The sequence below is a fragment of the Triticum urartu genome, chromosome 2, assembly GCF_003073215.2.
Source record: "Triticum urartu cultivar G1812 chromosome 2, Tu2.1, whole genome shotgun sequence".
Classification (NCBI taxonomy): Eukaryota; Viridiplantae; Streptophyta; class Magnoliopsida; order Poales; family Poaceae; genus Triticum; species Triticum urartu.
The window spans coordinates 96417814-96488341 of record NC_053023.1 but is presented as its reverse complement, the minus strand read 5'-3'; the positions used below and the strand labels follow the sequence as shown (position 1 = coordinate 96488341).

Below are 70528 nucleotides of genomic sequence, written 5' to 3'. Positions count from 1 at the left end.
AGGAACTAATATGAGCATCCAGGTTCTGCTATTGGTTATTGACCGGAGATGTTTCTCAGTCATGTCTACATAGTTCTCGAACCCATAGGGTCCGCATGCTTAACGTTCGATGACGATTTGTATTATGAGTTATGTGATTTGATGATCGAAGTTTGTTCAGAGTCCCAGATGAGATCACGAACATGATGAGGAGTCTTGAAATGGTCGAGAGGTAAAGATTCATATGTTGGAAGGTTGTATTCAGACACTGGAATGGTTTCGGGAAGTTTCGGATAAGTTTTGGAGTACCGGGGGTCACCGGAACCCCCCCCCCCCCCGGAAGTTAATGGGCCATCATGGCCCTTAGTGGAGGAGAGAGGGCCAGCCAAGGAGGTGGAGCCCCCCTGCCAATCCGAATTGGACAAGGGCTGGGGGCGGCGCCCCCCTTTCCCTCTCCTACTCCTTCTCTCTTTCCCCCTTTGCTACTTCGTAAAAGGAAAAAGGAGAGGGGAATCCTACCAGGACTAGGGAGTCCTAGTAGGACTCCCCACACTTGGCGCGCCCCTAGGGGGCCAGCCTCCTCTCCTCCCCCCCTTTATATACAGAGGCAGGGGGAACCGCAAAGGCACAACGGACAATCTCTTAACCGTGTGCGGTGCCCCCCTCCATAGTTTACCACCTCGGCCATATCGTTTTAGTGCTTAGGCGAAGCCCTGCGCCAGTAACTTCATCATCACCGTCGTCACGCTGTCGTGCTGACGGAACTCTCCCTCATCCTCAACTGGATCAAGAGCTTGAGGGACGCCATCGTGCTGAACGTGTGCTGAACACGGAGGTGCCGTACGTTCGGTGCTAGGATCGGTTGGATTGTGAAGACGTTCGACTACATCAACCGCGTTACTAAATGCTTCCGCTTTCGGTCTATGAGGATACGTGGACACACTCACCCCGTCTCGTTGCTCTGCATCTCCTAGATAGATCTTGCGTGTTCGTAGGAAAAAAATTCAAATACTATGTTCCCCAATAGTTTCCTCCTTCCTTCCTTCCTTCCTTCCTAAGTTATAGTCGCTTCCTCGCTTGCTTCCTCGCTCTTGCCGTCTCGCGTCCTACCGCCGTGGTCACCATGTCTTCTTCAAAGACCTCTCCAGCGGTTCCTCTGACGACGACGACTCCTTCACCACCCGGGTTTGCCTCTCTTCTCTCTCTTAGTCTATGACTTGGAATGAAGGATTTTTACCCGGCGGTCGATTTGAGTCATTTCTTCCTCTTGTAGCTCCCTAGGACCATCAGTGGCAATGAATGGAGCGGGGTGGCTGAAGATCTATCTGCTCATTGTCACCATCAATCTCCATGCGTGAAGCTAGTTGCGTTTGAATCTATGGACAATGGGAGGAAGTTTCTGGCATGTGCAGAGAAGGTTAGACTGTCGGTGTACTAGAGTAGGGGTACCCTTGTACCCCGAACTTGTGCACGGGCAGTCGCAGCGTCCCGCGGCAAGGCTTGCCAGGTCACCGCCAAGATTCCTTGTGGTCCCTCTGAAGACCATTCAAGAACAAAGTATTCAAGACAAGGCCCCGGCAAGAGGAGCTTGCCGGGAAGAAGGCAAGACCCCGGCAAGAGGCGCTTGCCGGGAAGGCCGTCCGAGGCATTCCAAGGAACTTGTCGCGGCGCGCTACGCGCCCCGACAAGGCCCGGTGAGCGACAAGCTCCCGGAAGCGACAAGTCGACGGCCGCGGCAAGGCGCTTGCCGCGGCAAGCTCCCACTCCACGCCCGTGCTCCAGCACATCCACCCACGTGTCGCTCCGGGGCCCCTCCCAAGCGCACGTGGCAGGAGGCTGTGCAGCTAGGGGCGTGCGGTGGCACGCAGGCGCTGACAAGACAACCATCGTGGCAATACGGTGGCGTCCCTAGCGGTCCCTTTCGGTGCTGTCTAGACGACACAGACGGGCATTTAATGCCCTTGTCCCCTACCGTCAGGGTTAGGTATGATAACGCTGTAGCAGCTAGTTGTGCTTACTGCAACACCTAGCTGTGCCTACCCACGGCACCTTTTCCATTTTTGCCCTTGGCCCCCGTTGCTCTATGTCGGTAACCCCTTGAGTATAAAAGGAGGCCCGTGTGCGACGTTCAGGGGGTCGGCCACCTCGAGAGCTCTCGCGAGGTTCAGCAATTCCACACACTCACGCTCCCTCCCGAGCTAGAAATCAATACCAATCCACAAAGCAGGAGTAGGGTTTTACGCATCCTTGCGGCCCGAACCTGGGTAAATCGCTCGCGTGCTTCGCCCCGATTTACTCCTCGTACGACCAACCGCCCGCTTGCTTCGCCTCGATCTGCTCTTTGCGCAACCTCCGCCCCCCGCCGAACCAAAAGGGACCCGGTCCGCCGGTCCCATAGGTGCCCGTGGATCAGAAACCCCGGCATAGACCCTCTTTCGTTGTTACAAATCATTTGTTAGATGTGATTCAGTCACTATCACAGTTCCAACCCATTCATACCACACCTTCAACCAAACGCATCTTAAGACAGTGTCACAGTTTGTACCTAGTATCTAAAATTGTTGCCATCTCATCAGCGGTGCCATTAGAAAATTATTTGGCACCGCTTCAGCAGTTTGTGCAGCCAACTTTGGTCCACACATCCGAGCAGCCAAGCAGTAAAATACTAAATCTTTATGGCATGAAGGAACTGGGCATCGGAGCAATTAGGTGCTCCGGAGTCCGGGTCCCTGATTTTTTTCCGCTGCATCGGCTCGCCAGTGCAGGGCACCGGTGTGAGATGTAGCAACAGTTGTCTTTACACCAGTTTTGGCATACATAGTGGACGGCCTTAGTGCTATTAGTCATGTGCTACTAAATTTGTGCATTTACACACCTGTTAGTATCAATTTTCTATCATCCAAACACCGTCCCTATGTTGTTGCCGTTATATTTACCTTCCTCATAAAACGTTCAATTTGTTATTTATTGTACATGATTAAGAACTTGTAGTGTTGTTGTAGTTAATTACAGCCTCTGATGTTTCAGAATTTGGTTATTGTCTCAGTAGCAATTAATTCATTTGCACATTGATCTTTTTGAGAAGATATGTCATAATTAACATGTTTCTTTGGTTTTTCAAAATAAGCATTGGTGATTTTCTATGTTGCTATAAACCCATTTCCCCTACAATTGTTACTGATCTAGTTTTAAATACTATAGGATGAACGGAAGTGTTCTTACTTGGAGTGGGTTGATCAAGAGTGGCCACAGTCTTTGAAGATGTGCCTAGCAAAGCTCTGGAGCATGCATGAGGAAGAGAACAGAGGTAGTCTTAGAGAAAGTGTCGTCAACGCTGAAGAATGTTTGAAGATGTGGGATAAAAAGAGGAAGGTGGAGAATGAGCTTAGATATTTTTTTTAATCAGAGTTTACTAAGATGGTGTTGGCGAAGTAGGAGGAGGCACTTTCCCAATTGGCTAGTGCAAAATAGGTTCTTACTGAACTAAAAGCAGAGGTGGATAAGACGAGCATGGATGATCTCGATTATGGAAAAGAATATATTGTTCTAATATTGTTCTTATGAAGTCGAACTAGCTATATGTTGTACTCTGCTGTTTTCAGGTAGCTATCGTACTGTGATGTTAAAATATATTTATGTGCTTGATATGAAATTGGCAAACAGCTATTCAATATGAAATGTGAATTTGCGCAATGCTAGAATTATTAATTGTAAACTAATAAAGCTGCTAAATGTGTCATGGAACTTTGCAAACGGTTCTAGCAGTAAAAGAGCTTGTGATGGATAGCCCAATGCCACACAGTTTTCTTTATCAAATCGTGCGTGATGTAGTTGATAAAAGCAAATGATTAACCAAGGCAGAGCGTGTGTGATAGTTACACCTATCACACATGAGCCTATAAATAGACATGTGTGGGGTGTGTCAGGGATATACCCCGCGGTGTAACCCGGCCGAATGTATGACCCGCCATTGCAACTCACTGGTGACCCGGCGGGCGGGTCACACGGACGACAAGGCCCAAGGCCCAGTAGGCCGGTTCGTATGATGGTGGGTCAGTTTATGAGGAAGGCATAAGGAATATTCTCCTACAAAGGAAGCAAGACTAGGACTCCACTTGTAATAGAGTAATCCTAATCCTACTAGGACTAGTCATATAACCCGCCCCTTCAACATATATAAGGAGGGGCAGGGCTCCCCAAGAGGGACAAGCAAACAAGAAACAATCGCTAAGGCTAGACACAACTAAAGGGGAGCTGGCTTATGCGGTGACTTCCTCATGAGCATAATGAGATCTAGCCACAAACAGCATGTAGGGCTATTATCGGATGATGTTTCCCGGGGCCCGAAGCTGACTAAATCTTTGTCTTACGTTGCATCTCTCGATTCCGATCAACCCCTCTCAAGCTACCACATAGATGAGTTGGCCTCACGACTAAGTCCTCACACTAGGACATCTGCCGTGACAATTCCACGACAGTTGGCGCCCACCGTGGGGCCCGCGCACGATGGTGTTAAGTTCTTGAGGGATCTTTCATATGGATCGAGAAGCTCGCAGTTGACTAGATGAATAAGAAGAAGAGGCTCGCAGGATAACCCGGCATAACATAATTTTGGGCAGAGCCGGTAAAGTTCATCGTTGAGTTGTGATTAAATTTTGAGTGGATAGCACAAGGTTAAAGATCAAAAAGAATTAGGATCGCTGGTCTTACTTGTGTTCATTGCCGCTGTCCTACGATCCGCCGAGACCGACAGGCGTTTGTTCTCTGTAGAATTAAGAATCTAAGCCAAGTTGATCTTGAGGTTCTGCCGCGAGGCGCCAGGAGCAAAGACCAAGACCAAAAGAGATGAGATCGGACAAAAAGACGTCAACAGATGCAAGCCACACTTGAGATAAGGAAACATGGAAGACAAAACCGACAGTGACCTGGACCTCATCTCGGCCTTGTTTTTTGCTGCACCGTGGACAGCTCTCAGCAGCCGCAAATCCTGGGTTGGCTGATATTATTAAATTAGATCTAAGGCGAACTGCTATCTGAGCAACACAGGGATCCGTCTGGTCTGATTTTATTAAACTAAATTTACCTTGTTCTCCTCTGGACCGAGGTTCACATGTAAGATGTTGGTCCTCTGGACCGACCTATACAAGAATCCAGTCGCCAGGGCCCTTTCTTTTTTCCTTGGTGCTGACGATGATTCATCTCCTGATTGGAAGGATCGCTGCTACATCCGTTTGGAAGAGTCAAAGTTCATCATTAGAGAAAGTCCTAAAAAACATCCAACGGAAATCATGCCTTATCACGAGGTTCAGGCATACAAAGTCAAGGAGATATTTCAAAGAACGAAAGAAGGGAACGGCCTCGGCCCGGTTTCAGGATTCGGTCACGACCCGGACTATGCTTCGTTGCCGAGTCGCCCGCAGCATGCAAGTCGCTGTCGAGATTACCAAGCCGCCGAGACAGTTAACTTCTATTGTGATACACTGTTTTGCAAATTTCAAACCCCGAGGCGTCAACTCACAAGCTACTGGTGCTACGTCATTTTGGGTAAAGGCCGAGGATGATTTCATCAACCACAAGTACTACTTGGTGCTCATGAGGAGTACTAGTTGACTAATCTGGTACTAATTGCTGTGAACTGCTACGACCACTCCACGATACTACGAGGTGCTATCCTTCCTATGTATTTTATCAGTACATGTTAAATTCATCCGACAACAATTACTCTGGTTTGTAATGTTTTTACGCAGGGAGACTATCAAAAAAGGGGTGGAGATATACCACGGATGCACGTTCGGCTGTGCCGCACGGCTTCACGGACAGGCGTGTCATGGTCCGGTTTACATCAATGCGCCGGCCGACTCGCCCGTCCGCGCCACATTACAGCGCCATAGACGACTCGCCCGCTCGCCCTCGCGACCGGTTCACGCGTCCGCATCGGCTTACAACGAGGAGGAAAATTTGCTCGTCCGCACCGGCTTATAACGCCGCGGCCGATTCATCTGTCTGCTCCAGCGACCGATTTACCCGTGAGTGATTTCAGTTTCACCTAGTGATCATCAGCTTCATGGCGGATTATCTTCGGCCTAAACACATCAGGTGATATCTATTTAAAATATATTTTATTAGCACATATTATTTTTGTCATAGAGCAATTTATCTTTGCCTTGGTCTGCCATATTGTTTATGCAGGATAATTATTCACTCAAAAGCTATGGTTGTGTCATGGATGTATAACTCGCGCCACCATTATAAGGCGCTAGTATCTTACCATGCCATCAAGCTCGATGAATATATGTGCAAGCCGCCATTCTGCAGACCGGTTTACATCAATATGATGTGTCTAACTCGCTCGTCCACACCGGTTTACAACACCGCGGCCGATTCATGTGTCTGTGCCGCCTCTGAAGCCGCGGTCGTCTTTGTCGTCCGTCTCGCGCGGCCTGGTCTACATCAACACACCGGGTCTCACCTGTCTGCATGAGCTGTTTATTGACCGCCGTCTGCGATGGATGGCTCAATGGACATGCGCACAAGTCGCCACCACTACAGTTTGGTTAAACTTCAAACAACCAGTTAGAAGGAACCATTGGCCGAGTTGCTGACACGGCTCATACGGGATCATTTATAATCTGCCACAGTCACCTCAACCTTCTATGGATTCACATCATGCTATCAACACCAATAATATACAACTTCTGCCAGTTTATATCAGGGCCAAACATGGAGAATCTCAAGACAACTCCTCGAGTCGTCTTAAGACTCGGGGGCTACGATGACATGACTCAGCAAACCTTGCCAGTTTCAGCAAATTCAAGAACCACAGGACGATGGAGGGAAAGATAACCCGGTCCCGGAGGCTACTGCTATATTGATGAAAAATTTAAAAGGGCATAAGAAATATTCTGGCTCACAATGATGCTTGTGGTTTACAATCCGGTTCAAGGGAAATCCCATCTCCAACAAAGCGCTGAAGCCCACAATATCCGGTTCAAAATACGGTTTAAGAGGAAGTTGTTTCTCGCAAAGCTCTGAAGCTCTCAAATCCGGTTTAAGAATTTCTGATTCAAAAAGAATTAATTTCTCGCAAGTTCGAGTTTAAAGGCCGTTAGAAAATTTCTGGCTGAAAATGAAGATTCCAGTTTAAAATCCGGTTCAAGAGAAAGATATCTCCCACAAAGCTTTGAAGCTCTCAATATCCGGTTTAACATCTGGTTCAAGAAGAAGTTATCTCTTGTAAAAAATTAAAGATTGCCAAAGGGAACTTGCTGCCATGATGCGTGGTTCAAACATGGGTGTCCTGCCTTATTGGTTTATCATATTATTGATCATTTGGGGGCTTCCTGCTTGTTGATCACAGTTGTGACTACCCTATTAAATACGGCTATCAAGCCAATATTATCATAAGAGCACAGCTCTGGTTACTTCGGTAATCTGGCTATCAAGCCAATATTATCATAAGAGCACAGCTCTGGTTACTTCGGTAATCTGGCTATCAAGCCAATATTATCATAAGGGGCCAAAGAGAGTTTGTTGCACAACACAGCTCAAACATAGGTACCCCTTGAGCACAGCTCAAAATATTACATGGCGGCTTCTGTTTATAAAGCGGAGTCCTGTTTGCCCATTGATCCGGCTTATAAAGCCATATATAAAAATCACTTGGGGGCTTGGTCGTATTCGAACCATAGCTACACCTCTTGATAGGCGTAAGGCCACCAGAGAAATCACTTGGGGGCTTGGTCGTGATTGAACCATAGCTACACCTCTTGATCGGCATAAGGCCACCAGGGAAATTACTTAGGGGCCAAAGAGAGTGTTGCAAAAGCACAACTCAAACATAGGCACCCACTGAGCACAGCTCAAAATATTTCTTGGGGGCTCTTTGCTTCTCAAAGAACAAAGAGTCTACACTTGTAATAGGCTATCAAGACAGGCTTGGAAGCCAGGTGTATTCACCTAAAACCCCGGGTTATCCTGCCTTCTATAAGTAAGCCACTCCGTCCAGGTAAACCTGGTATGACCCGCCGAACATTTGATAAGTCAATCTCATAGACCCTGAACTTGTCAAAGTTAAAACGACGATTGGTTAATGGTTGAGGTCAAGGCTTTGTAAAATGGTTTAACTCAGTGGCCTGGCAGCCCATGAAAAGCCTCGATTTTGAGCCTGGTAGCCCATGAAAAGCCTCGCATGTTCTTTTTATGCTTTTATTTGCCAAGTTTTTCTCCTTTTATGAGGTTTATAATATTTTATGATAAACCGGCATTTATTAACCAGGCTTGTCTTTCAACTACAAGTTGTGAATACATGATCAGTTATAATCCGGCGCTTATTGACCTGGTCTGGTTTCGACTACAAGTCGCCAGTATTATATATGGATAATCCGGTGTTTATTATAACCCGGTATGGTTTTATCATAAACCGGCAAAATACGGAAGGAGTTATCAGTACTCAAGATTGGGGTTATCACCCTTACTACAAAAAGCTGGTAAACCAACTATGTGATTCACCCTTACTGGTATGATATATTTCATATTTAAGTATTCTTAAGTGCAGCCTTGGTTATAAACCCGGGTTATATGTTGGGCATTATGACCGTCCGGCGGTAAACCGCCAGGACACTTTAAACTTGTTGTATGTAGAAATGGGTTGAATAAAGCATGATTATAAATCACTGGCGTTTATTAACTTGGTCTGGCTTTAGACTATCAGTCGCCAGTATGATGATAAATTATCCAATGTTTATTAACCTGGACTGGCTTGGGATTATAAGTTGCCACTATATATTTGGATTGCGCCATTGGAATCATGCGCTCATAAATCATTAGATTATATTGTTCAAATCTTCAAATAGCCAACATGGCTGGATTTTATTATGGTTATCCGTAACCAGTATTATGATTAAGGTTTTAAAAGTCGCTTTAGCGCAATGGCTATTATATTATCAATGGATATGATTTATTCTACAATTGAAGGAATAGTCCCGAGTCGCTGCAGGCTTACGACCCGGCACTTGGGGGCTACATTATTTAAGCACTTGGGGGCTACATTATTTAAGTTGAGATTATATCAAATATGCAAGTCTCATGTCGCTGCAAGCATGCACCATGACACTTGAGGGCTAATGCAAAGTCATTTTTTGGCCTTATTGAAGACCCGACTCATCACATCATAATGAGCCGACCCTTGGGGGCTACAAATTGCTCCTATCAATGATTCAAGGTACACAAGTCTTAATCATATTCAAGGGTCCACTGCTCAGTTGGTAAAGCACAAAGCTCTTAAGCCTGTGGACGTGGGTTCAAGCCCCATGGTGGAGTTACATCATATGATGTTATTTTCAATAAAGCATGATTATATTTATAAAGTCCCTGATCATTATTGCACAATGACCCGGCCCTTGGGGGCTACACTGGTTGAAGTTTTTTGAGCATCAGGCAGTTACAAGTCCCAGGCTGCTGCAAGCATGACAACCCGGCACTTGGGGGCTACATATATGGAATATTCAGTCTTTACTAGTAACTGAGATGAACAACACGGATTTCTTCAAAGTGGTTATTTATATTGAATTAAGTCTTAAGTCGTCACTTTGCTTTGCTCAAGACTTGGGGGCTATAGGTAATACACATATAAGGGAGAAATATTTTCAAATCTCAGTTTTGAGCAAACCAGATTGACCCGGCTTCACCAATCATAATGAATCGGCTTGGCAACAATCATGGCCCGGAATTATCAGTTTTTATAATCCGGCGATTTTGGAAATCATAGCTCGGCAAGTTCTACATTTTCAAGCCGGCTGATTATCAGTTGAATATTTGAAGACCAATATTTTTGTCAAGTGAGAGCATTGAAGGCCGAGTCAAATGGATTATTTATTTACAATATTTCTTCTACAAGAAAATTGATTATGAAGCTGGTCTATTGACCCGGACTGTCCAGAAGAAGGAAATGACAAGGACTTAAGGATGATCAGGTGCCGGCTTGCAAGAATTTTTAACCCGGAGCACAACCTGTCAAATTTGTTCTTGTGTTTATTTTGTAGGATCATTTTAACATGGATAAATCCAAATTAAACTGGGGGCTAATGTCAGGGATATACCCCGCGGTGTAACCCGGCCGAATGTATGAATCGCCAAGCATTGCAACTCACTGGTGACCCGACGGGTGGGTCACGCGGACGACAAGGCCCAAGGCCCAGTAGGCCGGTTCATATGATGGTGGGCCGGTTTATGAGGAAGGCATAAGGAATATTCTCCTACAAAGGAAGCAAGACTAGGACTCCACTTGTAATAGAGTAATCCTAATCCTACTAGGACTAGTCATATAACCCGCCCCTTCAACATATATAAGGAGGGGCAGGGCTCACCAAGAGGGACAAGCAAACAAGAAACAATCGCTAAGGCTAGACACAACTAAAGGGGAGCCGGCTTATGCGGCGACTTCCTCATGAGCATAATGAGATCTAGCCACAAACAACATGTAGGTCTATTACCGGATGATGTTTCCCGGGGCCCGAAGCTGTCTAAATCTTTGTCTTACGTTGCGTCTCTCAATTCCAATCAACCCCTCTCAAGCTACCACATAGATGCGTTGGCCTCACGACTAAGTCCTCACACTAGGACATCTGCCGTGACAATTCCACGACAGGGTGTACATACGAACAGAAATGTTTTCCCTGGATTGACTGTGTGGGATGTACATATGATCGGAAACGTTTTCCCTGGATTGACTGTGTGGGAAGTACATTCGAACGGAAACGTTTTCCCTGGATTGACTATGTGGGATGTACATACGAACGGAAGCGTTTTCCCTGGATTGACTGTGTGGGATGTGCATAAGAACGGAAACGTATTCCTTGGATTGACTGTGTGTGATATACATACGAACGGAAATGTTTTTCTGGGATTCACCGTGTGGGATGTACATACAAACGAAAATGATTGGGTTTCGATACCTCGCCCGACCGCACATGAGCTCATTTTGCCCCAGCCTGTGTCCCAGGAGGGCCTATCCCCGACGGTTTCTAGATCGTGTGGGAAGGACCCCCCCAATCGCCCACACTCACTTGGCGACGGTTCCAAATACCATCATAGAAAGGGGTTAAAAATCATTTGTATAGCACCAATGAGTACCAGTGTATGATCAATGAGGTCACTCAAAAGTAGAGGTGGATTCTTAGATTCAAAGCTTACCGACCTGAGTTTGAAATCCCTCCAATAGTCATTCTAGATCTCACACTTATCCATTCCTTATCCTTTCAGGGCAAGGTTGGAGTGGTAGGAAAATAAAATTTCTTTTGTTACATGCCGACCTGCTTGTGAGACTGGAAAAATTGAAGCTAGGGGTCCAGTTTTCGGACCAGATTCTAGTACTTTTGCACGTCCCAACTTTATGGGGTCCAAAGCGAGGGTATCTCTCCCTTCAAGAATCAATCTCCACACATGTGAAGGAAACTTGCCAAGATCAACTCCAAAATTAACACAAAGGGTAATAAATTGCCTGTAAGATACGAGCACTCATAGACTAAGGCTCCTGAAGAAGTAGTCACGCTTGCTTAGCAAGAAGTGTGAGGTTAAAAAGTTCAATATCCCTAAAACACATGCCTCCCATCAATTTCGGTTGAGTTATCACTTCCCAAGACATCAAGATCAAATTTCTTTCACCCTTCTTTGAGCCCCACCAAAACTTACAGAGCGGTCCATTAATATGGTTGCAAAGTGCTCGAGGGTGTTTGTAGCATGCCATGGAATGCGTAGGAATTGCTTGGGCCACTAATTTGAAAGAGGTTATATCGTTCCAGATACAATCTTTAAGATATTTAAAGGCAACCCTCCTTTGGCCCACATCAGATGGAAAACCAAGGTATTTCTTCATTTTTTTTCATTTGGCACTTCCAATGTTTTTTGATCTCTTGTCGAGTACTATCTGAACAACCTTTTGTTGAAAACAAAATGGATGATTTGTGTATATGTAAACAAAAGAAGGAAAAAGGGCGCTACCAGGGATCAATCCCAGGACCGGCTGGCACTACTGCAGGATGCTACTAACGCGACACTACGATCAGAGACCCTTCGACGAAACTGTGTGCGACACAATAATCGCAAACGGTGGTGTAAAAGAACCGTCAGAAAAGGTGCAAAACCTTTGCGATGGCGGAGCCATCAAACACGGTTTAGATTTTAGTTGTGTGTGCGATGCAGGGCATACGGTTCAGTTCAATGAACTGTTTGCGATGAGGCGGAACAAAAGAAACAGGCAGCCAGATGAATGTGTGTGCGATACATAGCACATGGTTCACTCAGATGAACCGTTTGTGATGAGGAGGAACAATAGAAACGGGTAGCTAAATAAAGGTGTGTGCGATTGAGGGCATACGCTTTAGAATGACTAACTATTGCGATTAGCCAACAGAACAGAAACGGGTCAGCCATATCAAAGTGTCTGCGATTGATGGCATACGCTTCACACGGATGAACTGTTTGTGATTAGCCACAAAAAACTAAAACTATTAGATAGATCAACGTGTGTGCGCTAGACAGGCACACACATTCTAATTAAAAGAATCGTGTGCAATGGTAATAACGAGCACGCACGATTGTTGGAACAAGACGTGTGCTGACATTGCCTATTGCGGTGCACCCTATGTTGCAAACGCCAGTACGCGGCCGAGAAGGCGTACGTGCCCACGTTACGCCTTCCGGGAATAGTGCCGCACTTATAACCATCAGTAAATTTTGAGCCTGCGTCCCGTCACATTCCAAATTGCAAACCTGTTCACACCGATCAAAACCTAAACAGTTTCCCACTTAGGAGCGTATTAGTACTCGGTTATAAATACTACCACTCCAAGATGACTGCACATTCCTCCTCAACTTCTCATCCACACAAAAAAACAAGTCAATCATCATTGTTCCCTTGTGTCAGCCATGGCCAACGTGAGTTCTGGCTCGAGAGATTGCCACCAGGGAGATGCGAGCATGGAAGCGGAAGCACAAGAGATGTCCCGCCTCACCGCGAACGCAATCGGCATGTCCCGCCGTGCGGCCATAGAAGCACAGAGCTCCTGCCGCCCCGCCAAAGCAGCACGGAGGTCCCGTCGTGTCGTCGATGCGGCAGACTGGTCTGGCCACACCGCGGAAGCAGAAGAGATGTCCCACCGCGCCGCGAATGTAGCAGAGATGTCCTCCTGCGCCGTAGCGGCCTGGGAAAATGTCTCACGGGCAGGCGAGGACTCTTACAGGCGCATGCATGTGATCATCCATAGCCAGATGGATCATATCTCCGGCTGGGCGAGGTTGCAGGATGACATGAAAGCCTCTTTTGAACAGGCTACTGGCGTCATCCGACAACTAAATGGGAGCAATGCGAAGCTCCGGGTCGAGCGCGACCTGCTGAGGGCGAAGATCATCGGAAGTGCGAAGCAGCAGAAGGAGACCACTGTCTTGCTGAAGAGGACCGGCGTCATCGTCGAGAAACTTATGGATGAGAATGCCATGATGCGCATCGAGCGCAGAAGGCTGGTGGAGGAATCCATGGATGCTCTCAAGCAGCGTCTTAAGGACAAGAAAGAGCTCATCGCCGCTCGCCGCAGAGACTAGTTCCCGCGGTCTGCAGCAACGCATCAAGAAAGTAGAGATCAGCGAGCCAGATTGTTGTCTTCCTTCTTCATTTGCCCTTGTGTATTTCGGGCATTGCCGCATGTAGCTTTTTTTTAATTATGTTCCTTTTTTGCGGGGATTTTAACTATGTTCCTAAATATGTAAGACAATTATTATCCAGTCCATGCAAAACTTTCTTTTCAGATTTTCATTTCTCTCTCTTAAATATCAGTCCAGTGAGACATATAACCACGCCATAGAACAGGGGCTCGGGCGCCATTAATGGAGACGTTGAGAGGGAGGTGCACGGCGGTAGAGGTCAAAGGGCTCTCGTCCCGATGAGCACGCGTAGGGGTCTAATCGCATGCCTCCCGTACTCAAATAGCTACCCCGCACGACACCTCCTAGCCAATAAAAAAGGGACATGTGGTGGCACGTAATTGGTAAGTAGAACGCCCACAGTTTCAATAATACTTGTGTTTCCGATTTGAAACGTGACAGCACTTGTTTGAAAATGACTTTGTTGATTGTTAATGTGTGCGCCTTCGCAAATCGGACAGAAAAATTACCACAACATGTTGGTGCCATGTCATGAAATCAAGCCAAGTTTCATGATTTTCAGGCGTGTTTTAGATTTACAGGAATTAAAAAACCAAGTTTCTCAATCTTTCCGGCCGAGCCATGACGCCCAGATGTTTGAATTTCATTCCTATTTCTTGCATGAGACCTAGAAATTCACCCAAGGACACACATGTGATTTTTCAACCAACTTTGGTGCACTGGAGCATGTGCTTATAGTTCAAATTTGAATTATGCATATTAAATGCCCAGAAAGTGTCAATTAATGTATAAAAAAGACCAAACGAATCCGGAATAATTCCAAAATTTAGCACGATACTTCTACTTGGTCTAATCTTCCTGTGTAAAAAAATTAAGGCGGCAGAAGACAATGTACGTATGTCGTTTCGCACTCGGATGTGACATGTTCTCTCTAGGAACCACGAGCCTTCTTGAGGGAAACTCCGGTTTGCAAGAAGCTTACACCAAAGCTTGTCCCAATTCGGCCAAAAAATTACCGCGGCATGTTGATGCCATGTCATGACACCATGCTAAGTTTCATGATTTTCAGGCGTGTTTTGGGTTTACAGAAATTAAAAAACCAAGGTTCTCAATCTTTTCGGTCGAGCCACGACGCCCAGATGTTTGACTTTCATTCTAATTTCCTGCATGGGACCTACAAATTCACCCAAAGACACACATATGATTTTTCAACCAACTTTGATGCACTGGAGCATGTGCTTGTAGCTCAAATTTGAATTATGCACATTAAATGCGTAGAAACTCAATTAATGTATAAAAAAGGCCAAACGAACCCGGAATAATTCCAAAATTTGGCACGATATTTCTATTTGGTCTAATCTGCATGTGTAAAAAAATTAAGGCACGAGAAGGCAGTGTACGTATGTCGTTTCGCACACGGAGGTGACATGTTCCCTCTCGAAACCACGAGCCTTCTTGAGGGAATCTCCGGTTTGCAAAGGCTTACACCAAAGCTTGTCCCAATTCGGCAAAAAAATTTGCTGCAGCATGTTGGTGCCATGTTATGACACCATGCGAAGTTTCATGATGTTCAAGCGTGTTTTGGCTTTACAGGAATTAAAAAACCAAGTTTCTCAATCTTTCCAGCCGAGTCACGACGCCCACATGTTGGAATTTCATTCCTTTTTCTTGCATGGGACCTATAAGTTTACCCAAAGATACACATGTGATTTTACAACAAACTTTGGTGCACAGGAGCATGTGCTTGTAGTTTAAATTTGAATTATGCACATTAAATGCGTAGAAACTCAATTAATGTATAAAAAGGCGAAACGAACCCGGAATAATTCTAAAATTTAGCACGATACTTCTATTTGGTGTAATCTGCCTCTGTAAAAGAATTAAGGCGGGAGAAGACAGTGTACGTATGTCATTTCGCACACGGAGATGAAACGTTCCCTCTCGAAACCACGAGCTTTCTTGAGGGAAGTCCAGTTTGCAAGAAGCTTACACCAAAGCTTGTCCCAATTCGGCCAAAAAAATAACGCAGCATGTTGGTGCCATGTCATGACACCATGCCAAGTTTCATAATTTCCATGCATGTTTTGGATTTACAAGAATTAAAAACCAAGTTTCTCACCCTTTTCGGCCGAGCCACAACGCCCACATGTTTGAATTTCATTCCCATTTCTTGCATGAGACCTATAAATTCACCCAAAGACACACATGTGATTTTTTAGCAAACTTTGATGCACTGGAGCATGTGCTTGTAGTTCAAATTTGAATTTACATTAAATGCCCATAAACTCAATTAATGCATAAAAATGCCAAACGAATCCGAAATAATTCTAAATTTAAACACGACACTCATGTACTAGTTGCATGTTTACTATACGTAAATGTTCTAGCAATGCAAACACCATCCTTTTCCTCCGTAACACCATTTTGTCTTTCAAAATATAATGAAAAAATCAGGTATACCACAAAAGTTTACTAGAAAGAATCGTGTGGGATGTGATATAAAACATCTTGGCGTACCGTCTTGCCTGGCTTATGCAGGAAGCTTCATCGTCTACAGTCCACCGCCCCCGCTTGAACCACACTTGCGCGCCAGTTTATCGCGGTACCGAGCAAAATATTTTTGCCACCGCGGGAATATCTATCTCCCCGCCCCCTCCCTCCCACCTAAAGCAACATTTCCACTGTTTCTCCTTGCTTTCCAAGTTCAAACCTTCACTGCTGGTTACTGGCAGCTCAGCCTCCTCACCGGCGACCCTTCTTCTTGCAGCGCCACCTCCTCGCAGGCTACCCTTCTTCTTGCAGTGTCGCCTCCTCGCCGGCGACCCTTCTTCTTGTAGCGCTGCCTCCTCGCCGGCGACCCTTCTTCTTGTTGCGTGGCCTCCTCGCCGCCGCCTGTCGGTGTACAAAATGAGGGGTACACTTTTTGTACCCCTATAACTGTGCACGGGCAGTCTGAGCCACGGGCACCACCACACCAAGCAAGGCAAGGGAGGTAAGCCAGGGTAAGACCGAAGCTCAAGAGAACTACGACGCCAAGGCCAAGACCACGAAGAGCAAAGGGGACGAAGCGGACTCCCCCGGCAAGATCCTTGCCGGGAGACAGTTCTAGCAGCCCCGGCAAGACCCTTGCCGTGGCGACTCGTCCCGCGCCTACGGAGCGAATCACCCTTGAGTCCACTGCCCCCAGAGGGCAAGGATTCGGGAGACATCCCCGTGGCAGCATGCAGATCTTCATGAAGACATTCAAGATTAGATACGCACTAAGGAGGCGACAACCCTTGGCGGGATCCCAGCCGAGGAAGACCACAAGGCCCCCGGCAAGCGCCTTGCCGAGGATGACAGCAGGCGCCTCGGTAAGACCCTTGCCGGGGCCCCGGCAAGGCCCTTGCCGAGGACACCCGCAGGGCCACCATCAGGCCCACGCCGACTAAACCTCCACCGCCATTCGCATGCAGCTGCCGACCCAACCAGCTGGGCAGGCACCTGCATGGCGGCATGCAGATCTTCGTGAAGACCCACCACTGCGCCACCTTAGCTGCCTGCCTACCTACGTGGCATCGCAGGCGTCGCTGGCCAGGGCGCGTGTCGACACAAGAAGGAGCGGCGACGGATGAGGTAGATCTCTCCCCCGTCCCCGATAAAGCAAGGACACCTAAGCAAGACGCATTAAATGTGCCTTGTCATGTAATGCGAGGGATAACCTCGCATCACTGTTCCCTTTCCACCTCCTGTGTGCCACTATGGCAACCCCTTTTTCTATAAAAGGAGGCCCGAGGCGACCAGGAGAAGGATTCGGCTTTTTGGAGCTCCTCACGCCCCATAGCTAGCTCAAGAACACAGATATACAGTCCACCAAAGCGGGAGTAGGGTTTTACGCATCCTTGCGGCCCGAACCTGGATAAACGAACCGTGTGCTACCTGTTAGATCCGCTCTTCTCACGACCCCGCGCCCCGCCAACCGTAGTAGGGATTCTTGTGATCCCATAGGTGTCGTTCCCGCACCGACATCTCTGGCGCGCCAGGTAGGGGGCGCAGTTGTGAGAATCGGCTTTAGCAGTTAGTTCGGTGCTTCTTCGTCATCATGGCGCCCAAGAAGAAGACGACGGTGGCAGCTGGCCAGTCGGAAGCCAGACAGCCCGTCCCGACGCGGGCGAGCAGCGGACCGGTCGCAGAGAGGACCCGGGGCGCTGCTCGCGAACACCAACACCATCCCAGCAGCCGGAGTTTGGGAGGCGGCAATGTTTGTGTGCCTGGTAACGGGTCACACGTCGCCAAATCCAAAGGCGGAGCCAAGTCCTTCGCGGGTGGAGCGGGGCCTTCCAAGGTCATCGCCGCCCCGCCCGAAGGCAACGCGAAGGCCTCCAAGACTCCCACGCCGGCGTCAACAGCGCGCTCCTCCCAGGCAGCGCGTGACGAACGGCGTAATCACGCTGAAGACCCTGGGCGTCGCCGCGGGAAGAGCCCCGAGCGCCACTCCCGGGACGTAGAAGACCTGCCCACTCGCCGAGGCGCTGGTGAAAGCAGCACGCGACCGCGGGGTCGTGATAGAGCTCCTTCTGACATGGTCAGAAGTCGAAGCGCGTCGTGATCCGTGCAGGTTTCGTTGCCGCCGACGCCAGCAGAGGCCCTGGCGCGCGCGCAGTTGCTCCTCGATTTTCCTCCCACTACGGGGAAACTTGACGAATGGAGAGCCACTATCCGAAGCCTTGTTGCGGTGGCCAACAAAGACGAACCAAGTCCGGTGAGGCCCCCGGGTCGACGCTTCGATGGAGTTCGGCAGACCAGTGGCAGAAAAGCCGGCGGCGCCGCGACCATGGTGCATTCACCTCTTCCCCATCTGGTACCGCGGGCGCCGGCTCGTCGCGACGTCGCGGGCGACGCCATCTCCATAGCCTCATCTGACCCGCGGACCCACTGTGACCAGCACCAAGTTCTTCGGGAACGAGCCCATGAAGACGCTTGAACCACTATCGAGCGCTGGCGCGGAGTGCGCCACCAGTCAGACAGGCGAGCAGGGCCTGCTGTGAACCACCCGGCCCCGGAGAGCCCTGGAGGCCTACCTTACGAGATAGGCTGTCCGACTTTTACCCATGATTTGCGACAGTTCCAGTGGCCCACTCACCGCACCTTCAAACCTGACGTTGGCGAAAAGTACAGCGGCAAGACTCACCCGTCTGAGTTCCTCAGCATCTACACCATCGCGATGCAAGCCGCCGGAGCCCGCGATGATAAGGTGCTTGCGAATTACTTTCCATTGGCTCTTAAACCTAACGCCATGTCGTGGTTGATGCACTTGCCGGTAGACTCTATTTCCTCCTGGTCAGATTTGTGCCATGAGTTTGTGGGCGCCTTTACTGGGGGTCACCAAGCCCACGGCCAAGCAAGCGACCTGCATGGCATTCCCCAGAAGGGAGGCGAGAGTCTGCGCAAGTATATACAGAGATTCAGCCGGGTACAGTACAATATCCCTGATGTTCACCCTGCCGCCATCATCAGCACGTTCCATCAGAACGTGCGTAACCGCAAGATGCGCGAAGAACTGGCAATGAACAAGGTGAAAGATGTGGCAGAACTCTATGTTCTTGCTGAAAAATGTGCCCGGGCTGAAGAGGGAAGGAAGTACCCCGACGAAGATGCCGGCGTGGAAACCGACTCCTCAGATGAGGATACTGCCGCCCCGACGAAGAAAGGTCGGCGCCGCAACAGGAAGCGGAAAGGTAAAGTTGGGCTTGCCGTCGAGGGATCTGGCGACTCCGGCTCCGCCAAGAAAACCAAGGCAGATGACCCCGGCAAGGAAATTGCCGGATGTGTCGCCTGCCGGGCCTTGGCGGCTGCCGAGAAGCCAGGAAACTCCGACAAGCAATACTAAAAGATCCATCGCACCAAAGGCCATGATCTCCAGAACTACCGACAGGTTGAGCTCCTTGCTGAGAAGCAGAGGGCTGAATATGAGAGGCGGGACAAGGAGAAAGGCCAGGACGGTGCTGAGGGGTCCGGCAAGAAGTGTGACGGCCAGGCGGGCCGTCACGGCAAAGATAAACAGCGGGAGAGGCCCGCCCGGGGCCGTGACAAAAAGCCAAAAGACGATGATCACGAAGAGGACGATGAGTCTGGTGACCAAGGATTTCAGAAAGCTACAGAGGCCATGTGCGTCGATGGCGCGCCTCGCTGCATACCTCTCACCGCCAGCTTAAACAGTGGTCGCGTGAGATTACAGCGGCGGAACCATCGTTTGATGCCCAAAGGCCGCTGAAGTGGTCTAGCACACCTATCATTTTTGACAATGAGGATCACCCTGATCGCACTACTGCAGTCGGGTGCTTGCCATTGTTGGTTTCACCAACAATACGCAACCTCAAGGTGACAAAGATGCTAGTCGATGGCGGGGCCAGTCTGAACTTAATCTCGCCTGCCGTGATCGAGAAATTGCAGATTGCTAATGAAGACCTCGAAGAGACGGGCACGTTTCAGGGGGTCAACCCGGGAAGAAGTCAACCTAAGGGACAGGTCACGTTGCCCGTGACTTTTGGGAGCGATCTGAACTACAGGACAGAAAGGGTTGTGTTCGACGTTGCCAAGATCCCCTTGCCTTACAATGGGATCCTTGGTCGCCCAGCGCTGGCCAAGTTCATGGCGGCGTCACATTACGCCTACAACACCCTGAAGATGTCGGGGCCTGTGATGATCATCACCATCCCGTCAGACAAGAAGGATGCGCTAATTTGCGCTGACCAACTCTATCAACAAGCAGTTGCAGCAGCCGCCACTACCAAGGCGCTTGCTCCTGCCGTTGGAGCCCCGGGAAGGCAAAAGAAGAAGACCGGTGAGACCTCAGGCACCCACTCCGGTAAGCGCACCTCTTCGGAGTGTAGCGCTCCCATCGAGGACGTGCCAGAGAGCTCCGCCGACAGAAACAAGAAGTCCAGGGCCACACCGCCGGGAACCAAGAAGGTTTCTGTCAAGGAGGACGGCACGGGTTTTTACCATAAGCTCCACCCTTGATGACAAATAGGAAGACGCGCTCGTCACCTTCCTGCGGGCGAATGTCGATGTGTTTGCCTGGCAAGCATCCGACATCCCCGGCGTTCCCAGGAAGGTGATTGAGCACCACCTTGCTGTCTGTCCTCATGCGCGGCCCGTCAAGCAGAAGGTCAGAAAGCAAGCTTTGGAACGACAAGAGTTCATCACAGGGGAGATCCGAAAACTGGAAGCAGCGGGTTTGGTAAGAGGAGTGCTCCATCCAACGTGGTTGGCTAATCCGGTGGTAGTGCGCAAGGCAAATGGGAAGTGGAGGCTGTGTATTGATTACACAGATATTAATAAGGCTTGTCCCAAAGACCCCTTCCCGTTGCCGTGCATCGACCAGATTGTTGACTCCACAGCTGGGTGTGATCTGTTGTCATTCCTCGATGCCTACTCCGGCTACCACCAGATCTTCATGGCAAGGGAAGATGAAGAGAAAACGGCATTCATCACCCCATGTGGTACGTATTGCTTTATACGGATGCCTTTCGGGTTGAAGAGTGCTAGTTCAACGTTTGCAAGGGCGGTCCAGATTGGTTTTGAACCCCAGCTCCATAGGAATATGGAAGCCTATATGCATGATATAGTGGTCAAAACCAAAAACAGGGCAACCCTCATATCAGATTTACAAGAAACATTTGCAAACCTATGCAAGATCAATCTCAAGCTGAACCCTGAGAAGTGCGTCTTCGGCGTCCCGTCTGGCAAGCTTCTCGGGTTCTTTGTGTCACAACGTGGGATAGAGGCCAATCCAGACAAGATCAAAGCTATAGAGCGGATTGAAGCACCCAAGCGAGTCAAGGATGTGCGTCGGCTTGCCGATTGCGTTGCCGCCATGAGTAGGTTCATCTCCAAGTCTGCCGAGCGCGCCCTTCCCTTTTTCAAGATTTTGAAAAAGGCGGGCCCGATGGAGTGGACACCAGAAGCCGAAGCAGCATTGCAAGATTTGAAGAGGTACCTCTCCTCCACGCCAATACTAGTTGCGCCTAGGCCACAGGAACCGTTGCTGCTATACCTGGCGGCAACGAACCAGGTGGTCAGCACCGCACTAGTGGCGCAGAGAGAAATTGATGATGAGGTAATAGCAGCGACGGAGCCCGATGCCACCGATGCCGAGATGACGCAGCCGATTGGAGTGCCTCCAAGGAAGAAGATGATGCAGCACCCGGTCTACTTTGTTAGCTCCCTTCTGCAGGGGGCTAGATCAAGATACTCCGGTGTGCAGAAATTGCTCTTCGGACTTCTTATGGCCTCGAGGAAGCTGCGTCACTACTTCCAGGCGCACGAGATCACTGTCGTCACTCACCTCCCTCTGCAATGGATATTGCACAATCCAGACGTAACGGGAAGGATCGTAGAGTGGGCACTGGAACTGTCCAGCTTTGGCCTCAAGTTTGAGAGTACCTCGACGATCCAAAGCCGAGTCCTGGCGGAGTTCGTTGCAGAATGGACCGCGATGCCTGACGAAGAAGCCCAAGAGATTGCTCTCCCCGGCAAGGAGGCAAGTTGCGACTGGATCATGTACTTTGATGGAGCTTTCTCCTTACAGGGCGCCGGGGCTGGCGTACTGCTTGTCGCGCCCACCGAAGAGCACCTCAAGTACGTGATCCAGATGCACTTCCCCAGGGAGGTGTCAACAAACAATACGGCTGAGTATGAAGGGCTGCTTGCCGGTCTTAGGATCGCGGCGGACCTCGAAATCAAGAAACTCGTCGTTAGAGGCGACTCGCAACTTGTCGTCAAGCAAGTCAACAAGGATTACCAGAGCCCGTTGATGAAGTCCTACGTCGATGAAGTGAGAAAGATGGAAGGGCGTTTTGACGGTATACAGACAGAATACGTTCCCCGAGCGGAGAATGATATCGCTGATTACCTGTCAAAACTCGCTGCCATCAAGCTACCTGTGGAACCAGGTACCTTTGTGCTTCAGCTAACTCAGCCATCCATTGATCCATCAACAAAGCAAAACAAGAGGAGGAAATCAGGGCCCGGCAAGTACTTTCCCGCCGAGCTCCCCAGAGCCGCCGGTAAGGATGTTGCCGGAGATACGGAGCCCGCCACGGGACGGCTAGCTCCGGCGGAGCATCAAGCTCTTGCCGTCGAGACAGCCGCTCCTGTAGCGGAGGAAATGCCTTTAGTCCTCGCTGTCAAGCCCCAGGCTCTAGCATGGGCACAGCATACCGTCTGATTCCTCCAAACAGGGGAACTTCCTGAGGAGCAGGAAGAAGCGGAAAAAGTAGCCCGTCGCTCTACTATGTACCAGTTCGTCGATGACGTCCTGTACAGAAAGAGGCCGAACGGCGTGAAATTGAAGTGTATCCCTCGAGAGGAAGGACTGGGGCTGTTGGCGGAGATACATGGAGGCATATGTGGATCCCACATCGGGTCAAGGGCCCTTGCCGGCAAAGCGTTTCGGCAAGGCTTCTTCTGGCCCACCGCCCTCCAGGATGCGACGACACTAGTCACCAGGTGTGAAGCGTGTTAGTTCCATTCAAAGAAGCTTCACCAGCCAGCTCAAGCCCTTCAAACCATTCCTCTCTCCTGGCCCTTCTCGGTCTGGGGGCTCGACATACTGGGCCCTTTCCCCCGCGCTGTCGGGGGCTTTGAGTACTTGTACGTCGCAATCGACAAGTTCACAAAGTGGCCAGAGGTGGAAGCAGTGAGGAAGGTCACAGCTCAATCAGCCGTCAAATTCTTCAAGGGACTAGTGTGCCGTTTTGGTGTACCCAACAGGGTCATCACCGACAACGGTACACAGTTCACAAGCCGCACCTTCATGCAATATACCCAAGACCTCGGCAGCAAAGTCTGTTTCGCTTCCGTTGCTCACGCACGAAGTAATGGTCAAGCTGAGAGGGCAAACGCTGAAGTGCTGCGAGGCTTAAGGACAAAGACCTTTGATAGGCTGCACAAGAGTGTAAGGCACTGGATTGATGAACTGCCGGCGGTTCTTTGGTCAATCAGAACGACACCAAATCGAGCCACCGGCCAGACACCCTTTGCCCTGGTATACGGGGCAGAAGCAGTTCTCCCCACTGAACTCATATACGGGTCACCTCGAGTACTCGCTTATGATGAGCTTGAGCAAGAGCAACTGCGCCAAGATGACGCAACGCTCCTTGAGGAAGATCGTCTTCGGGTGGCTGTGAGAGCAGCGCGCTACCAGCAAGCCTTGCACCGCTACCATAGCTGCAAGGTTCATGCCCAGAGCTTTGAGGAAGGCGACCTTGTTCTTCCGCACGTTCAATCGGCCAAAAATTCCAACAAGTTGACGCCGAAGTGGGAAGGCCCTTATCGGGTAATACGAGTCACCAGGCCCGGCGCAGTCCGCCTGGAGACCGAAGATGTCGTTCCGGTGAGTAACTCCTAGAACATTCAGCATCTTTGCAAGTTTTACCCGTAAGGCGCGGCTTGCCGGGCCCCCCGGCAAGCCACCTTTTGTACGAGCATTGCCGATGACGCATGTAACCCTTTGTACAAAGCCAGGCGCAGACCCTGAGCATAAGTAAATGAAGCGCTGGCGCCCTGAGTTATAGCATGCATGCTAGGTCGAGTCTCGTCCTTGGTTAGGGTTGATAGTGCTTAGCGGCTACTAACCCCTAGCTTAGAGGTCGAGTGTGCGTCTCCTTGTCTTTCTTTTGTCTTCTTTGGTTCACAGGACACACGGATATCCGTGCCGAACCACTTGGGGAGGAAAAGAAGATGAACAGACCAGCATCTAGCCCCCGGCAAGCCAGTATTACCGGGGGCTGCAAGAGCAAAGATTCACCCACGGCAAACCAGGGTTGCCAGGGGCTGCAGCTTCAGATAAGTTCTTCATCCCTTATCATGCATTCCATTATGGACTGAGGTATGTGAAACCTCGTTTTCCCCTAAGCTACCGTGCTCCCATAACTCTAGGCCCTAGGGCTCGTTCCTGGGGCCAAGTTTGGTCGTAGTCACGGCAGCGAAAGGATGAAACAAGGAGCCTGAACCTGCCTCATCCCTGCCTATGCCAAAGGCGTGAGGAAGGTCGAGCGAAGTGGGGAGACGGCAAGGCCTGTTGCCGGGCAAGGAAATGTTTATCTTGAAGATATCAAGGATTTACTCCTTGTCGTGGGTTCCACCCGCAAACAAATGACCCGGCAAGCATCCCTTTTTCATTAAAAACATTCCACTCAGGTACAGTCCATAGGGAATGAAAAACATGAATGATGGGATTACAAGTTTTAAATTCAACAAAGGCCCGAAGGCTTACAAACTAAAAAGAGATAAGGTGCCTGTAATCCCTTTCTTGTCCCTCACCTCAGGAGGCAGGTCAAGGAGGCGAAAGAGACAAAAGGAGCGCCTATGCGAGCTACGGGTGGCAGAAGACACCAAGAGAACATCTTGGTGGCCGTCCAAAGGCTGGATGGTGATGGCGGCGCCGGAAGCAGAGCTCGAAGACGAGGCGGCAGGACGTCAGCATGCGTCGAAGGCGTCGGTGCCCGCGTACTCCGACTTGACGGCCTTGCCGCCTGCCCTCTTCCTCTTCCGCAGCCTCCCAACGCCAGTCGCCCAAGGAGATGACCCCGAGAAGTTCAGGGAGCCGGTGACGCGGATGATGGGGTCGCCGGTGCCGCACGGAGCGGCACCCGACACCTAATCGGACCCGTCGTCCTGCCGCCTACTACCCTCGTCGTCGCTGCCGCTGTCCTCCTCGTCACTCCCGCCCGAGGAGGAGTCTTCACTATCAGAAGAGCTCTCCACGCAGCACCTTGCACGGGTCCCAAAGCACCCGAAGACCTTGACGGAGAGAAGGCCACCCTCCATCAGCTTAAAATGGAGAGTGAGCCCCTCCGTCAAGCGGTGGATATGGGCAAACGTCTTCCATCCCTGACGGAGATACATCATGTGAGGGCGGGGAAGTCGACGCGGGCCCGCGTGCCACTGATCCCGCAGCCCCTCATGTGCAGCCACAACGACTCCGGTGGATCCAGCTCCATCTCCCGCGCAAATGGAGTCGGGAGACGAAGGCGACGGCGTGGCAGCCGGTGCAGCCTGACGAAGAACTCACAAGGGTCATCCCCAACATGGCCCTCCATTGGAGGAGGAGCTGCTGCCGCAGGCGAGGCCGGCGCGCCACCCCGTCCTCCTCTTCCCCGAGCGCCCCGGCCTCGCCCACGGCCTCGCCCCCTCCTCCTTCCCCTCGTGGCTGGCTCTGCCACCGTAGGCGCAGGAGAAGGAGGGACGCGTTGTCGAGCGGCGACCCTCGCCGCCACTGTTGAAGGACCGGGGTTCCATCTCTCCATGACGGATGGAAGGGAGGAGCAGAAGCTGAATGAAGAAGAAGATGAAAGAATGCGGGACGCCATCCCCCCTCCCCCTCCCGCCCTTTATAAAGGTTCGGGGTTGGGGCTTGGCCGCCCCGCTCGGCCAATCAAGACACGGGAGGCGCAGGGAGCCAGGGCCGACCCGTTGCCCCAACTAGTGACGGCCCGGTTTCCCGCCTCCACCGTTTGCCACCCCAAGTGCATGGGAGACACGTGGCGAACGTGCAGAACCGAGGGGGCGGGTGAGGTGACCTCTCCCCACCCCGTGATCGTGGGGAGTGGATGCCTCGAGGACCGCGCCTCGGCCCCATTCAGTAAATGGGCCACGCCTCCATGCCTCCCTCCGTTTATGGGGAAGGCGCGAACCGCCCCCTTTACTACGATGTGACGCATGCCTGCGGGAACCAACCCCACGCATGCCGCCCACGTCACACGCACCTCCCCACGCCGCGCCACGCGCGGGAATCGTGGGAAGCGCAGCGCGCGAAGAATCTTACCACGGTAAAAACCACCCCGCCTGCCCGCGCACCGTTTTTGGGCCTAGCCCAAACAACGCGTTGCGCTTATGTGTGGACCAGGCCCGGGGGCTCCTGTCGGTGTACAAAAAGAGGGGTACACTTTTTGTACCCCTATAACTGTGCACAGGCAGTCTGAGCCGCGGGCACCACCACACCAAGCAAGGCAAGGGAGGTAAGCCAGGGTAAGACCGAAGCTCAAGAGAACTACGACGCCAAGGCCAAGACCACGAAGAGCAAAGGGGACAAAGCGGACTCCCCCGGCAAGATCCTTGCCGGGAGACAGTTCTAGCAGCCCCGGCAAGACCCTTCCCGCGGCGACTCGTCCCGCGCCTACGGAGCGAATCACCCTTGAGTCCACTGCCCCCAGAGGGCAAGGATTCGGGAGACATCCCTGTGGCAGCATGCAGATCTTCGTGAAGACATTCAAGATCAGATACGCACTAAGGAGGCGACAACCCTTGGCGGGATCCCAGCCGAGGAAGACCACAAGGCCCCCGACAAGCGCCTTGCCGGGGATGACAGCAGGCGCCTCGGCAAGACCCTTATCGGGGCCCCGGCAAGGCCCTTGCCGAGGACACCCGCAGGGCCATCATCAGGCCCACGCCGACTAAACCTCCACCGCCGTTCGCATGCAGCTGCCGACCCAACCAGCTAGGCAGGCACCTGCGTGGCGGCATGCAGATCTTCGTGAAGACCCACCACTGTGCCACCTCAGCTGCCTGCCTACCTACGTGGCATCGCAGGCGTCGCTGGCCAGGGCGCGTGTCGACACAAGGAGCAACGACGGACGAGGCAGATCTCTCCCCGTCCCCGATAAAGCAAGGACACCTAAGCAAGACGCATTAAATGCGCCTTGTCATGTAATGCGAGGGATAACCTCGCATCGCTGTTCCCTTTCCACCTCCTGTGTGCCACTGTGGCAACCCCTTTTTCTATAAAAGGAGGCCCGAGGCGACCAGGAGAAGGATTCGGCTTTTTGGATCTCCTCACGCCCCATAGCTAGCTCAAGAACACAGATATACAGTCCACTAAAGCAGGAGTAGGGTTTTACGCATCCTTGCGGCCCGAACCTGGATAAACGAACCGTGTGCTACCTGTTAGATCCACTCTTGTCACGACCCCACGCCCCGCCAACCGTAGTAGGGATTCTTGTGATCCCATAGGTGTCGTTCCCGCACCGACACGCCCCTTCTTCTTGTTGCGCGGCCTCGTCGATATGGTCAGGTAATACACACCCCACCCACACCATCCTCCTCTTTTCCCGTCCCACATGCCCCGACCGACGGCGCGACACCTTCCACCAAAATCACTGTCCCCCTCCTCCAATTAAGAGCCGCCCACAGCCATTTTGCATGCAATATAACATGGAGCTCAGTAGCATGCGGCCGCACGCGCGCACGAGGTCGCTATGGCTGCCATGCGTGTCGACCACCAGATCTTGGAGGAGCACCTCGTCTTCGAGGCCATTGTCGACACCGCCACGCGGTTGTCTACTTTAAAATACAGTTTGTGATGTTTTCTCGAGGACACCGCCAGTGTCTTCTAGTGATTTGTCCTCTGTAATGTTAATATGCAATCTGATGTTCAGTTAACAGTTTGGTCCTCTGAAATGTAATGTTCAGTTAACACTTTGGTCCAAAAATTGCTACATTTCGTAGTACTGTTCTCAAGCATTCTTTGTTTTGTTAACTGACTTATCTTCTAGTACATGTTTCTATTCTGCAATGTCGTGCTCAGTTAACTATTTTGGTTCATTTGGTCTGCTGTCCATTTAACTGTTTGGTTTAGTTCTGCAATTTGATTCTCATTTGTTGTGGGTACAATTTTGTATTGTTATGCATGTGACACCAATCGAATTTGGCTGTACTCAATACATATTCTACTGATAGTATGGCAACTCTCAGTTAACCTGATCAAGATCTTCCTTATGTGTGTTGCAGGGAAACAATGGGAGACACTGCGGTTTACCATCGAGGTTTGTTCAAGCATGGTCCTTTGGCTAATAGCACATTATTGTGTAGTTGCAGGAATCATTCTAAGATTTAGGTTTCTTACAATTTGGTCTTGCACATGTAGGTCCTGCTGTCAGAGGCTTAGACCCACGGTTCGACCCATTTTGCATATGGGGAAATGAGATGTCCATGAATATCAGTCAAGTCAAGAAACTCAGAAAGATTGTTTGGATGAAGAAACTTGCGACGAATAACAGCAAGATCTTTGTTTGCACAGTGAAGAAGACATCGGTCAACTATAGGATGGTACTAACTCTTTTACCTTGTTTTTACCCCTCGCGTCATTTTAAAATTTATAACAGCTATTTATGCATATCTTTGTTTTCAGTACTTTTCAAAGCAGTTCACCAATGATTACCTCTCAAACCACCTGCATGGTCAAGAGGTGAGGAAGGTATTCATTCAACACCCCACGGTACAATATTGAAGTCTTGCTGAAGAGGACACAGGTTGGGCGAGCAATTATCCATAGCCACTGGCCTAAAGTTGCAAGGACATTCAACATCATTGAAGGCTCAATATTTGCCTTCCACTTCTGCAGTTTCCCAGATGAGATTCATCTGTCTATTTACCGTGTATGATGCCACTTTCCAAAGGTTTTTGATGCTGCATGTGAAACTTGGTGCTATTGTGTAATGGCGTAACTAAGTGCCGAAGCTATCTGATGTAATTCGATTATGAAATACTGGCTGCTGTTATACGGATATGAAATATTTGATGTGTTTTATAAGAAATATCAATTTGATTAGTACATGAATTATTAATAATAAGCTAATTACCCTGCTTATTGGGGTTTTCTATTGCAGACGGTTACTCAGACAACACAGTGGGCGATGAACTCAAACAACACGCACGGTTTCTAGAAAGTAGGCATGTTCGATCAACTAACAATCACACACGGCTTCCGGCAGCGAACTGTTTGCGTTAGGCCACCTTGCACAAACGTTTCCACTCAAAGAACTGTGTGTAATATACATACCTACGAAAATGTTTTTCTGGGATTCACCGTGTGGGATGTACATACCTACGAAAATGATTGGTTTTCTATGCCTCGCCCGATCGCACACGAGCTCATTTGGTGTCCCGAGAGGGCCTATCCCCAACGGTTTCTGGGTCGTGTGGGAAGGACCCCCTATCGCCCACACTCACTTGGCGACGGTTCCAAATGTCGTCGCGGAAAGGGGTTAAAAACCGTTTGTATAGCATGTTGCTGTACCAGTGTGGTACGCATGAAACAAGCTTAGCCACTGCGTCGTCTATCACGACATGTTTTACTACTAGGACGGGTTCTACTTAAAGGAAATAAGGCAGGCGTGTACTACTGGTTCCCGTTATATAAGGTCTGTTTTTCTTTTCTTTTCTTCTCTGGGTTTTTTGTTAGTTTCTTCAGTTTTTTTTCATTTTCCTTTGGTGTATTTTGACTTTTTTTCCTTTTTTTTGGTTCTTATTTTTTTTTATTCTACAATCTTATATACATGATAAACATTTTTTTTAAATAATGGTTCAACATTTTTTAAATACTTGTTTAACATTTTTTTATATATGATCAACATTTTTCAAATACTAGTTCAACATTTTTTTCAAATACATGTTCAATATTTTGCAAATGCTTATTCAATATTTTTATATACATGAACAAAATTTTTGCAAATACTTTTCCAACATTTTTTCATATATTTGTTCAACATTTTGCAAATATTTGTTCAATATTTTTATATACATAATCAACATTTTTCCAAATATTTGTTCAATATTTTTCAAATACTTGTTCAAAATTTTTCAAATACTTATTCAATATTTTTCAAATCCTTGTTCAACATTTTTCAAATTCATGTTCAATATTTTTCAAATACATGATCAATATCTTTTCAAATACATGTTCAACATTTTCTAAATACCATTTCAACATTATATATATATATATATAGAGAGAGAGAGAGAGGGGGGGGAGAGGATATTTTCAAATATAAACAAAAGTATAAAAGAAAACAGAAAAGGTAAAAGAAAAAAAGGCTCTGGCCTCCCGGCCTCGTGGGCCGGCCCAGCTCGCTCTTCAGACTCGCTGAAGGCGAGATATAGGTGCGCCCGTTTTTTCAGGGAGCACCTGAGCAAATCTCAGTCCACCCACAAAGGATATTTTAGCCCAGTGGCCCGTCATCGTAAGCAACATGGCCCACTTGAGAGATTGATTCCTTACTCGCTTTCCAATACTTCGAAGAATGAATAGAAAAAATAGACATTTGCGCACAACCTTGCTTACTCGCTTTCCAATACTTCGAAGAATGAATAGAAAAACCCCTCAAAAAAAAGAATGAATAGAAAAAATAGACATTTGCGCACAACCTTGCCCCTCTATCGCTCTGTCGGTCCCCCCCCCCCCCCCCCCCCCCCCCCCCCCCCCCCCCCCCCCCCCCCCCCCCCCCCCCCCCCCCCTCCCTCCCATGGCGATCCCCTACCGGATCACCGGCGGCCACAGCCGGCGGAGCCCGCTGCCGCTGCCCACCGCGAGGGCAATCCTCGCCGCTGTCATCACCGGGGCGGTCCTCTCCATCCTCTGCGTCCTCTCATTCACCCACTCCTTCTCCTACCTGGGGTTCCAGCCCAGGAGCGTCGACAAGCGGGAGAGCAGCCGCAAGTACCTCTACTGGGGCGCCCGCATCGACTGCCCCGGCAAGCACTGCAGCTCCTGCGCCGGCCTCGGCCACCAGGAGTCCAGCCTCCGCTGCGCCCTCGAGGAGGCCCTCTTCCTCGACAGGTAACAAATCAATCTCGTTCTCGTCCTCGTCGCTTCCTGCGGCCTGCTGTGAGGTGGCAAGGTGGTTCTAGGCTTCATGAAACGGGAATGGGTACCCCGGTGGTGAAAATTTTGTAGATTATGCTTCCAAATTGCAAAGGATGATCCATTTTTAGGAGGCAAATTGGTGCAAATGCTATGTGTAATGTGGGTCAGGATATGCTAATGTGCAATGACACTGCATTGTGGTTTCTCTGCAGAATATTTGTCATGCCCTCGAGGATGTGCCTTAGTTCAGTGCACAACACAAAGGGGATAATTGATTCAAGCAACGCAACTTCAAATCCAAGGTCTTGTTTCTTAAGCACTTATGTCTGCCTGTTGCATTGTTTTGTCAAATTGAGTTGGAAATTGAATCTGTGATGTTTTTGCAGATGGGAAACGAGCTATTGTGCAATGGAATCCTTATATGATATAGACCTCATATCGAAGACTGTACCTGTTGTTTTGGACAATCCGCGTTCATGGTATGGGATAGTATCGAGAAGTACAAAACTAGGAGAAGGAGACGTAGTGCACGTGCAAGGAGTTAGCAGAGATGAACTCAAAGATAATCCACTTTACTCAGATGCTCTTCTTGTAAACCGCACTGCAAGTCCTCTTGCTTGGTGAGAATGCAAGTCCATCAGGGTCTTTATGTTCTTTAATTTTTATTTTCAGATGGCCTCAAGTTCTAGTGACCACACCAAACCTAAGCTATATGTTATGTCTAAACTTGAAGAATAGACCTTAATCATCATTACAGTTCAGGTTTATGGAGTGCAAGGATCGGACCAAGCGTACCTCTGTGATGTTACCATACACTTTTCTGCCAACTATGCCAGCTAGAAAACTGAGAGTTGCAGCACGTAAGGTATATTTTCATTAGAATGATTTTCTGCCATGTATCACATGTTTTAATCGGATCTGATTACTCCGTTCGAATAAAAATATGTTTTATCGCACTAACTTGCTTGTTCTGAATTAATCTTATTCTTGATTTTTATTTGGGGTGATTTCTTAAATCACGTGGATTCTGTTGATGCCAGAGAAAAATATAATCTGCAACCCAAAATCCTTGAAATTTGACGCTTAGTTATGAGAGTAACCATGTGTGTATCATGCTAAGTTCCCAGTTAGAAGGCCTCGATTTCCACATCCTCCAGTAAGCAAATCTATGCACTTCCTTTGGTGTACTTTTGTGGTTATATCGTTTGAACACATGTCTCAGCAGGGAGCAGTGTGTATCTGCATATACCGTTAACTTACTAGTGATTGGTGAATAATTATTTCTTGCAGTACACTCTCAGCTCATGCCAGCATGAGATTTTGTTTAAATGCATTCTCAGTAATCCAGAGCTTCATTTTGCTACATTTATTTCTTGGAATATGGTGTGGTATGATATTACTCGTGCAGTCCCTACTTTCTCTTCATATTTAATTGTTTATATGCTAGCTGCATCCTGCTTCTCTTGAAAGAACTTCAGAGTCTATTGTAGTTGTAAGAGACTGCTCTTGGTTTTTTTGGTTGTGTATAGTTGGTCAGGCAGAACATAATATCCCATGTAGTATGAGAAAATGTATTGTTTGTGTATGTTCAGTGATACATCAATCTTCTGTCACTAAACTGGTGTGCTTTCTTCAGATAAAAGAGATCCTTGGTGAATATGATGCTATTCATGTCAGACGGGGTGACCTACTGAAGAATAGGAAAGATAGATTTGGTGTTGAGAGGAGCCTTCATCCTCATCTGGACAGAGATACCCGCCCTGAGTTCATCAAAAGAAGAATCGCAAAGTGGATTCCAAAAGGTCGCACTCTTTTCATTGCTTCAAATGAAAGGACACCAGGCTTCTTCTCGCCTCTATCAGACAGGTAAGGCTGACACCATTTGCCATCTGCTTTTCTTGCATCACGGATCAGGATCTCTGATATGACCATGGTAGAGTTCGTTTTCTGCAAATAGTTTACCATGACTGACTGAACTGTGTTCGCTTGATCATTGCATAAGGATTTTTTTTCTTTTGTTTCCATATACTTAAGGAATTGACCATTCCTAAGCAATTGAACTAGAAGCTGTAGTACTTAAGTAATCTGCCTTCCTGTCCTGGAACTGTTGTAATTTGATCTATTTCATTATTTTTCTCCTGCATTTATAATTATGCACATGATCATTACGGCATAACTATGGAACTCGACCATTAACAATATAATGGCGAGTTACAAAATTTGCATCTAGTTTGAGGAGACAAGCTGCCTAAGATTATAATGAGTTCCTCATTGTGTGGGTACAGGTACAAGTTGGCATACTCATCTAACTTCAGTAGCATATTGGAGCCAATAATCGAGAACAATTACCAGTTATTCATGGTGGAAAGGTTAATCATGCAAGGAGCAAAGACATTTGTGAAGACAATGAAAGAGCTGGATAGTGATCTTGCCCTCTGCGACGACCCCAAAAAGAACACCAAAAACTGGGAAGTACCAGTTTACACTAGATGACCTGCGTGAATCTGTCATTGACATTAATGGTTAGAAACGATGACCTGCTCTCCTTACCATGAGACATAATTGTCTCACATAGACACGGCAAAATGTTTGGATATATGCAGTTGATTACACACACTCTAGCCTGTACTGAGCTGCTGATCCACCTGCTATATGTTTGTAATATCCAGACAAGATATATCTTTGTAGTTGGGACCAGAAGAGAGATTACGACTTATTTTTGGTGTTGTATACTGATCTTGCTGGATCTGTCAGCTAAGAAAACAAATACACTACATCATACAACTACACTTTTGTTGCGTTACCTTGTTGTCTGTACTTGATCATTTTTTGCAAAATGTTATCTGAACATGTATATATTTACTTGGAATTATATTGCTCCCTCTTTCCCTAAATGTGAGATGCATTTGCCTTTTTCACATCCTCCAATGTACTCCCTCTTGCTCATAATATAAGAGCGTTTTTGACACTACACTAGTGTTAAGAACGCTCTTATATTATGGGACGGAGGGAGTATGATTTTGATTATAGTTTTGCTTGCAATATGCTGATAAAATAGTTAGGGGCTGCTTGGATTGGAGCCTTTAGTTTTTTCCTTTTTTTTGAGGGGATGCCGACCTAAAAAATTGGTCGTTGACCAGGCTGGGTTTTCCGTTTAGATGAGCACCAATATTTTGGTGGCAGATTCTTGCTTGGTGGGGCTAGCGCAGGCAAAAACCAAACAGCCCCTTCGTTCCTTCAATGGATAAATTAAAATCCATTATTTTGGTACAGAATCATATTAGGCCCTATTGCAGCGCACAGGCAATTGCATGTGAGTAAAAACAAATCTGATAAATAGATAAACAGTTTTTTATGATAAATCTGCTATTTCCTTCAGAAGCTTGTATAATTTGTATGTGACACCTAGATATTTATATATTTTTTATCCATCACACTAAACGTCTTACATTTCGAGACGGAGGTATATATAGCTAGCTCACCATAAATGTAAATTCAATAATAGATCATAAAAATATGTTGGAATTGCTAGTTCACAGTGGGTTGAGGTATTCCTTAATCTCACACAACAAGGTTGTCCATCAAACTGCACTCTCCAATACATGCATGCAAAATTTTAAATTTTTATGAGGGTTGTCTTCTGTTTGTCCAAATTAGGTTTATCTCCACCCCTCACATGAAAATTGTAGGCTCGTATATTGACACTACGTGGGCTTCTTTGATTCAAGGGAATTTCACATAATTTTTAGAGGATTTGCATCCTATGAATTGTAGGCTCGTACGCTGACACTCTGTGGGCTTCTTTGATTCAACGGAATTTCACATAATTTTGAGAGGATTTGCAGCTTTCAAAATTATTCCCGTGTGTCATACTGTCATCAGACTCCAGGAGTGGAATCCTTACGAAAAAGTCATAATGATTCCTTTACACACTATTTTTGGGGCAAATTTCCACCAATTCAAATCTGCCATTCCTTTGTTTTTCATGTGGTGTCTCCATGTCAAATATTTTTTGAAGAAAATTTATGCACCTCTTCAATCCAATTGAATTGAAGAGGATACGGCACACTAATCTTCTACTTTTTCCATTCCCGTGTTATGACTTATGAGAGAAAGAAGAGAACACTTTGCACTTAATAGCATTGAGCAACCAGTTTTTGCATGAGCAAGATAGCAGGCCCTCGTGCATGCATGGGGGCAAAGGCAGCAAAGAACATATCAAGAAGAATGGTGCAAGGGCTTGGCAAGCAGCAAACTACTCGAGACCTGATTGATCCTACGTTCCTAACTCATCTCGCAGACTACTCGATGACCTCATTGATCCTAACTCATCTCTCAAGCTAATCGACCAGCACCCGCGCAAAAAGAAACCAAGCCTGCAAAGCTACCTAGCTAGCTAGCGAGCGAGCTACAGCTACTCCTCTCTCCTCTCTATGTACATACACGACCGATCGAGGGCGAGATCGCCGGCGCAGCAGCCTAGACCTCGCTTCCGAGATCATGGGCGACGACGTCACCGCGCTCCTCGCGGTGCGCCCTCTTCTTCTTGCCGTGGTGCAGCGCCACGCCGAACAGCTTCACCGTGTCGTCCTCCTCAGCCGCCGGCGAGTCCCGGTCCACGTCCATGTCCAGCTCCAGCAGCCTGCACGAGTTGGACGCGGCGACCCCCGCGCCGGCGCCGGGGAGCGGCGGGTGCCGCTGCAACGCGGCCGACGAGGGGCTCGTGACGGGCGCCACGTGGTTCTGCAGGAAGTAGATGATGTCGTTGTAGAGCTTCTTCATGTGCGCCAGCTCCGACAGCAGCAGCGAGTTGCGCCGCCGCAGCTGGCGGTTGTCCTCCGACAGCGCCGCCAGGAAGTCGCCGCCGCCGTTGCCTCCGCCGTGCGACGTGGCCGCGGCCGCTGGCTCTTCTTGGAAATGCTGGTACACCGGGTGATGGTGATGATGAGCCGCCGGCGGTGGAGGCGGCGGTGGCGAGAAGGTGTTGCCGAGGTGGTAGTGGTGGTGGTACGCGGCCTGGTGCGGCACCATTGACGGCGGAGGCGGCTGCGACGACTTCCTCCGGTGGATCTCAGCGAGGAGGTGCTTTGCTCCCTTCCTGAAGAACTCATTGGCGAACTCCCATCTGTCGGCCACTATCTTCCTGAATCCCTGCAGCAAACCGCAATGCCAAGTGCACAAAAAAAAATCAATCAAACTGTTCTTAGCTAGTTAAAAATCAACACCCAATAGTTACTGTGTTTTCTTTGAGATCATCAGGGAGATACATGACATGGCGGCTGAATATTCAGTGTTGCTATTGCACGTATATATAGTAGTCATGTCATGTAGTGTGGTGTGGCAATGCATTGCATGGTAGTATATATATACGTAGGGCATAGCTCTACATACATAAATCCGACCTGTGTATAGTGTCAATCTTCCCCCAATGATTGACAGTGGAGAGTGGTGTGGCAATGTTGGGAGAGTGTGTACAAGCTTCTGAGTACAAACTCCACTTCTTAGTATGCATCCACATTAGTTTGTGCACTTGTTTTTTGCTATCCAAGTGACAGAAGAGAAGCATATGGCAAGTGCAGCTAGTAAACTCATGCTTTAAAAGAAGAAACCAAATGTGCAAATAGAAACAAAACGGTCCTCGCTTATCACACATATATACATCTTGACAGAAAACTGATGAACTAACTGATTAGCGGAAAAATCGTCCAGCTTGCATAAATCGCCAGCAAAGCAAGACAAAAGTAGTAAGAAATGGAGGGGGGCATAGATTAGATTAAATTAAATCAAATCAAATTTCATTCAGCAAAAGAACAGTGTGGGTGATGGACGCGTTCTAGCTACAGCTTGATCTATTCGACAGCTCCTTGTCACAAACCAGGAAGCAAGGAACTAATAATCTTGTTGGAATGTCACAAATCACACCCATATACAGCCCTTTTCCCATGCACCTCGCAAACAAAATCTTTGAAAAGAGGTGCATTAACTTTTGCATCTAGCTTGTCACGTTCTAGGAAACAATGGATGGATGCAAGGCCATCCATGCATGCACCATTGCTTTGACCAAATTAAAATACCAAACCAAACAAAACTTGTGTAATGAACATGAACACATCCCACACATATACACGCCATGGACGACCTAATAGCTAGCAAACCGGAGGAAGATTAACAAAACAAATCGAACAAAGAGCAGCCTTTCTGGACTAAACATGCATGCGTGGGTGTGCATATGATGCTTCTGTGTGTGTGGCAGCAGATAATGAGTAACATACATAGGTGTTGAGCTGCCTGACGAAGCTGGAGAAGTTGTTGTGCTTGAAGTAGTTGGGGAGGAGGTCCCGGGCGAACTCGGGCGGCCTCCAGACGACGAAGGTGGCGTCGTCCTCCCCCCACGACACGATGTGGTCGGTGCAGGGGTCGTCCACCAGCTGGTACGTCTTGGTCAGGAACGGCGCCGGCACCGGCTTCCCAGCAACGCCGCCGGCACCGTGCGCCCCCGCCGCCCCCGAGCCCATCTCCATGGACACCACCATCTCCCCGCACCTCTCCACAAGGAAAGCCATGGCCCTCACAACCACACGTACACCCCGCTGCTTCTACCTAGTAGCTCAGGGACTCGGTCACTCAAGGCGGGTGGAGAAGAAGAAGGAGCAGCAATATAAGCTTAAGCCCAGGGAGGAAGACTGGAAGAGAGGGAGAGTGAGGGGGGAGTGAGGAAGAAAGAAAGGCTGCGCCTCTTTAGCTATATCTCCAGTCTCACTGTCTCGCACTCACACAGACACACACACACACACACATGACACGCCCCCACGCCCACGAACGCCTCCAAATATTCTCGTGTGGGTCACGCGCGCAGCTGCTGCCTGGATGGACCGCCCTCTTTCCTTCTCTCTTTCGCCCTCTAGCTAGGGCTATAGTAGCACTAGATCAGCAGAGCCGACCCCTCCCCTCTCATCATTATATATGCGTACGCATCGATATCTGTGCATCAGCAGTGCTGCTTGTATACGTGGATGTGCTTCAGAGTGTTCAAGTTCAAAGGTGGTGCTGGAAGGAAATCACAAGGAAGGGTCGATGTTGCAACTGAATTAACATATGCAGGTTTGCTACAGTCCTAATGTGCTTAGTTGAGCCATAGTACTGGTCAATGTGCAGCACCAGCTTTGTAAGGATCATGCACACTGATCAGATGTTCAGATCTCAGCAGAAGATCTCTCCAGATTTATGTATAGCTATGATACATATTTTGCTACTAATTTCTTGGGAGAGAAAAACTTGTATGCTACTAAAGCATGGGGCATTTTCCTCCAAAACTGCAGTGCAAATGGTCAAGGATGGTTTTCTCAGACCCACATCAGCTCTATCTTCTTTTTTTGGCAAGACAAGGCGCCATGACCAAGGTGTAAAAAGGGAGACTAGTCAAACAGTGCAAGGTTCTCTCTCTTGGCTCTTGCTGTTACTTGTTGTGGAATTCCCAGAGATAATTCTGAAGGGTTCTACGGGTAGTGTCCCTACGATCTTGACACAAGGTAATTACTGAAGCTGCAGAAATTTACATGCAATAAGTTTCTATATATATTTTTCCTGCGAAGATAATATTTTTGCATGCAACTGCACAAATTGATGAAAGGAGCAGGAAAGGACCGAGATGGATGTGTACATGAGATGGATGCAGATATGAGAGTAGATGGATGGGCATTAAATCGACGGCCCGGTTCAACGGATGGCTCCAAAACCAAAGTCTCCGTTGGGTGTACGGCGGCGATGGATGTGATCACACGATGGAACAGGAGAACATTTTGCAGTAAAGCTGGATCGATCCATGGAGGTGGCAGCAGGCGGGCGGGCACGGGCCGATCGATAGATCATCAAATAATATACTATTATCGGTCAGAAAAGCGAGAGGAAAGAAAAGAAAAAGTAAGGAAAAGTAAAGCTGGCTCTGCTGCTGCGATGCAAGAGGATGAGGATGTGGATGTGGAAAAAGAAGAGAAGAGAAGGGATTGTACCGCACGGACGGCCGGTATCCTCGTGGTATTTAGTGACCAAATTGTTCTTCTCCCTTTCTTCCTCTCCCTCTCTCGTCTCTTTCTCACCCCATGCAAACGCACAGCCCTGCACGCCGCAGACATGTACACATGTCTAGTTGCGAAACAGCCAAAGATACTTTCCCTGCGCTGTGCCTGGTGACTTGCACCACTCGACGCAGGCCCGTGACTTCCACGCCACACACGCACACACAGCAAGCAAAGAAAACCAGTGAGCCAACATGTCGAGAGAGAGAGAGAAAGGGAGGGGAGTAAATATACGTACAGGCGACTGGTGAGCGAGTGAGTAGTGAGTGGTAACAATAACAATGCACATCTGGGCTCACTGCCGGGCTCGCTGGGAGGGATCCACTTTTGATGCAACTTCATTTTCCATCGCCGCTACCCCCATCATCACCACCACCCCTGCCGCTGCCACACTGGCCGGCCGGGCCTCTCGCTCGCTTGCAGGAGCCGGGCGACGGACGCAGCATATGCAGCTAGCAAGGCTGCTGCTGCTGCTCCGCCTCCTGCTGCTGCGGCTTCCATTAATGCCACCAGTATCAATGTGCAAGCAAACAAACATTCCTCTACCCCATCTTTTCAACCGCGTGCAGCATTCAAAGGAACAGAACCAAACTTCTTCTTCCTCCTCACTCCCGATGAGCAGAGCGCGCATCATGAGCTGCCTGCCGCCTGCCTATGTGTGCGCACAGTGGCCAGACCACTGACCGGCCAGCTGCGAGTAAAACCTTAGGGCTTCTGAGGAGCGGCCCTAGTGGGTCGTGAGATCAGATCGCTCTGCGCGCAGGGTTTAGCTGGATTTGTGCACGCTCCACACTTCCGTCCGGGGGTGGTACACCCCTCGCTCCAAGCGAAGTAAAGCAGTGAATCAACAATCACCAGTTTGGCTCGGTCGGTCAAACTTGCCCAAGATCCAGCCCAGGGCTGCCCTGCAGGTGGTGGTGGTGGTGGTCGATTCACAGATATAGATGCAGTTGCTTCCTGCTAGCTAGCTTAGGGTTTTGGCATGCAGGTACTCATCGAGATACCACCAGCTGCAAGCAACATATGCATATGCATCAAAACAGGAGGCAGCGCTACATATCTGTAGCCAGACTAGTGCAGTACCCTGATGGGGTACGGCCCTAGCTATATTTGAGTATGCATCAAATGTATGTAGCGTCATAGCCTGTAGCTTTGAGTACCAAGAAACAAAGGAAAGGAAAATACTCCACAACAGGGGAAAGAACTGATATAAAACTAGCAAGAAGCAAGTCACAGCATGATGAGGCCTAGAGGCAAAAGCATGCATGAATGTATGATAAAACTGTATATTTGCTTTATAGCGTGCAGTGATGTGGAGATTGGCTATGGAGTTTGAATATTATGGAAGATTCTGTTCCATATATGACAAGCTGTGCCCCGATGATGTGTTTGCAGTAGACATTTTATGAGTACATCACATGACCTTTCCCATCCCCCACATGTGGCCCACTGCATTTGTGGCCAGGTCTAGATCTATCTTTGACTGAGAAATATGTATTAAATAATCAAGGGAGCAAGAGCGAGAAAAAGCTGATGAGAGAGAGATCGTCACATTTCATATATATTTAAGATATGCATGTACAACCCCTCAAAAAAAATAAAGAGATATGCGTGTACAATGTAGAGACAAGTGAGATGTGAAACAAGAAAAAGAATGCCATGCTTCTTCTCTAGATGAGGCCCACATTATCTCATCATCATTTTGATGACACCATGCACACATGCTAGATGCCGTTAAAAACCAGTTTTCTAGACAATATCGTGTTCCACAAATGTCTGTCGTTCCAAGATTCCTCTGAAACCATACAGTTCTTTATCATATCAATGCATTGTTGCATGCAAGAGATACTGTGCACGGTGCTTAATTAAACAAGCCTGCATGCGATTTGCTGCGACGCTCTTGTCTGCATGTTAAACAACGCATCTGTATTCGTGCAAACGAACTGAGAGAGGATGCTACTAGAATAATGAGGGCGTATATAGTACTCGGTGGAGATGGCAGCACCTTTGCAAAAGATCGTGGAGCCGCTTGTTCTTTGCCCAATCTACAGGCATAGAGCTCATGTGATGAAAAAGAAAGAGGGGACGTGGTGTGTATGCCCTGCCTCTGCCTGCCTGCCTTCTCAGTCCCGGCTCTCTAGGCTGCATAGAAAACAGCTGCATCTTGGACTCTAGCATGATTGCCACTCACAAACCTGCAATAAGCCTTGTGGAGGATTAGACAATCAATTAGATGCACTCGATTAAAGAGAGATCTAGACGTTTATGCTGTCCTATAGCCTAGCTCTGCGCGCATAGATAGATTAGATTAGACTTGAATGGTTATGTACAGCACGGTACTGGCACATACTAGATGTATAGATCTCAGCCGTGCATGTGTGCGCTACGTAGGTCCACAGCTAGTACATCTTTCCAGGTTTCTTATTAGGCATGTTTGTAAGCTTGTCCCTTGGTGTGTACTGCTGTACGTACGTACTAGGCTAGCTAGTTACTAGTCACTAGTCACTACTACGACACTAATGCATGGAGCGCTAGAAGTAGAGCTAACTGGGCAGGCAAGGCAGATGCATGGGTGCAGAGATGGATCGCGTCTTTTGCCGTGGTTGCATTCGCGGACAAAAGGTTTGATTCTTCTTTCACCACATCTATGCATGCACAAGAGCTCTTTTATCTAGGAAAATGGAAAAGCAGGGGAAAAGACACTCCAAACATGGGGAGGTTGATAGACAAAGGAGGCTTTTCAGAGAACATTTCCCTCTTTTTCATTCTCAAGGGGAGAGAAAGATGGGAGGAAGAGGGGAGGGGGTCAGGCGGAGGTCAGAGCATTAAGGTGGAAACTGATTAAAGTCGATCTCATCTGTGCATGCACATAAAGGAGGGCTGTAAAGATGTGATTTACCACCACTCGTCTGTGTAGCTTTTCCCTCCCCAAGGTCTTACACATGTGCATGCACACATCTCTCCTCTGTCATGTTCTGCCGTGGGGTGTGGGGGTGGGGGTGGTGCCTCTGAGCGCTAGATTTAGATGTTTCTACGCCTTGATAAACTAATGCCGGCCGTGCATGATCTAAGCAGGTATTGTGTACATGCAAGAGCAGGGGGGCCTTTTCCAGACATGAACAGCTTAGATGCAGAGCATTAAACTTGGCTTTGCACTGACCTTTCAAACATTCAAACTACCTTGATCCTATTCTAAACTAACTAAAGCATCACAGCATGAAGCCATGAACTGAAACCTTCTACTAGTAGTTTGATGCAGCTCTCATGGATGAAAAAGAGCATGCATGCATGGATGCATGAAGAGTCATTTTTGCACGGCGTCATCGGCCATCTCCTACGGCTTTGACGACGCAAGGCAGGCAGGCAGGCAGCCGGTGAGTGCACGGCGCGAGGTGGCCGGAACAATCAAGCCCATCCCTGCCCGTGCATGGCTCTGCGTCATGGGCGGTCGCAAGGGAGCAGGGCATGCGTCCAACCTCGTGCACTGCACACGTGAGTGGACGCCAGGGCTCACATCCGTGAAGCTTCCAATCCCCATCTCCCTCTCTCCCCCCTCTCCTCTCTCTCTCACCTCTCATTTAAACTCGAGCTTGCGCATCCTAGCTACCAATGTGCAGCACTGCATGGCATGTGGGGCGCGCGTATTGCAGTCCAGTCCAGGACTCCAGGGCAGTGCAGTGCAGTGCAGTGTATCATCCTCTCTTTCTCTCTCTTACACACCACACTTCACCATGATACTGCTGTCCCTTTCTCTCTCATCTCTCCCTCTCTCTCTCTGGTGACTAGTATCATAGTATGGTACTAGTGTATATCTCTTCTCAGCCGGCCAGCCGGCCAGCAGGGTCACAAGTGCATGGCCGGGGGCTCTCGACGCCTGCCCGGTCTCCTGTTGCTCCCCACATGGTGTCACATGCGCCGATGCCTCCTCTTCCCTTCTCCTCTCTTCTCTGGTCGCGCAAGCCAACAGTTTCATATGTTTGCCCAGCATTGCCGCTGCTTGTGCTTGTGTGTGTATTTACTGTTTGGCCGATCTGGCCTCCTGCATGCATGATGCATCCATCCATCCATGCGGTACAACGGAAAGAAAAGTTTTTCTACTGTTCCTACGGCCATGCCCCATGCATAGAGCTTGCTAGCCATTTCCTGCCTGCTCTCGCCGAATCTAATCATGCCTGTCTTGGCATCGGCCGCTCACTCTCCTTTTACCCTAGAGGAATATATCACAGTGTGCTGGTAAAAGGTGAGCTGGAAATAAGAGCAAACTAATAGCATGTGTCAAGAGAGTACTGGCAGATAGGTAGTACCTCCTATGCAAGCTCAGCTTTAAGGGCGCCAACCGCTGCCGGTCAAAGAAACATGTATGGACTCAATTAACTCATGGTTTAAGGAAAAGAACATGTATTGAATCGTGATGAAGTCCAGTCGGTAGCCCCTGGGGAGAAGATCATGACAGAATTAAAAATGTGCAGGCATGTTTCAGCTTTAGCAAAATGGACAGTAAGTGATATACAGATGTAAGAGTATGTTTTAAGAAGGATACAAGACCATTTAAAGCAGGCAATACCTGCTTGAGCCACAATTTATTGAGGTGGAAAAGAAGCATTTTCAGAGCACTTGTATCAATAAGTCAGAGCTCATGTGTTATAGTATATCTGGAAAGGGGGGTAGATGAAGATGCTGCACTCACTATGATATAATAAACGCGGTGGTGGTTCCATCGCGTAATGAGCCCTGAACGGCTCTGGGATGTTTCAGGCTTGCCTGCTTACGGAAGTGGATTAAAAGCCACAACATTCACCGCCGCAGTTGCTGCTAGTGCTCGCTGAGAAGCTGGTCCCAAACGGATGCAATTTTTTTTACTGCAAACTGAGGTAGCAGCAGCCTGATCGCATGGTCCTCACGATGTGAATGTTTCTGTCGAGCTCCTTGAAGCACGCATTTCCAGATCTTCATCTTGGATGTGTGTGCAATGCACTAATATCATGGCCTGGTTTACTACTAACATATATAAGGGCCAGCGAATTAATCATACTTCTCAGCTTGATTTATTTTCTTCTGAAAAACACTCAGCTCGATCTGCACGTATATGGATTATAACTAGAGTGTTTACAGCGATCTAGACAATGATATATGGATTATTTTTTGAAGAGATGTGTACAGTTCTATGCTAACCACTAAAGCTGGTTCTGGTATTGAATAGCAGAGTAGAAAACAGTCCTAACTAATCGCAAAGGCAAGTAAATGGCACCCCAAAGGGTAAAACCGGAAATGCCAACATATAGCAGGAGCAGCAGCAAGCACTAACATGGGATGCTTCTCTGAAGCACAAAAGAGAACAGGTTCAGGTCCAGGGGCTAGGCAAGTGCATATGCAGGGAATTAACCAAGTGATGGAGGAATGTTGCAAGCAATGATTGTCCTAGCAAGCTCCTTTGACACATACATATGTCTCACTAGATTCTGATGCAAAGATTTAGATCTCCACAGGCAAAAGCAGCCGGGAGTAGTAGTAGTGAGAGGAGCAGGGCGGGAAAGGTGAGAAAAAGCTAATTGGAATCATCAGAAGTTGCCAGCTTTCAGAACACTGTGGGCCCAGCTTGGATCAAGGAGAATCATGCACGCATTTGCATATTGCCCAAAGCCCTCCAAAGATGAGGAGATTTCTAAAAGCCTGTAGACTCCATATACTGTAACTTATCTACCAAAAGAATGTCTGTCTTGGACATGGTAGAGAAAGATGGTGGCTGTCTTTATAGGGAAAAGGAGCAGCAACATATGCTGTCCTGCCACACACTTTTAGTTAATCAGCTGGTAATTATCAGTACACCAATCCTAAGTAGAAGAATCCAATGTGCCTACTTGCAGCAACAGCAGAAGCAATCGATTAGATTAACCTCGTTTTCTTCTCAAGACAATATCACCTTGATTTTCAAGATCTTATACCCCAAGTGTGCACCATGTGTACATGTACTGGTTGTCCTCTGTGGTCTACATGCATGTATGACTCAGATTTTCAGAAAGCTCAGACGTATATGCTCTGGGGTTGTACAGTACTAGAGCTGCTGTACTCTAGTCTACCGTCTACATGTACAAGACAGATTTGTATAATTGCGTTGTAGGGAGCTCAAGTAGATACGTACCTACCTACCACGGTTCAGCCCATGGGCCATGGAGACGGTAGAGGCCAATAGTAAATCCAAGCAGAGCTGACAGATTCCTCCTCTTGGTTCAAAAGCGAGTAAAACGACCGGCTCTGGAGCTGGAACGTGAAGCAGTAAACAACAAGGCAAACTACACAGGTAGCCTGGGACTGGGAGCCCGCATACAGGAACAATCCCGTCGTCTCCGTCGATCATGTGCTCGGGGCGCAGGAAGCCATTATCGTGCGCGCCCCACCTCAAAAGAGAAGAGAGAGGCGAAGAGGTAGACAGATGACAGCCAAAAACTCCTAGGTGGTTATTTCCGAACAGGGGGAATAGTAACTAACCAGCTGCAGAACAATGGTGAGGCACATGATGGCAAGCAAGATCAGCTGCTCAGCTCAAGCTCGGGGCAGGCAGCTCCTCAGAGTGTGCTCATTAGCTTTTGATTATGCTGAGTGATGCCATCCTCCCTCGTGTCCCTGAGCTCCCCAATCATTGATGCCTCGGGTCCTCTGCTCTTCTTCTTCAGATTGATTGAAGGCCCCGATCTGGTGTTCCAAATATGTCATTGCATAATGGGCAGCCATACTTCAAGGTGTTGCATTTCAGTGTTTCAGATAAGAAGGCTTACATGCAGATGCAGATGCAGATTGTAGAAGGAATCCCAAACAGCTCATGTACAGCTGGATCACTTTAAGTTTTTCTTGGTCAATTGCATCCAGGAGCTTGTCAGAGGGCAGGACACAAACTGTCATACCGATCATCTGGCATCCTGCAGGAGATGCAAGTTGCCATTAAATAACTCCCAGGTGATGTCTTTTCTCATAGGAAATAATAAGAAGCCAGATCTCCGAAGATACAGCAAGAACCCAACATGATGAGTCAGGGCGAAATGATCACAAGAAACTTTCAGGAAGACAACCAAACTAAATTTAGGAGTGTAAACATGAATCTGGTACATGATTAGCCGTTGTTACAGACACCTTTGAACAGGAAAGATCTACAGCTTCAAGCACTTCTTAGTACAGGAAAATGATAGTACTAGCACTCAGCAAAGAAACGGTTACATTTGTTTCTCAGAGGACGTATGTGGAGTGAAATGGAGATGACATACTTGGCTTCCTCATTGACTTCCCCCATTCTCTGGCTCATCAGCATCAGCACCTGTTGCTTCGCCTTACGGGTCTTCCTCTGGCTGCCCTTGTCAACAGAATTAGGGCGTGTTCTGAAAGTGCCCAGCTTCTCCAAAACTTCCTAGATTCAACTTCTCCTATGGCTTCTCACTTTAGCTGGCGCTATGGAAAGCGTTCGGCACGCAACTTCCGGTTTCCGTGGTTAGGCACGGGTCTGACAGGCCATTTGATTAGCAATTAGCCCAACTTAGATGGATTGGCAAGGCCCAAAGCCAATAGCCAACGTGCGCGCGAGAGAGTTAGCGATAGAAAATCGAAACGGTATGCTGGATGTCACTTGGCGGTGGCAATCCTGTGTAATTTGCCTCAACTTCAACTTCACTGTTTTCACGGATCTGGAAAGAGGCAGCTTCCCAAACTCCATCCTTTTTACACTGAGACGGGCCGCCAGCTTCTCTATTCCAGCTTCCTGGAGCTAAAGCGTTCGGCTCAACTTCATGCATGGAGTTCAAGAAGCTGGGAGCTGGAGCGTTGCCGAACAGGCCCTGACTCCAAAACTGATTCAGAATCGGATGACGATGACAATGTGCTGTCCCTTCTGTGCCTTCTCTTCTTCTGCTTCTCTTTGGGTCGCCGCTTCTTGTTCTATGAATTCGAAGAACTGACACTTTCAGAAGAATATCCAGAGCCGGTAGCTGATGATTCAGTGTCCGAGTCGAACAGAGTCCTCACTGTTATGCCGATCTGAACCATTATGTGAGCGGTTTTTTTCTCTTACTTTTCCCCTCCCTTCTTGTAGATTTTTCCTTCTCCATCTTTTCTTTCATCAGCTTCTTCTCCTCCTCCTCCCTCTCCTTTTCAAGATCAAGATTCACAAATTGATAGGACTCTAACACAGTCGACTACGTCAACTTGGGGTTTTCAAGCTGCTGCGTTCTTTAAGTCCGTAATATGTAGGCACAGTCGTTCTTGCACTCATATCTCTAGTACCCAGGCTGGAAACACCTCTGAAATTGGGAATATGCATCACCAGAAGAAGTTGGTGAAGCTTTTGGTTTCACATGGTACTGCAGCCTTCTCCATACTCGCCAGATAAATCTGTCTCTTGGCTTCATTCTTCTCTTGTCAGCGGCTTGGCTCCTCTTCCTTCTACCCATAGGCATTCACATTGCGGGCAGCAGCCGCAGCTGCACGTTCAGCTTGAACCCTGCTCAATCCCTTTGCAGCTGATAAGGCCTGTGCCTTTATTTGCTCAGCTGCAAGCTGAGATTTGTCAGCATTGCCAGACATCTTGATCCGTCCAAATGATCAAAATTAATAACCACAGCTAAATACCTGTGCATCGCTTCGGAATAACAAACCATTCCACACCATGAACATACACATCAAATTTGACGATGTGTAATTTCCAACTGCATCATGATGAATGTTGGTGTTCTTCCTCCTACTATCTCTTTGTCAGCAACCAGCAAACGACCCTCTGGCCTCCCGCTATCTTCCTTGGTTTCTTGCCTTGCCTATCCTTCTACCCATCCACCCAGTGTGTCTAGTCTTCTCCAAGTATTAAGCCGTTGCCAAAAGTGAATGTTGGCGGTTGTCTTCTGTGTCAAAATCCAGTCAGTTTCACCTCAACCTTTGACTGTTGTGATCCTTTGCTACACTCATCCCAGTTCGGGCAGATGTGGCTTTCAGGTAGTTATAAGGATCTGAAATGGCCACCAATACACAAATTTGCAGTTTCGAACAGATATTCACATGGTCCTGAACGTCGAGGATTGGACATGAAAAATCATTTGGATCACAAAATTTAAATATCGTAAACAATGAGCTCTTATTGGATTACCTAGTCTTCTTTGCAGAAAGATAAAACTTCGCTGGAACAGCAAAAGCTGGATGAGGTTGGCCAAAATAGCTTCTGCCCCCATCACCTGCACAGTTATAAGAAGAGAAAATTTTGTTTTTGCCACTCTAGATTTTGCCAATTTTCCTTATGCCACTCTAGATTTTGACATTTCACTTTTGCCACTCTTAGTTTTTGATAATTATCACAATTGTCATTCAGTGGCAAAAGCAAAATAATTTTGTTTTGTTTTTGCTACTCTTACCTTTTGACAATTATCACAAATGCCACTCTGAAAATTTTGCTTTTGCCACGGGAATGACAATTGTGATAATTGTCAAAAACTAAGAGTGGCAGAAGTGAAATGTCAAAATCTAGAGTCGCGTAAGGAAAATTGGCAAAATCTAGAGTGGCAAAAGCAAAATTTTCCCTAAGAAGAACACTTCATTAAAACTGAAAACATGCTAAGCTGGTTGATACTATACTAATGAAATGAAGCACAGGCAGCACATGTCTTCCAGCAAAACTAAGGCGATCATTTTTACCGAACATGGAGCAGGCATTCAACAAGCAGGTGCAGGAAGTAGACACAGACATTTGCACGATCATTGTCATTGTATCAGTATCATTAGACCATCCATAATTGATTTTTCCCTAGCAGCACATTATGACATCATGCCACAGCATTGCCGGCTTTCTCCCGCACCACAACAGATGTTCTCACCTCACTTCATCCGCCACAGCCAGGCATCCAATGTATCACCAACTGCCCTTTAACAGTTAAGCCGCATAGGCATGCTCTTTCATCTTTAAAGGACAATTTCTCAAAAAAAAAAGGTTGGAAAATGGTCAGATTCTAAACCATGCCAATGACAACATTATCTTAATCACATTAGGATTCGCGCAATTTAGCTTTTGAAAAGGCACAAAGAGAACAAAACATGAATTGCCATGTTTCTTCCATACTCGTAAAAAAGTGAACGACGCTCACAAATCTCTCTTTTTTTGTGATTAGAGCTGATGAGTTAAATATAATGCATGATGAGCCAGCTAGAAAACTGTGTGCAGAACACTGGACGTAAATACATAACAGGAATAGCATCCCAAACCAAGAAATCAACACTGTTTTTCTCATATACACTCAACAAGACGCTAATTGACAAGCCCGTCGCAATCTGCTAAAAACGCACACAAGATGGAAGGAAAAACTTCCAACAGAGAAATTGTTCGATGCTCAAGAAGTTTTCAGTCTCTCTAAAGGATTGCGGAGAAGAGGATCTGGTTGGTGTCTTCATTCTCCCCATCCGGACCCCCTGCAAGTGAAACCACGACCAGTTGGAGTGAGTTCCCCATCACAAAATCCAACGAACTGCTGCAAAGCAAAGAAAACCTACCTGCCATTGGCTTCAGCTGATCAGTCCACTCGTCGATCACCTGCAACGTAAACAAAGAGAACAGATTCATCAGATCTCTCACGACCTGTAGCTAGATTGCGGGTTTTTTGGGTGGGGGGTCACCTGCTTGAGGCTGGCGCAGGCGGCCTCCTCGTCGTCGGTCATGAGGGGCAGCCCGGAGGAGGCGAGAAGCCGTTGTGTGGCGCTCCGCTGCGCAGCCAGGCTCGTGCGCATCATGTCGATCAGCTCCTGCACACGCGCGCAGGATCACGGGATCAGTAAACCTAGAAGAAGGTGTGGAGGATTCGAGAAGGGGATCTGACTGACCTGCTTCTGGGCGAGGAGGTCGCGGCAGAGATCCTTGAGCGCAGCCACCTCCTCTTGCACCCGCTTCACTCGCCCTACCAGTTTCGCCGGGTTTGCCTGAATGAAACCGTCAGCCAGATCCTGTTATGGAAGGAAGCGGCTAGAGAGGAGAGGAAGGGGAGTTTGATTACTAACGTGGTCAGGGTAGGAGGCACGGAACTCGAGGTCGAGGCGGCGCTGGACGTCGGCGAGGGTGTTGCTGGCGCCGACGAGCGTCAGGTACACGTCGTTCACAGCCGGGTGGCGCCGATCAGCAGCCATGATTTGTTTGGGCCAATGGAAGTGAAGGCAGGGATCTCTTCTTCCAGCCACTGCTAGCGCTTGGCTTTTAAACTGGGGATGGAAGGGGATCCCACTATCCTGCAAGGAAAACCTAAGCTATATTAGTTAGTAATGACACAATTATATCATTTCATCTTTAGTTAGAAAAATGAATGAAGTTCGGGCGTTATGATTCTACTGTACCAGAACATAAGGAAATCCCAAGATAGTATTTAGTCGCTGCTAGGTCAAAAATACATTTCTAGCACTACGAAATTGTATATTAGACAGTATCAGGGAATCACAAATAGTACTGATTATAGTAAGCAAATCCAATACCAAAGGTAAGATTTCACAGATGAGCTTTCGCATATATGAACTGAAGAACTATAGCAGAAATTGCTTTTCTTGCAACTGTATGATGTAATGAATATCATAGTTAAAAGAACACATTACATTGCATTAAAACCTAAGGTTGATTGTTAAGCTAAAGCAACACAGCAGCAACTTAGAAGAATTCACTAGCTATCCAAAGGCATTTAATTTGTACCAAATGCATAGCTTCCACAGTGCCCTTTTATGAAGAGAACCTGTAGTAGAGCACCCCAGTTGCATCGCACTAATAATCATCAGCCACAAACCAACAATAAAGTTCCTAGAGGAACCACCGATTGAAAATGTTGGCCAGAATCCAGCTGAGTATCCAAGTCAATTCTATATAGACTGTAAACCAATGATTTGCACAACACAAAAAATACAACAAAGCCACGGCTTGATACAGCAAACAAGAGAAAAGTGGCAAGCAAAGTCACTGAATAATCCAGCAATTGGTAGCTAGATCTGCATGGCTTAAGAGTGGACATTCTGAATTTGGCAATTAGCAGATATCTTATGGAGTTATGAATTTCAAACCAGATGCTCCACTACATCCATTCCTTGTAGATACAACCTATAACTCGATACATATCAGACACTCACTTAGATCTGTCGCCGTACCCAAAAAATGGGACAAAATGACCACCCAAGCTCGGCTGGAATTAATCCACAGAACTAGTTACTTGTATCCCTGAACCAAAACATAACTGTCCAAAGGAATACGCTAATATCGACCACAAACTTCTTACACGAGCCAAACAAACGCGATTAGAAACCTAAACCTGTACAAATCACTTCTCACGGTCACAGGTGCGACTGTTTGAGCATACGTGCATCTGCGGATGGGGCAACCAGTAGCCACCCCGCTCCGACCCCCACCCCCCACCGAATCATCGGCCCGTCTAGCGCGAGACAGCTCCAACTCGGGCGACCGCAAGCCGGTGAATCCCTCGATTCCGTAGCCTAGCTAGGGTTTTCCGGCGAATCCAATTGGAACGGAACTAAGACGAGAATGCAGAGGAGGGGGAGAGGAGGAGGAGGAAGCTCGCTTACCGATGGGGGCGGAGCGGATCCCAGGAGATCGCCGGGGAGAACGTCTTGGTTTAGCCGGGGACTCGGCGGGCGGGAGGAGGGAATTCGCGGCTCTCCGGGGTGCCGTTTGCCTGTGGCGGCTCACAGTGCGCCGCAGAACGAGCACTCGTTTTGAATGGGGGAGAAACACCCAGACAGAAACAAAATATGTTTATAGTCTTTCCGATTTTTCTGAAATATATACTCCTTCCTTCTGTACACTAATACTCCCTCCGTTCCTAAATTAAGTCTTTTTACTCCATTCCTAAATTAAGTCTTTTTAAACATTTCTGTGGTTGGATGGTTAGGAGGACTGTGGTATCCCCAGCCCATCAGGGTTTAAATCTTAGTGCTCGCATTTATTTCAGGATTTCCGGCGATGCGCATTCAGTGGAAGGAGATGTTCCCGTCAACGACGAGGTGCCTACGGTGACTTCATAAATTTCAAGATGATATGCCGGTTCAGTCTTTCGGAGGTGCTCATAAGGGTAGGGTGTGCGTGTGTGCATTCATAAAGGTGAGTATATACGCATGTATATGAGCGCGTTTGTATTGTGTTCAAAAAAATGAACTATAACATACGGATGTATGTAGACATATTTTAGAGTGTAGATTCACTTATTTTGCTTCATATGTAGTCATTTGTTGGAATCTCTAAAAAGACTTATATTTGAAATGAAGGGAGTACTTATAAAACTTTTTGCAGTTCAATTTCTAAGCCATTTTTTTCAAGGGTGAAGGAGTTTTTATTCCAGATTTATAGAGTTATAGTGCACTGGCAACAATTCCTCAATGCATGAGGGTCCTTGGTGTAAGAGCATCTATAGCCACATCGGATCAGCCTCACTTTCCTCTTCCTCCTCCTCCTCCTCTGAAGAGTCCGGAGGTAGGCCGGACGTAATTTGAGCGGCGCGCCTGGCTCGGATCTCCTCTAGGAGCTCCAACCCCCGCTCCAGAGTGAGCATGACGTACATGGTGATCCGTTGTCGGGCCATAACTACCGGCGGGCGACGAGTTCGAGCGGATTGGACGGTGGCAGCGTGGATGAGAGGGAGGATGGAAATGAAACTGGATAGGGTTGCGGTTCCGCCATCCGGCTTAAATAGCTGGATTTGGAGTCTTGGGTGGCGCATCGGAGCGGCGGCATGAATGCATCCTCACCGACTGTTGTGTTTAGACATGTGTCTGTGTGGGTCCTGCTCGTCAGTCCGACCTGGCGGATACGACCGAGGGCGACCGGGTCTTCTCATAGTCGTTGTAGATATGGGCTGGATATGAGGATTGTCGGTCAGCTCGAGCATATAGAGACGGTATTTGGAGCCCGGTTCGGGTTGCAATTTTGTGACTGCTCTCTGACTGGGTCATCCACCCAGACATATAGGGGTCGTTTGAGGAGCCTCGCTGTAGATGCTTTAACCACACGGCGGTGGTAATACACTTAGTACGACTATAGTTTGCCAGATGATTGAACACTCTATTTTGTTTTCTCCTAATTCTTTGTGGAATAAACTTCATGTCAACCATCAACGATCTGATCTCCGCGGTAAGATGCCCATATCCAACCAAGTCAATCCATCGCTTGATATGGATAGAGTCTTCTGAAGAATCCGATTAGACAATGACTGAAAGGCATGTACGTTGGATTTGAAGTAAGAGTCATCCCTTGCATCAACGCATGTATCTCCGCTTCTAAGGCATCATTGCAATTGAACATAAAAGTGATAAGCCACAAATAGCGTCGTCCTATCCTGACTCCTAAAGATCATACATGTCGTAGTTGTACTATCCGGCACTGAAAAGGAGCCATCAACTGAAAGAGCAACCTTACCCGCCGGTGGGGAGGCCATGGAACGTTGGGTGCATGGTCTTTCACCATCGGTGCAACCCAATCAAGACATGTAGGCATTTTCCCCTTCAAAATATATTTCGTGCTATATTGTCGCAAAAGACGACCGATCAACATCGCCGCCCATGTGACGCAAGGTCAATGCAATCGATGTGGTCGAACTCTCAAGGTTGCCGCCTCGACCTCCATTGCTCTGTTGCGCCATGCATAGTCCACCAACACACCACCTTTTGGTATCGTCCCGACATATAATCGCTCACCCTCAAGCTGCAACACCGCACGACCTAGTCACCCACAACCCAAGTTGAATAGGGCAACCACCCGCATACCACGACCGTCACACAAACTCTTCCGGGGCCGCCGCCCCGACATAAAGTCAAATTGCCCCCTCTGGAGTGCAACGACCGAGCCGACAACCCCGCCTCACTAGTAGAACAAAATTGACACCCCCACCAATGCAAACCACCACCCTACCTAATAGGGTTGTCGTCACATTACTTCCCGAGATCGCCACCTCGGCGCACAACCACCATCCAGGGCCGCTTCCCCGACATCCACATGCCTCGACGCAAGAGAGGCATCGGGCCACAACCAAGAGCTAGCTCTTCATGGCGACACCCCCAAGAGAGAAACAACGTAGGCATCGTTGTTGCCCGCTTGAGAAAGACTGGAACTTGGGTTTTCAATCAAAGAGCCCAAGCCATTTGTGAACGTGAGGAGGCAAGCACTGGCGGAGCTACGGCAAGGCCGAAGTGGCCGTGGCCCGCCCAGGATCTCTGTGATTTTTCGTTCATATAGGGCTCATTCGGTTTGGAGGAAATCAAAACGTAGGAATTAGGAGTAGTATAGAAATATGATAGGATGGCACTTGCCATCCTAAGAAATTGACTTGCCTCGTTCCTACGCGTAAAATAAGCTTTGAGTGAATGCATCGGTAGGTAGCCCATGAGCCTGGTCTACTATCGGACACTGCCTAGGCCCCTAATCCCTTCTAAGCTCGATTTAGTGGGAGATTCGCACAACCCAGCCATAGAGAAGTACTAATTAACTACTGGCTCCAAGGAGCAGCCGAGCAACAGCGGCATCCCTAAAGCAAAAAACAAAAAAGCACCAGCGGCCGCTTTGTTTACCGGCTGTATATATCTGCTGATCTAGTTAAAAAATTGCTGAGGACTGACTTACGTCTAATGAAATAGCACGATTCATTATATTTTTTCAAAAATGTGCACTTGTTTGTCTGGCCCGCCCAACTATTTCTGTGTAGCTCCGCCACTGGAGGCAAGGTTCCACGATGGTGCCTCTAAGAAGGGGAACAACGCCTAAAGGCACCACTACCGACTCAAGGTCTGAGCATGGCTTTCACCCGGGATTCCTCCTCTCCAGAAGAGCTTGCATATATCGAAACTACCTCCAAGAAGGGGAATAACGCCCAAAGGCGCTGCCCCAGACTCATGGTTAGGGCATGACTTTCACTTGGAACCCTTCGTATCCCATGAGAAGAGCTTACATATATGGGAACTGCATAGAATGCCCCTCATGACCCTGGAGCCGATGGAAGAAGGGTAAACTAAAGTTGTTGCCCGAATGTTGCCATCTAAGGACATCTCCAACGCTGACCCTCAAACCGGACACCGCATCCGTCTGCGCACAGGGGGATTAGTCCGTGAACAGGAATGCGGGAGCCGGCCATTCAAAGCTAGCCGCATACATCCACCCCAATGTTTTTTTTTCAAACCACATACTCTAAATAGCCACATATATAGTTTCAGGTTAGCTAAAAAATGTTCAACTTTTTATATGCAACAGTATGCAAGCATTCGCAATGCGGCTGCGCATTTCTCGCAACCAAAGAACCCAATCCTCTCTACTACATCCTTCTTCAAGATGAAGATTAAAGGAACGGGCGTCATGGTAGAGACGATCAAAGACATTTTTCCGCATCCGGTCAGCAAAAATTATCAACGGATAGGTATCAGGGGCAAAGTATAGGCCCTGTTTGGTTCGGCTGTGGATTTCTAAAAGCAGCTGTGAAAAATCTGCTGTGAAAAAACAGCTATGAAAAATCTCATGTGAAAAAGATGTAGGTCATTTGGCAAATCAGCTGATACAGCTTTTTCAGATTTTGACCCGCAACGGAATCAGATTTTGGAAAGCACGTTCTGGGCTGCTTCCGCTTTTAGTTCAGATTTTGGCAGCGGATTTCTGGAATCGGATTCTGCTAGGTTCGCCCTTTGGTTCAGATTCTGCTGCGCGGTAGCGGAATCCGTTGATAAAAGCTGAACCAAACAGGGCCTTGCCGCCTTGGTCATCTATCAGTGTCAAATGGCCGCTTAAACCTCGAGGCCATCATCTCTCAGACCGAAGAAGCGGGCTCGTCGGAGCACACCATGTCTTCCCATGGCTAACGTCACTACTTAGTTCAAGTGCTGGTGTTGCAAGGCGAGTTGTAGCATATTTTGTGCACTTCAAAGAAAACCGGAAGAACTCATCTGTAGAAACATGTGACAGTTTTTCATAACGAATGCATCACAAATTATCCGTTCACAGGACCACGGCACATTCTTCACGGCTGACGCGCACGACACCAGCGAGCATTAACAGTTGATCCAATGACTTTATTATATGTTTCCTATAATCCCTATGCTCAAATGGCCCCAGCGCCATATGATATGTCCTAGTATATCTCTACGCACGCCCAATCTTCTCCACCAGGCGTCTCTCGATCTCCATCCTCTTCTTCATGAGCAGCGTGTACTTCTTCAGGAGCTCCCTGCCCTCCTCCCCCGGCGCCGGCACCGCCAGCTTTGCGCCCAGCGAGGTCTTCTCCAGGTTGCCCGTGTACATCCGGGAAATGGGAACAAAGCCTCCTTCCTCCTTGCACAGCCACCCGTGGGCAGCTCTCAGGGCTGCGCCCAGCGAAGCCGAATCTGCCACAGTTCCACAAGCACTATCAGTTTTCCTCTGTTCTGTCGCTTTTCTTTTATTGCGTTGGTGGATAGAGTTACGAGTTTGTGTAAATTTTACGCATGAACAACAGAGAGTTTCCACATACCGGGTCTCTCAACTGTGAAGACGGGGCAGCCAAAGATTTGCGCGATCAACTTGAGGATGCTCTCATTGGAGGATGCCCCACCGGTTGCTATGATCCGCTTTGGTGGGTTGGGCATGCCAAACCGCTCGGCATGCCCTCGCATCGACAACATCTGGCCCTCGACGATGGCACGGACCTACGCGCAAGGAATCACAAGTGTGTGACTCATTTGTTTGCCACTAGTATCATACATAGTTAGAGACAGATAAGACCATTAAGCATACCTCAGATCGTGGATCGAATTCTTGCACCTCATGCTCCGTCAGATTGTCAGATGAGGCGTCATTAAAATTCTTGACAATGTATCGGTGGAAACCAACTGCGTCAAACAAGCAAATTTGTGTAAGGTTACAACTTACAAGAGAAACGGATGAAATTTTGATAACACTACTACATGATTACCTGGAAGAGGAGGCAGGATTTCATGGTCTTTGTAGTAGAATCCTAACTTCCCATCTATATGAGAAAATACAGATGGATTTCATGATGTCAGAAACTTAGAATCACACTTCATTCACTGTCAGTTGTGACAATTAGCATGAGGAAGTTTTTAACCCATGATAAACTACAGAAAATTAGCAGGCCTGAAGACAAATCATAGTTGATGATCCATTCAAATTTTTAATTTATACATGCTAAAAATATTGGCAATAACATATTGGAACAGAAACAACCAAGACAACTTCTGCAAGAACTTACCATTCAGAGGGGGTGTTTTCTCTATATAGTTGTTGAAAACATCCCACGATTTTTCTGCGCACTGATTCCGCACATCTGAAATAACATCGGCAGTAGTGTCAGCGAAGTAATAGTAGTAAACCATAAAGTGTGTGGACTTTTGGCTCCCAGGCTAGATGGAGCCCAGAATTTTCAAACATTACAAACCCATATTTAGAACTTCCCATTTTTTGTGAATTCCACATGAACATGCAGAAACTCCCTACATACTTGTAAAGTTTTATCAATAGATATTTTTATTTGTGCGTACATAGCGAGCATCTGCATTTACATGTATTTTTTTCCAGATTTTAACAGAACTCCAAAATGATTTTATTTTTGAATTTTTAAAAGCTGGGCTCAATGGATCCTGGGATCCCATTGTAGTTTCCTGATGCCATACATCGCAATACAGATAGAAGGATAACAGTTTTGTACCTTCCCGGGTCAATGAACCATTTTTGTAACATAGCATCACCATGTAACCATCCGGTTCAACAGGGTTGGGAAAAACATGGCCTTCAAGGCTTGGTTTAGCTTCGGCAGTAATCCCAAAAACCTAAAATACAATTAGGACATAAGTATAACAGCAGCTTGAAAAAGAAAATACAACACAACTGATACAGGATCCTTGCAACTCACTGTGTCACTAGTACCAAGGCTGATTGCAAGATCGCCAGGTGTATTCAGTGTCAAACCTACAATGCAATGGTCCAATGGAACGTTAAGATGAATAGAGGAAAGTAATAATCACTTGCTGCTAATTGGGCTGTGATTGTTAAACGATATAACAGCTGCATTGGAAATGACAACACCAGCAATTTGTGAAAGAATCAAAGAAACGACTGTGAAGTACCTGCAAGGCTATTGGGATTGTCACCTGACCACTGAATAACCAAACAGTTCTTGTCAAACTGATGCCTGCAAATGCATATTGCATCAATAAACTTATGGGATGATACTGCAATAATCTTCATTGCTTCTGCCATTAGGATGGCACTTGTTAAGACCATTAAGCTAGCTTACCTGTTAATAAATTATTTCTATAATCTAGGGTGCCTAAAATACAATTAGTAATAGATTCCCTTCGACAGCAAAAAAGAGGATTGACAGAAAATACTGGAGTTCCAGAGTTGCAGGTGTACACTTAATTGACAAGTAGCATAAAAAGAACATAACCATATTTGTACAGATGCACCACACGAGTGCAGCAGTAAAACAAGAACTCACCTTTCTACAAAATATGAAGAAATCCGACCTGCAGCTGCATATGCCGGTGCCAGATTTCCCAACTTCTGTTCAAGATCAGGAGCAGTAGCCTGGAGGAGGAAGTGCACAATTTGATATTTTATTCTTAGAGAAATGTGAAATTTGTTTAAATACTTTTCATATTTAAGCCATTCAAGAAATCTGGTGTGTAGCTAAACAGACAAGGGGTGAACCTCTAAAACAGCTTTTGACCAGGTCCTCTTGTTTATATCCATCAAATTCATCCCAGCACCATCAGTTTCATCAATACTTGCATAGCATCCAGCAAGGATGGATGCCATGAATGAGCTCACCAAAGATATTCTCTCGGTATTTTCATAAATATGGGGTGCTGTTTGGTAGATCTTCCGTATCTGGGGCCCAGTGAATCTCTCATAGGCACGAGACCCTGTCAGCTTAGATAACTCCAATGCTCCTCCGACAGCATTTTCTATTTCTCTGCATTGCTTGGTAGTGCTACTGTCCATCCATATTGGCGAGTCCATGGTAGAAAAGGCATCCTTAAGCTGGGATGCCAAGCTCTTACCAGGATCCAGGGAAGACAGTACAGCTTGACCGCCCTTCTTCCAGTAAACGCTGCCATGTTGTTGCCCACTCCCTGAAACGGCCACAACCTTACTGAAGTTGATCTTTGGTTTTAGTTTCTCAAGAAGCAGTTCCAAAGCCTCAACCCACATTATGGTTGGTGAATATATACGGCCGTCATCTGTAGGATCTCTGTAAACCCCACCCTCGGTTTTGTAGTGCGGTAATTCAGAGTCAAAATTAACAGTTTCAGAAGCGACTATTATTAACTCATTGCTGAGCACAGTAGCTTTCACAGACCTGTAGCATAAGATTGCAGAATTAGATCCCACAATGGTGGTAAACTGCACAATTATCATGATAAAACAAGAAAAAAAAAGTAAGCACATCTGAAGCAAATGGTGGGTGCATTGTTGGGTAAAGCAAACAAGGCTTTATCAGCATGCGGGATCTAAATGAAAAGAAACAACATGCCCAAAGTACACCCCTCGGTCTGTTGCCTGTGTGTGGTTTAAAAGGAGTGAGGAGCATAGGTGATTAGCATGGACATAGAGCTGAACCCAGAACCTGACACATAAGTGTCTGCATCTATAAAACCTCATATCTCATAATTAGATCTTCACACCAGCTATTCTCATTGACATTTCAGGTTTTTCTGGATTCAATCTAGTGAGGAAACCTTTCAATTACGAACTAAAAAAAAAAAAAAAAAGCTCTACCCCTGCGTACCACTGTCTTACATCTAACATCTTCAGTTAGGCACCACAAATACTAGAGAACCAGATAATCTTATCACCAAAGAGTACAATTCTACGCAACAACATTTCTCTTCCACAAAAGGCAGTTGCAATTCAACCTCACACCTCCTCGATCGGCCGCATCATCCCCATCGACCAGAACGAGGATCAACATTCGATCCGCACGAACAAGTTACAGAAGACCTCGCGTCCAAAGCCAAAAGCTACTGAAGAAAAGACGCAAGAAAAGGGGTAAGGAGGGAGGACTCACTGAGTGGAGCTGTCCAGTCCGAGGAAGAGGGCCCCATCCGGGAGGGAGCTCCGCCCGACCATGGCTGCCGGCGACCGGTCCGCCTCGTCGGCGCCCACGCGATCCCCTGCTCCGGGTGGACACGAGCCGGGAGGGAAGGAATCAGACGGATCGGGGAGGAGGAGCAGGTAGCGCCGAAGTGGACTGATCGACCAACAAACAAACAAATATAACCCGTAGGACTTGCTGGGATAAGGACGACGTTATCCAGCTAGGATGAGATCAGGGAGCGGCCATGCCGGAGCCATTCCGTTTCGGGTCGCGCGCAAGGATCGCTCGCGTCATCATTATCTACTCATCCCTGCTGCTGCGTTCAGGTTTCAATATTTTCCCGAGGGTGGGCATTTCTTTCTTTTCTTTTTTCTTTTCTGGGCGGGTCTCACGTGTAGGTGACATGTTTTTACTAGGAATTTTCATTTTTCTCGGCTGGGTCCCATTTGTAAGCATATGTATGTAAGAGACTCTAGGAGAGTTGTCTTGTCTGCCTGGTCGCTATAATAACCGCTATTAATAAGACGATTTTGGCCGAAAGGATACTCAGGTATAGTAGAATCGTCATAATTTATGAAGCGTCCTCCATATATGGACTCTCAATCGTCATATATGGCAGCGTATCATGGCGCCTTTTGGTGGTCATGTGTGATCTCGTTTAGCGTGAAGAAGACTTCAGGTGGCCCCAACTTCACGTAGGATGGCAGAAGATTGAGGAAAAAATGTATCATTGTCGAGCGGATCCCACGATCATGGAGGCAACAAATACCTAATTTTGTGTTTGTGCGTTGCCTCCGCAACCTTCATATTCATATGAAACATGTTCCATATGTGATATAAATGTTGTTAATGTGACGACTCTGCTAGAGTTGCACTAAGAGAAGAGAACAAATAATTTTAATTAGATGCCCATCTGTAAGGAGGGGGCAAAATTGCCCTAGAAATGTAATGTGACCATTAAAGGATTTTGAGTGACGGACCGAGACGACAAGAAAAACCATAGGAGCACCTACATTGCATATTTTTTTCTTGCCTCTAAGACTGTCTCTAACAAAAAAAACTTAGCACCAGAAGCTAAGAAGTTGCCTTTAACGAATAAAATATTAACATCTCAACATGTAAACACATACAAGTGGAGAATTTTGCCATCAAATGGCACTACTGCAGAAAGGGCCTAAGATGACACATGTATTGCACATCATTTGATCAAACTATGTGCGATGCACGAATTGCAAATGATATGAAAATAAACTCCTGCGACAAAAAACGAAACGTGTGCGACGACCCATCTATCGGGCAGTTTTTGGTATGCAGACCGTGTGTGACAATGGCACATGGAAAATTGTCCTCGTGCGTGTGCGATATGTCATCACTAGACCATTAAGGTGCGCGTTGCCACGCCAGTCTATTAAAAAAGAACTATAAAATATGAAAAAAATATTGATAGTAGAATCTTTTGGTATATTTGGACCATAGCAAGGAAATCAATAAAATTTGAGCAATCCTGCATTTCAGCAAATTATACATAATGCCTCTGGACAAAAAAGTGACAGAAATAAGATGAGGAATCATCTCACATATTAACGGAAGATACCAAGACGAATTGATTTAAGTCAGGCCCTAGCATGCATAATCGCATGATTTATTTAAGTAGCTGAAGTAAGAGGAGTAGGGCGTTTTGGTGCCCATGCTCATCTGCATCCTGTTAGAAAAAAAATTGTAAACAATTCAAAAAAAATCGAAAAATTCCAAAACAAAATTTGTGAGGTAGAAAATTTGATGCGTGAGGCCTGCTCCAAATTTCAAGTTATTTAGACATCTGAGCAGCTCTCGATAAAAAAGACAAATCGGACCAAAATAGTACATAAACAATAAACATTTTTACAGACCCCCAATTTATCTCTTTTGCTAAGAACTCGTCAAATGTCCAAATGATTTGAAAATTGGAGCGAACCTCACGCATCAAATTGTCTAACGCACAAAAAAAATGGAATTTTTTGAATTTTTCTAATATTTGTTTCGATTTTGTTCGTCAAGGCGGGTGCAGATGAGCTCGGGTGCAGAGATGGATTTTCCAAGTAAGTGTGGTTTTTTTGGGGGGTAAAACATATGTGAATGGTATTGGCATAGTTGCACACGAGATGAACAATGTGCAAATTGCTAATATATCTAGGAGGGCTATTAAGTTGATAGATCCAACTGAATGTTTGAGACAACTCATGTACACTAATGCTAATTTTTTAACTGCTGAAGTTGATTGTTGATACATAGTGCAACACGAAAACTACACAAGTAGCGCCAAGCTCACAGTCATATGCCAAAGGAGAATTACAAAGAACGCTAGGGATCAAACATAATGGAAGGTTAAAAGGCAAGGGCTCCCCGTACAAAAGCAATAGAAAAGAAAATCAAGGTTAGAATTCTTACTTGATGATGGGGCACTTGATTCCTACGTCCTAAAAAATAACCCACTGGGCACTGGTCAACCCCGTCACCACTTCCGGTTGCCAGTTGGGAATCTGCTTTTTTTAGGGGGATGTCGGCAATTTGCTGTTGCCAGTTGGTCTCTCTACGGGCAGAGCAAGAATTGCGACCCACTTAGTAATTTCTTGGCCCGGTTGATTAGAACAAGCAGCGGCCCTTACACGTTAGGCAATCGGGATGCACAGTGGAACAATTGAACGATCTGTTCCACTCGTAAGCTAGATCGACGGTTGACGAGGTCAAATCGCTATGAGGCGTCGTAGCTTGCTGAGTTATACGGTTTAGTAATAACACAGACGATTTCTGGATTTGTAATTGTGGGTGTTGATTGGCAAACACTTTGCAAAAACTAAGTGTGTGCAAAGTAGCGCACACGGTGGACTACAAGATTACGTGTGTGTGCGTGATGAGTTCAGAGGTGCAGAGACGAGTTTTGAAGGACACTCGTGTGCGATAATTATAGATAGGCATACGATTGGTTGTTGTGAATTGTGTGCTCTACAGGGAGCACAATCGAAGAAAACCAATTGTGTGTCATAATGTGAAAGATCGTTGTCGATTTAGTATTATTAATCATTTGCGATTAGATCGACAAGAGAAACACATCCCTGATTGGTAATTAAATCAAGTGCATTACATATTAAGGTCCAGATATACAATAGGTAGAGAGTATACAGTCTGCTTTAATCCTTGTTGTCGTTGTCGTTGTTGTCGTTGTCGTTGTCGTTGTCGTTGTCGTTGTCGTTGTCGTTGTCGTTGTCGTTGTCGTTGTCGTTGTCGTTGTCGTTGTCGTTGTCGTTGTCGTCGTTGTTGTTGTTGTTGTTGTTGTTGTTGTTGTTGTTGTTGTTGTTGTTGTTGTTGTTGTTGTTGTTGTCGTTGTCGTCGTCGTCGTTGTTGTCGTTGTCGTCGTTGTTGGATGGCCCCGCGACAAACATGTTGGCGAGGACGCTTCTTACCGCTGACCATTGGCTTTTCGTCACTATCATCATTGTTCCTCGTCCTCCTTGCTCCACCATTCCTTCTCCTCATCATCGTCTTCTTTGTCCTTCAGCGGCTCCTTGTTCATCTGGTCATCGTCCGACGACTCGGGCGGCGGCGTCCCTTCCGTAAACCGGATATAATCAAGGTTAGGACTCGATGCCGGACTCATGGAAGACGAGTGCGATGATTCCGAGGTTGATCTTAGAGTGGGCGCCTACTGGCGGAACTGTCGCTCGCGAAGAACGACATGGCTACACTACGTACAAACCGCGAGAAAGCTAGATTGCAGAGTGTCTGTAAGTGTGTAGTGGCAGGGCGGCCGGCTGGGATGAAGATGGTGGCGACTGAAGTGGGGATGAAGAAAAGAGCAATGACAATTAAAGCAGGGGATTGACGGATTATATGAAGGAAATATGCCCTAGAGGCAATAATAAAGTTGTTATTTATATTTTCTTATATCATGATAAATGTTTATTATTCATGCTAGAATTCTATCAATCGGAAACTTGATACATGTGTGAATACGTAGACAAAACAAAGTGTCCCTACTATGCCTCTACTTGACTAGCTCGTTAATCAATGATGGTTAAGTTTCCTGATCATAGACATGTGTTGCCATTTGATGAACGGGATCACATCATTAGGAGAATGATGTGATGGACAAGACCCATCCGTTAGCTTAGCATAATGATCGTTTAGTTTTATTGCTATTGCTTTCTTCATGACTTATACATGTTCCTCTGACTATGAGATTATACAACTCCCGAATACCGGAGGAACACCTTGTGTGCTATCAAACGTCACAACGTAACTGGGTGATTATAAATATGCTCTACAGGTGTCTCCGATGGTGTTTGTTGAGTTGGCATAGATCGATATTAGGATTTGTCACTCCGTGTATCAGAGAGGTATCTTTGGGCCCTCTCGGTAATGCTCATCACTATAAGCCTTGCAAGCAATGTGACTAATGAGTTAGTTGCGGGATGATGCATTACGGAACGAGTAAAGAGACTTGCCAGTAATGAGATTGAACTAGGTATGATGATACCGACGATCGAATCTCGGGCAAGTAACATACCGATGACAAAGGGAACAACGTATGTTGTCATTACGGTTTGACCGATAAAGATCTTCGTAGAATATGTAGGAACCAATATGAGCATCCAGGTTTCGCTATTGGTTACTGACCGGAGAGGTGTCTCGGTCATGTCTACATAGTTCTCGAACCCGTAGGGTCCGCACGCTTAACGTTCGATGACGATTTGTATTATATGAGTTATGTGATTTGGTGACCGAAGGTTGTTCGGAGTCCCGGATGTGGTCACGGACATGACGAGGAGTCTCGAAATGGTCGAGAGGTAAAGATTCATATATAGGACGATAGTATTCGGACACCGGAAGTGTTCTGGGGGTATCGGGTACGTATCGGATCACCGGAAGGGGTTCCGGGCACCCCCCCCGGCCAAGATATGGGCCTTATTGGGCCTAGGGCGGGAAAGACCAGCCCCTTGTGGGATGGTGTGCCCCCATATGGGCTGATCTAAGTGGAGAAAGGAAAATGGGAGGAGGAAAGGAAATAGAGGGAACAGGATTCCCCCTTCCTTTCCCCTATCCCCTCTTTCCTTCCCCCCTCCGGAGATAAGGAAAGGGGGAGGCCGAATTGGAGGAGGCCCCAAGTAGGATTCCTCCTACTTGGGGTGCCCCATGTCTGTCCCCCTCCCCCTCCCACCTATATATATATGTGGGGAGGGAGCGCCTAGAACACACAACAAACATTGTTAGTCATGTGCGGCGCCCCCCTCCACAATTTACGCCTCCGGTCATATTCACGTAGTGCTTAGGCGAAGACCTGCGCGGATCACTTCACCATCACCATCACCACGCTGTCGTGCTGACGAAAATCTCGACCCTCTGCTGGATCAAGAGTTCGAGGGACGTCATCGAGCTGAAAGTGTGCTAAACTCGGATGTGTCGTACGTTCGGTGCTTGATCGGTTGGATCGCGAAGATGTTCGACTACATCAACCGCGTTAAGCTAATGCTTCCGCTTTCGGTCTACGAGGGTACGTGGACACACTCTCCCCCTCTTGTTGCTATGCATCTCCTAGATAGATCTTGTGTGATCATAGGAATTTTTTTGAAATTGCATGCTACGTTCCCCAATAGTGGCATCCGAGCTAGGTCTATGCGTAGATGTTATATGCATGAGTAGACCACAAAGAGTTGTGGTCAATAATAGTCATACTGCTTACCAGCATGTCATACTTTGATTCGGTGGTATTGTTGGATGAAGCGGCTCAGACCGACATTACATGTACGCTTACGCGAGACTGGTTCTACCGACGTGCTTCGCACACAGGTGGCTAGTGGGTGTCTGTTTCTCCAACTTTAGTTGAATCGAGTGTGACTACGCCCGGTCCTTGTTGAAGGTTAAAACAGCAAAATCGTTGTGGTTTTTATGCGTAGGTAAGAACAGTTCTTACTAAAGCCCGTAGCAGCCACGTAAAACTTGCAACAACAAAGTAGAGGACGTCTAACTTGTTTTTGCAGGGCATGTTTGTAAGTGCATCTAGTGCCCCTTAGTGATTTTGGTGTATTGAAGACTTATAGGTTAAGGATCTAATGTGTTTATGAGTGTACACAGGTCTATAAGTCTATGAGGAGTTTGATATTTACAGAGAAAGTCGACCCCTAAAAATGAAGTTCTTCGACTGAAGACTTTGATATTCTGAAGACTTTCTGAAGACTTTGAAAGTGAAGAAATTGGTGTAACCTTGAAGACTTGGTATTCATTCGAGGAACATGAAGCGTGAAGACTTTTGTTTTCGTAGTTTCATTTTCTCTTTCTTGAGTCATAGGAAACACCGTACTGTTAAAGGGGGTCGAGGAAATACTAAGGAGAAAATTTCCATGTGATGCTCAACTCAAATCCTACACCTACCAATCCCTTCGAGTGAAGCCATTGGAAATCTCATACAGTTCGTCAATTTCTTCAGTGACAGAGACGCAGTTCTTCTGGTCACTGAGGACTTTGCTCTGACTAAGGAGTTAGGAATTCGCCAGTGCGAATTGCCTACACTGTGAGGAACATGATAGCCCTGAGGAATTTGAACCTCAAATTTCCGACCGTTCCTGTGCTACGCGCCAGCTGTCCCAAAATATCTTATCCATCCAACGGTCATATCATTGAAGGGCATTTATGTCTTATCATGTCGGGCTGCTCCCTAGGCTATAAATAGCCGCCCCCTACAACCACTAGCTGGTTGGCTGCTCCGCGAGAAACTGACACTTGTCATTTGAGAGCATCCCATCCTCCGAGGACTTTGAGCGAAAATCATCAAGTGAGGAAAATCCAAACCCAAACCCAAACACCTAACAACCCAAAGTGATTGAGCATCACTGAAGAGATTGATCCTGCGTGGATCCGACGCTTTTTACCTTTGAAGACTGTGCTTCTTCCAGACGGTTAGGCGTCATGGTCTAGAGCATCCAAGAGGAATTGTGGATCGCCGAGTGACCGAGTTTGTGAAGGTTCGGAAGTCACCTGAAGACTTACCACGAGTGATTGGGTGAGGACTGTGTGTCCTTAGCTCAAGGAGAATACGGTGAGGACTGTGTGTCCGGGACTGTGTGTCCTCGAGTTTAAATACTCAGCCACTCCAACCAGATGTACAACTGAGACAACAGTTGGAACCGGTCTACCAAATCATTGTCTTCACCAAGCCTGCTGGTTCTATTTCCTCAACGCTTTCAATTCCTCATTACTGTGTTGTGTGTTTGTTCATATCTGTGTTTGAAGACTTTGACTGAAGACTTTCTTAATTTCCTTAGTTCAATTTCTTCAGTCTGTTTGTCTTCATCTTGTGCTATCCTGTGTTTACGCTTTCTGTACTCTGTGTTGATCTTCATTTCATCATGATGACCATGCATGTATTCTGCTATGTTTACTTCTGAGTACTTATTCCGCTGCTAGTATTTCTTCGCTAAGGAATTTCCTCACTAGCAAATTCCTCAGTGAAGAATTTCATAAAAATCGCCTATTCACCCCCCCTCTAGTCGATATAACACACTTTCAATTGGTATCAGAGCAAGGTACTCCCTTGTTCTGTGTGATTTTGGTTTAACCGCCTGGAGTTTTAGTTATGTCGACCGCAGGTATGATCAAGGTCTCTGCTGGGTGTCCTACCTTTGATGGGACGGACTACCCCTACTGGAAGAACAAGATGCGCATGCATCCTGAGGCAATTGATAACGATCTCTGGTACGTTGTGGAAAATGGTGTTCCCTCCGTCTCACCCTCACTGAACGCTACTGATGTGAAGAGATTCAAGCAACTCGATTCCCAAGCGAAGAATATCATATGTGGCCATATGAGTAAAGGACAGTATGGTAGAGTGAGTGCTTTGGAAACTGCTAAGCTTATCTGGGATAGGCTGTCCAAGGTCAATGAAGGAGTTTCAACTCAGCGTGACTCTCGAGTTGATGTTCTTAGCAATTTCTTCAACCTCTTCAAAAGACTCGACAATGAAAATGTTCAGCAAACCTTCGATCGCCTCACTGACATCTCAAATGAGCTTCAAGCACTTGGTGCCACTGACATCACCGACCATGAGGTGGTGAAGAAATTGCTGAGATTGCTTGATTCCTCATTTGATACTCTGGCACTGATGATACAAGAGCGTGCTGATTACAAGTCACTTGACCCCGCTGATATCCTCGAGAGGCTAAACACTCATGAGTTCCAGCTTGCTGAAAAGAGAGATCTCTATGGTTCGAGCTATGGCAGATCACGTGCACTGAAGGCCAAGGCAGTATCAGAATCTGAAGATGAAGACTCTGGTAGCAGCCTTGGTGACCCTGAAGAACTGAGTCATGATCTAGCACTGCTTGTGAAGAAATTCCAGAAGTTCTCAAGACATGGTCGTTTTGGAAAACCCTCAAGGAGCAATGATTCCTCATCCAGTGACTATAAGAAGAGGCTTTATCACAAGTGCAAGAAACCAAGACATTACATTCAAGATTGTCCTCAGTGGGAAAAGGAATCAAAGAAGAAGAAATACAAGGATTACAATTCTGATGATGCAAAGAAAAAGAAGAAGTCTTCAAAATCTGCATCGTCAAAATCCTCAAAGTCCTCATCTCACAAGAAGAGCAGCTCCAAGAAGGCTCGGGCATTCATTGGCAAGGAAATGGACTCTGAAGCTGAATCTGAGGAACAAGAGGAAGAGGAGGCTTCTGAGGACTCTGAATCAGGTGTGGCAAGCCTAGCCCTTGCTACCGCATTCGTCAGCAAGTCTATCTTCAACTCTGAAGAAAATGATCTCACCAACAAGGCTGATGAAGGCAACAATGACTACGCTCCCACCTATTGCTTCATGGCAAAGGGTGCCAAGGTACCTAGATATACCTCCTCCGAGTCTAGTGAAGATGAATCAGATGACAATCTTAAACCTAGCTACTCTAAACTTGCTAAGATTGCTGTGAAACAACAAAAGGCTTTTGAAAAGGTTCAAAACATGCTAGACAAAAGTGATGATATGTTGGGTGAAGAAATGGATCGCACTAAAGCCTTGACTGAAATTCTTCAAAGAATTCAGACCAGGTTTGACAACCTTCAAGGTCATCATAACACTCTCTTGTCTGATCATGAGAAGCTTTCTTATGAATTTCTTCAAAGAAAGCAAGATCTTGAGAAGCTAAGAGTGAGTTATGAAGATCTTCAGAAGGAGCGCGATTCATTACTTGCTCAACAAATCAGAGCTGCTCAGGAAGAATTTGTTCCTCCATGTTTGAAATGCATTGAAGAGAATCTGCTAATTCTTCACCTGAATGTTCAAATGCTTCTAATGTTACAAATTCTTCACCTGCCTCGGCTATCACTAATTCCTCATCTGAGGACGTTGCTAGTATCACTGACGATGCAGGGCTGAAGGAATTGTACATGACAGGCATGTACAAAAGCCTCAAAGGGCATCAGACTCTTTGTGATGTGCTTAAAAAGCAGATCCTCAACAGGAACCCTAGGAAAGAGGGTATTGCCTTTGAGAGGAAACTCAATGCTGATGGTACATATTGGAAGCCTGAGCAGTACCCCAAAACCTCATGGGTTGCTGCAAAGGGACCTCCAGTTGACCCATCTAATTTATCTGGCTATACATGCGAATCTTCTCATTCTTCTGATGAGTCAATTGACTCCAACTATAAACTGTTCAAAAATCAGAATGGTGAAGTATTTGCTAGATATGTTGGCACTAACTGCAGGAACGGTTCCCCTATGAAGAAAATCTGGGTTCCCAAAAGGTGCCTTGAAAGTCTTCAGGTGAATGTCCTCATGACAACACCTGTAAAAATTAGGAACCCCAGATCAAATTCTTCATATGGATCCAAGTCCTCATACGGACCAAATTCCTCATGTGGATCAAATTCCTCAAAAGGATCAAAGTCCTCATATGAACATCATCATGCTAACAACTCTGTTTCGCAGGGAAGAGCCAAGGGCTATGAATATGAGCATTATTCTTCTAATCATTATGTTCATAAGTCCTCGAAGAATTTCTCTGCTTATTCATATGCTTACCCTAACCCCTCTTATGTGAAACGAAATGGTTTGGCCTCTATGCCACCATTCTCATATGGAGCTCGCAGAGTGATGAACTCTTT

General features: G+C 47.2%; 4 protein-coding genes, 1 long non-coding RNA gene and 1 pseudogene across 7 annotated transcripts; 1 reads left to right on the top strand and 5 right to left on the bottom strand.

Annotated features, from left to right (window-relative positions):
* The first annotated feature begins 30797 nt into the window (after positions 1 to 30797).
* On the top strand, positions 30798 to 34155 carry LOC125536088. 2 transcript variants are annotated; one of them, XM_048699213.1, is made up of 7 exons: positions 30798 to 30847; positions 30907 to 31234; positions 31474 to 31563; positions 31648 to 31881; positions 32024 to 32126; positions 32898 to 33127; positions 33547 to 34155. In XM_048699213.1, the coding sequence occupies exons 2-7, from the start codon at positions 30921 to 30923 to the stop codon at positions 33752 to 33754; spliced, it is 1179 nt and encodes a 392-aa protein (XP_048555170.1). In that variant the 5' UTR covers positions 30798 to 30847; positions 30907 to 30920; the 3' UTR covers positions 33755 to 34155. The 2 variants fall into 2 exon arrangements, with proteins under 2 accessions (XP_048555170.1, XP_048555171.1); XM_048699214.1 differs by lacking the exons at positions 30798 to 30847; positions 30907 to 31234; positions 31474 to 31563 and having other exon boundaries at positions 31698 to 31881; positions 32019 to 32126.
* Positions 34156 to 35367: 1212 nt separating this feature from the next.
* Positions 35368 to 38176, bottom strand: LOC125536087 (heat stress transcription factor B-4b-like). Its single transcript, XM_048699212.1, has 2 exons — positions 37534 to 38176; positions 35368 to 36412 (listed from the first exon to the last, which is right to left on the bottom strand). Exons 1-2 carry the CDS (start codon positions 37822 to 37824, stop codon positions 35741 to 35743), a joined length of 963 nt encoding a protein of 320 aa, XP_048555169.1. The 5' UTR covers positions 37825 to 38176; the 3' UTR covers positions 35368 to 35740.
* A 2709-nt stretch (positions 38177 to 40885) lies between these two features.
* On the bottom strand, positions 40886 to 44513 carry LOC125536086. Its single transcript, XR_007294914.1, has 3 exons — positions 44024 to 44513; positions 43641 to 43768; positions 40886 to 41531 (listed from the first exon to the last, which is right to left on the bottom strand). It is a non-coding gene; the product is annotated as an uncharacterized LOC125536086 (long non-coding RNA).
* Positions 44514 to 46115: 1602 nt separating this feature from the next.
* Positions 46116 to 49360, bottom strand: LOC125536084 (annotated as a pseudogene).
* Positions 49361 to 49510: 150 nt separating this feature from the next.
* LOC125536085 lies at positions 49511 to 52067 on the bottom strand. 2 transcript variants are annotated; one of them, XM_048699210.1, is made up of 6 exons: positions 51901 to 52067; positions 50347 to 50571; positions 50173 to 50268; positions 49969 to 50094; positions 49846 to 49885; positions 49511 to 49764 (listed from the first exon to the last, which is right to left on the bottom strand). In XM_048699210.1, the coding sequence occupies exons 2-6, from the start codon at positions 50470 to 50472 to the stop codon at positions 49706 to 49708; spliced, it is 447 nt and encodes a 148-aa protein (XP_048555167.1). In that variant the 5' UTR covers positions 50473 to 50571; positions 51901 to 52067; the 3' UTR covers positions 49511 to 49705. The 2 variants fall into 2 exon arrangements, with proteins under 2 accessions (XP_048555167.1, XP_048555168.1); XM_048699211.1 differs by having other exon boundaries at positions 50347 to 50584; positions 51901 to 52061.
* A 4187-nt stretch (positions 52068 to 56254) lies between these two features.
* Positions 56255 to 60690, bottom strand: LOC125536083 (xylulose kinase 2). The gene is made up of 11 exons (XM_048699208.1): positions 60375 to 60690; positions 59015 to 59666; positions 58803 to 58891; positions 58429 to 58493; positions 58215 to 58270; positions 58011 to 58131; positions 57555 to 57629; positions 57258 to 57311; positions 57080 to 57174; positions 56817 to 56991; positions 56255 to 56691 (listed from the first exon to the last, which is right to left on the bottom strand). The coding sequence occupies exons 1-11, from the start codon at positions 60434 to 60436 to the stop codon at positions 56450 to 56452; spliced, it is 1686 nt and encodes a 561-aa protein (XP_048555165.1). The 5' UTR covers positions 60437 to 60690; the 3' UTR covers positions 56255 to 56449.
* Positions 60691 to 70528: the final 9838 nt, after the last annotated feature.

Coding starts and splice junctions, on each gene's coding strand:
- LOC125536087 (XM_048699212.1), bottom strand. CDS start 37,824: ATGGCTTTCCTTGTGGAGAGGTGCGGGGAGATGGTGGTGTCCATGGAG. Junction 36,413..37,533: donor TCAGGCAGCTCAACACCTAT/GTATGTTACTCA, acceptor GGTTTGCTGCAG/GGATTCAGGAAGATAGTGGC.
- LOC125536088 (XM_048699213.1), top strand. CDS start 30,921: ATGGCGATCCCCTACCGGATCACCGGCGGCCACAGCCGGCGGAGCCCG. Junction 31,235..31,473: donor GAGGCCCTCTTCCTCGACAG/GTAACAAATCAA, acceptor GTTTCTCTGCAG/AATATTTGTCATGCCCTCGA. Junction 32,127..32,897: donor TGAGAGTTGCAGCACGTAAG/GTATATTTTCAT, acceptor TGCTTTCTTCAG/ATAAAAGAGATCCTTGGTGA.
- LOC125536085 (XM_048699210.1), bottom strand. CDS start 50,472: ATGGCTGCTGATCGGCGCCACCCGGCTGTGAACGACGTGTACCTGACG. Junction 50,269..50,346: donor GTGCCTCCTACCCTGACCAC/GTTAGTAATCAA, acceptor GGTTTCATTCAG/GCAAACCCGGCGAAACTGGT. Junction 49,765..49,845: donor TCAGCTGAAGCCAATGGCAG/GTAGGTTTTCTT, acceptor TTTCACTTGCAG/GGGGTCCGGATGGGGAGAAT.
- LOC125536083 (XM_048699208.1), bottom strand. CDS start 60,436: ATGGTCGGGCGGAGCTCCCTCCCGGATGGGGCCCTCTTCCTCGGACTG. Junction 58,271..58,428: donor CAATCCCAATAGCCTTGCAG/GTACTTCACAGT, acceptor ATTGCATTGTAG/GTTTGACACTGAATACACCT. Junction 57,175..57,257: donor AATCCTGCCTCCTCTTCCAG/GTAATCATGTAG, acceptor TGTTTGACGCAG/TTGGTTTCCACCGATACATT.